General features: G+C 43.2%; 1 protein-coding gene and 1 long non-coding RNA gene across 3 annotated transcripts; one reads left to right on the top strand and one right to left on the bottom strand.

The window, feature by feature from the left end:
• The first annotated feature begins 5,500 nt into the window (after positions 1–5,500).
• C14H19orf12 (chromosome 14 C19orf12 homolog) lies at positions 5,501–46,926 on the top strand. Of its 2 annotated transcripts, none has more exons than XM_044987572.1 (3): positions 5,501–5,551; positions 42,473–42,649; positions 45,419–46,926. In XM_044987572.1, exons 1-3 carry the CDS (start codon positions 5,536–5,538, stop codon positions 45,682–45,684), a joined length of 459 nt encoding a protein of 152 aa, XP_044843507.1. In that variant the 5' UTR covers positions 5,501–5,535; the 3' UTR covers positions 45,685–46,926. The 2 variants fall into 2 exon arrangements, with proteins under 2 accessions (XP_044843507.1, XP_044843508.1); XM_044987573.1 differs by lacking the exon at positions 5,501–5,551 and adding an exon at positions 27,289–27,498.
• Positions 5,572–28,310, bottom strand: LOC123349463. Its single transcript, XR_006573554.1, has 3 exons — positions 28,267–28,310; positions 7,480–7,610; positions 5,572–6,096 (listed from the first exon to the last, which is right to left on the bottom strand). It is a non-coding gene; the product is annotated as an uncharacterized LOC123349463 (long non-coding RNA).
• Positions 46,927–60,948: the final 14,022 nt, after the last annotated feature.

Genomic DNA, 60,948 nt, shown 5'->3' with positions numbered 1-60,948 from the left:
GATATCCCTTAAGGGAGGATTTGCTAAAGGGAATATTCTATATCCTAGGAAAGAAGATAAGATAGAAGTTGATAACATACAGGTAGGAACTGAAGAGAAACAGTAAAACAAAAGAGAGTTCCATTCAATTATATCACATGAAGGCAGATAACTAAATATTGACAAATTTTGTAAGTGTTCATGTACAAATGCCAGAAGTCTAAATACTAAGATGGGTGAACTTGAGTTCCTGGTATTAAATGAGAATATTAATATAATAGGCATCACAGATCCTTGGCAGAACGATGATAATTAATGGGATATTGTAATATCAGGGACCCAAATATATAGGAATGATGGAGAAGATCAGGCTGTTGAGGGAATGGCACTGTATGTTAAAAAATCATTGAGTCAAATATAATAAACATCTTAATTGAATGAAACTGTATCATAGAATCTGTGTGGGTAGAAATTCCATGCCTGAATAATAAGAGTATAGCAGTCAGAATATACTGACCATCTGACCAGGATGATGACAGTGATTGTGAAATGCTCAGAGAGATTAGAGAGGCTACAAAAACAGAAAACCCAATAATAATGGTGAATTTCAATTATCCCCCCTATTGACTGGGTATATGTCACCTAAGGACAGGATGCAAAGATAAAATGTCTAAACACCATTAAAGACTACTTCTTGGAGCAGCTTGTCCTGGAACCCACAAGGGGAGAGACAATTCTTGATTTAGTCCTAAATGGAGCACAGGATCTGATCCAAGAGGTGAATATAGCTGTGTCACTAGATAATAGAAATCATAATGCAATTAAATTAACATCCCTGTAGGGGGGAAATACTGACTAAACCCACCACAGGAGCATATAACTTTAAAAAGGGGAAACACACAAAAACGAGGAAGTTAGTTAAACAGAAATTAAAAGGAACAGTCACAAGGGTGAAATGCCTGCAAGCTGAATGAAAAGTATTTAAAAACACCATAATAGAGGCACAAACTAAATGTATACCAAGTAAAAAAAAAAACAATAATAGGACCAAAAAATGCCACCATGGCTAAACAGAAGAGTAAAAGAAGTGGTTAGAGGCACAAAGGCAGGCTTGAAAAATTGGAAGTCAAATCCTACTGAGGAAAAGAGAAAGGAGCATAAACACTGGCAAGTCAAGTGTAAAAGTGTAATTTGGCAGGTCAAAAAAAGAATTTGAAGAGTAACTAGCAAAAGACACAAGCTAACAGCAATTTTTTCAAGTATATCAGAAGTGGGAAGCATGTCAAACAATCAGTGAGGCCACTGGATGATCAAGGTACTAAAGGAGCATGTAAGGAAGACAAGGCCATTTCAGAGAAACTAAATGAATTCTTAGGATGGGTCTTCACTGCAGAGGATGTGAGGGAGATTCCCACACCAGTGCTATTATTTTTAGGTACAGGGCAGAGCACCAAATATGATTAAGGGTATAGAACAGATTCCATACGAGGAGAGATTACGAAGATTGGGACTGTTCAGTTTAGAAAAGAGGCTACTATGGAGGGATATGCTAGAGGTCTATAAAATCATGAATTAATAGAGAACTATTGTTTACCCCTTCCCAACACAAGAAACAGGGGTCACTCAATAAAATTAATAGACAGTAAGTTTAAAATAAACACAAGTAAGTATTTCTTCACACAATGCACAGTCAACCTGTGGAACTCATTGCCAAAGGATGTTGTGAAGGCCAAAAGTATAACTGGGTTCAAAAAAGAATTAGATAAGTTCATGGAGGATAGGCCCATCAATGGCTATTAGCCAAAATGGTCAGAGACACAACACCATGCTCAAGGCGACCCTAAACCTCCAACTGCCAGAAGCTGGTACTGGATGACAGGGGCGGGATCACACGATAATTGTTCTGTTTTGTTCATTCCCTCTGAAGCATTTTACATTGGCCACTATCGAAAGCCAGGATACTGGGCTAGATGGACCATTGATCTGACTCAGTATGGCCTTTCTTATGTTCGTATGTATAAAATCCTTAAAAGACCTTTATTTCTGTATAGCTGAGAAAAGTGAAGGCAAGTTCACCCCATAAGACCAGTGATGAATTTGGCCCTTTGTCTTATTTAAAAAAATATATATATATTACTAAAGGAAGCACAGATTTCTGTTTGGGGGGGGGCTCCTTTGCCCTGAATTGGAATATCTTTCATAAACCCATATGAGTTCAAGCCAGAACTGAAAGTCATAGGAAGGAAAATAATTGTGAAACAACTTGAAGCCAAAGCGCGGATGTAAAATGTTTCCCCCTTGAGGGTCTAAGCGTTGGAAATGCTGAGCACCTCAACCCGCATTGAAATCTCTCAGGATCAGGCCATCAAGGACAAGTGGGGCCCTGTGTAGCATTTTCTTCCATGAAATTCTCACCTTTCCAGGTAAATACACAACTCCCATATTTGCTAGATTAGTGAGGAATCAGTACTTTATTCTGTCCTTGTGAGAGCCTTTTTTTTTTCACCTTCAAACATTTAACTTACTTGCAGGGTTGACAGAAAAGCAGTAGATTTTTTTCCCCAAATATCCATTTGCCTTGCCATTTATCTACTTTGATCTAAAATACAGAACCTGATCGATGCCCTAGGTAAATCAAATATTTTCTGTCTGCCAAAACAGTTTTGCAAATGCTTATTTCATGCCATTACCATTTTTCTGTTTCTTGCACTCAATCAAGAAGTATCACCCATTCATCCACTTTAAAAAAGTAATGCCTTTCCTTTGCATAGCTACACATACCCAGTGGAGATATGTATGCACAGTAAATCTATTCCTTTAAAAGGTTTTGCCTTAAGTACAGCCGTGACATAAATTGGTGTAGAGCAAATTTATTTATTTAATAGGTTGATTCTTTTAACTGCTCTGCTAACTGTTATACTTTCATTGTTTGATTTGGGTGGAGGGGAGGTTTCTATTAATAGATCTGATTTATTTATGCAGTAGATGTTTATGTAAAAAGGTCACACTCCGTGTAGGACTTGTGGAAATTGGTATGTGTGTGTCATTTATTCTCATTACACCTTTATTCTTAACTGGTGTTCAGGGGGTCTTCACCATATCTACACTAGATCCTTGAGAATTAAGTAGCTTAATAAATGTGATGAGCAAAACCTGAAGGGAATATGAGTGCAAAAGAGTGTGCGTTTGGACATACTTTACGGAAGGAAGACTAATGTAACCCATCCATAGTGTTAAAGGGATACAGGGAAAGAAATCAACAAAAATAAAGCGTAATAAGTGCCCTGCACAGTATTTTGGCAAAATGAATATACAAAGGAATCTGTTCATCTTCCTCATGTAAACTTGTTCATTTTTATAAATTGTGTCAAATCTAAAGCAGACGGGCCCAGCTGGTGGAAGCCTAGGAGTGAAATGCTGAATTTTTTAGCAGATCCAGGTTTATTTTTAGGCTTTATAGAATTATCTTTAGTTTCCCAGTAAGTGAGATTGAAAGGAAGCATCTTAAAAATTAAATTGTAAAATTAACAAAACTAGAGCAACAAGAATCAGCAAGACACCAGAGCCTCCCTGCAGCTTAACTCACAAACAAGCCCTTTCCCTAGTGTATATGCAGTTGTAACTATGACTCTGACCCTGCAAACACTTATACCATGTGAAAACTCCCATTGACTTCAGTGGAATGCCACACACATGTGTAAAGTACAAGGATTTGCAAGATCAAGGACTTAGATAGTGTTATTAGCAGTGTCATGTAGAACTGGACCAAATACTAGTGTAAATAAATTCTCTGTGGATAGAGCCTTATACTTTCCATTCTACCAGATGTAGAGGTGAAATTCCAGGTGCCTCTTTTTCTTGTTATGCAATGAAAAGATTATGCTGGAACATTGTTTTTTCACAGTGAAATGCAGGTTTTAAATCTAAAAGAAGGTAATTTCATGAAGATGATCAAAACAAACTACTCTGGAATTTTACATTGTCCATTTAAAAATGTTACCTTCTCCTACCAGCTTTAGTAGAACCACTGGTGCTGTCTTTCATGCAGTTAAAAAGGACATATTGTTTTATGATCCAAGGCAAACCTGAGAAAATGTCCTGGGCATGGGATGGGAAGATGTATATAATAATTAGAGATCTGGCAAGGGCTACATAGATCAGTGATAGAGAATATATCACATGCTTCACATCCCTTGTCCATTAAGGTCACTCTTTTCAGATTTCAGTTAAAGTGGATCTGATTTTTTGTTGTTGTTGTTGTCTTTTTCCAGTATAAGTAGATCCGAAGTTGCCAACTGTCCCTATTTGTTCCACCACTGACTAGCAGTAGTTGGCACCATATGGTTTAACAACAGCATAGGGGAAGAATAATTAATGCTTAGTGTGGAGAGCAGGGGGGAACATCCAGCTAAATCTTTAAGGGGCAGATCCTCAGGTGATGTAAAGAAGTGTAGCTGCATTGAAGTCAACAGAGCTATGCTAGTTTATGTCATCGGAGGATCTGTCCCGAATTCTTCTGTTTCAGCTGAATTCCAGCCGTTGCGTCACACACTTACACTGAACCGTCACAGCAAACATCATTGTTACAGTATGTGGGTGTGTATGTGAATGTCACCAGTCTAACCATTCCCACTAACCTGGGCAATGCACACTTCCAGGGAGAGCTGATTTTTTGACATGTGGGGTGAATCTAACACTCATGAGAGCGGTTGAATTGAGAGCCCTGGAGACTAAAGGCTCTTGGGGACAGAACCAGCTCAGAGAGTGACAGCATGAGCCTCCTCTCACGGCTCCACCAACATGTTTCAATTGTGATGCGGGGGGGGGGGGGCGCGGCACCTCAAAAGGGGAGAAACTACTTTAGATTCAGAGCATGTCCATGTTTGGCCCTCTCTGGAGATGACTTGCAGGATAGCTAATTAGGGAGATGGGGTTTGTGATGTGCACATTGGGGCAGGGACCATCTTTTTGCTCTGTGTTTGTACAGCACCTAGCACAGCAGGGAGCAGGTCCAGGACTGGGGCTTTAGGTGTCACAGTAATAGAAATAATAATCATGCACTGGGAAATGGACTGAGGCCACCAAACCCATTTCACATAGACCACTGCACCACCAGGCCATCAGACAGCAGTGCTCTTCCGGTGCTATCAGCATACTGTAGCCTGGATTTGAATTGGTATTGGAGGCCCCAGTTCAGCAAAGCACTTAAGCTCGTGCCTGTCTTTAAGGATGCGCTTAACTTTAAATCCAGCTACGTGCTTGAAGTTAAGCATATGCTTACGTACTGCTGAATCAAGGTGCAAGTGCTAGTGGGTTCCCCCTCCCGTTTCTGACCTTCAGCTATGTAGTCCCCCAGGATGGCCCTGATTCTACTCCCACTACAGTCATTAGGAGTTTTGCCATTGACGTCCATGGAAGTAAGAGCAGTTCTATTTTTCATATCTACTCATTAATGACATGTTATTTATCGTTACTATTTACAGCTTGAATGTGCAGCCCTGACTCATGAGCAAGCACTTACTCGGGTGAATAATCCCGTTTGATGCCAATCTCCATATGAGTGCACACCAAAGTAAGTTTTCTACAATAGGTCCCTTATTGGTTATGCTTCTTGTATATACATGTTCCATTCCAATCTTTCAGTCACTATTTAGATCTCTTCTTTTAGGTTTTATTGATTTGAAGGCATTTTAGATTGATTGATTATCTGTCTAGCTCTCACTAACTCTTTGTAGCCATGCACTATTGTATGTTTCTCCAAGCGTATGTAGCAAAAAGTTTTAAACTGTTAAACAAGTGTTATGATATTACCTCTCTCAAGTGCTTTAAATGTTGTTTTAAATGTGTATTTGGATCAGTGTGCATTGCTTTCATGTTTGGAATTAATTTAAAATATTTAGTATAGCAGATAGATTGCCTTGTTAACAAGTGCTTTACTGAAATTTCATGATCTATAGCACACCCTAGTGATATCTAGGAATCATGAAGTAGAGTAGACCCAATCATTTCAGCTTATTCAGTGGTGAAACAGAGCATACAGCCCCACTGAGGGACTTATGTCACTTAAAGGGATTCCTTCAGCTCTGACTTGGAAAAGACGTTTGAATTCTTTTGTTTCTAGGAAGACAAAAAAAAAAGATTAGATTTAGGAAAGTATTCGACTACAGTATATTCTTCTGTAAACAGAGCATCTGTTAAATGACTTCATCTCCTATTCTGAAAATCTAAAGTTTTGGGCATATTCTGATAACAGAGCACAGGGAAAAGCAGCAATAGCTGTGTGGAAAGAGGAAAATGATAATTTTTTAAGTCTCAGGACAGTGTACAGAGAGGAGCAGGATAAAATGAAATCATTATCAATATTTTGAAGAAGACCAATGGTTAAGATTCTGCATGGGGCAGAAACCAGAATGATTAATATATTTCTGTTGTCTTATAGAGCATTACAGCTAAAATATTCAAACTAAAATTAGGCAATGCAATACCTACTTTTGTACCTGAACAGGTAGTCTGGTTTTCAGAGGTCCTTTGGAATCTAAATATGGGTTTAAATAGCTAACTGATCCTGCAAAGGGATATGTATATGTTTAACTTTTAAGCAATATTGAACTCACTTTTGGCAGGATCAGAATAATTTGGTTTCTTTTTAATGGTGTAGATTTACTGCTTATGAAGAGTACTGAATTGTTATTGCTCAGCATTATTATCTAAGAAAGGCTATAAGGTGTGAAAGGACAGAAAGGAGGTAAGAGTGATGGGAACAGGGAGGGAAATAGACAGACAAGGCCTGTGAGATGATTTGAAACAAATTCATGGAGGGTTTTACATAAATGGGGAGCTGGTGGAGCTGTCTGAGGATGGAAGAGATGAGCTTGAGAAGGTCACAGAAGGAAGTTAAAATAGTCAAGATGAGAGAAGATGAAGAACCTTTCAGCAGAGGTGGATTTGAATCAGTAATAAACCTGGGCACTGAGCTATTTGCGCACATACATTAAGGAATGAGAGAAGGTTTAGGATCCAAAGATCACCTATTATTTATGGTTAGTGAAGGTGAGAATTCAAACATATACAGACGCCAATAAAGGGAGATTCCTGAAGGTAACTATAAAAGACATGTGTTGTCCCTTTTCCTACGGACTCAGGGAAGGAGGACTTGTAACAGCAGTTCAGACCCCGGTGCAGAGCTCCCAAAATTAAAGTCCCCAAACAAAGTCTCTGGGCTTATTCAGGCTAGACCCCTGAACCTGAGAGACTCCATTGTAACCTGCATGGCTTCTAATCCCTCTCTGTTCTTACCCAATTTCATGTTTAAATAGCCCAGGCCAAGCCCCAGAATGCAGAAGGGGGACCCTCTTGATTACACCTAGGCTGTCTTAGTTGTAGGCTCCAGCCTGTCCTTTAAAAGGGTAGTTCACTTCTTCACAGTAACATTGAATTAAAGTCACAGTGCACTTCCCTGCTCTAACAAAAACTGGCAAAATAGTAATTGTAGAGACTGACCCTGATCCGAGCCATTTGTGTCACTTCAGTGGTGCAAAGGGCCCAGAAAGCTGGTATAAATATTAGCTGTCTCAGCAGATCCCCTACGACATGGCCTTTTGCCCCCCAGTTCTGGTTCAGGGAGCATGCAGCTGGGGAAAGAAAGGGCACAGCCAAAATACACTGTACTCCAGCCAGCATCACTGTCCATGAGGCTGCTCTAATTTACGCAATGGTCCAACCAACACCAGATGCCTCCGGGATTGCAGGAGCACAAAGCAGAGCGTGGCTGGAATCAATGATCTGGTCCCATGTCTTTGTTATGCCCGCAGAAAGATATTAGCCTACTGTACAGCAGGGCTTATGGTGGATTTCTATCTCTCTATCTATGCCCCATACTCATCATGGTGTCTGTCATAATTTGGGGAGGGAGAAAACTTTACCTTCAAAAAAACCCTGCAGATGCCAGGTTATCTAAACAATAATGGAAATGAGCATTTTGTTTTATGTAAATAAAATAGAAAGTGAGCAACAATATATGTTCCTTATTTAAATGAAATGCAAATTATGTTGTGAAACGGGGGAAAACCAGCACAACTGAAAACAACACAATTGTTTCCAAGAGCGCTTCACATTTATTTCAAATCCACATACAATATTTCATTCATGCTTAATTATTTCCCCAATGCTAGTATAAGCATTACTAGTTCCCTTTGTCTTCCTGATTTTGCATGCAATGTGATTAGCAAAAATGCTTGTGCCCTACCAACTCCTGTACATATGGGGTTTAGCCTCATTGTTTAAGGGGTGGAGCAACAAGCGCTATAAACATTAGTGCTGCCAAATTTGTCACACGTGAGTCCTCCGAGGTGTACAAATAGCACTCATTTCATTTAAATCCTCTTCCATATTTTGCATTGCTACCATAACTGCAACCCTATTGTCTGGATGTATTATTTGAAGCAGCTTTTCTCCCATTGTTTGTGTACTGTAATCCTTTAGCTTTCTGTAGTCATCGTGAGAAGCTTACTTGAAAGAAATCACTTAGCTCTCACAGATCACTCTCTCCAAACCTGCTGGCAAAGGAACAGGCCATGACTAAAGCATGAGACCTATGATCTTTCTGAAGAAAATCTCTTCTGTAGAGTTTATAATTTGTTGCTTTCATGGGGCTCTATTCTCAGGGTTTGTGCTCAGCGTTATCTTTCCTCCCCTGTGGATTTTTCAACAAGGCATGATGGGAACGTTAGCTGGAAAAAAGAGAAGTAATGCTGGCTGTAGACATGTAGCCTAATGCACATTTTACACACAGATGAAATCCAGGCAAAGGGAGACATCTACTGTTTGACATAAATTAATAAACCTTGTTTATTCTAATCGCAGCAGAATCTCAGCCCTTTATCCTCCCATGGTGTAAAAACTGGCACATCAGGCTGTGAGTCTTTCAACAGGATTCGGAAAACTGAGTGCCTGTCTGCTCAGTGCAGACATAAAAACATCCCAAATAGCTTTTCAGAAGAGAAAGGACTGGCCCCAATTTGGCCAAAATTTCCTCTTTCCAATTTAAGATTGTCTGCTTGGATGATGCCCTCCAGCCCAGAGATAGCTGCATTTCATTGGTGACATGATGTCCTGTATGTGGATTGTTTGTATGTAAAATGCTTTGGGATCTTTTAAGTTAAAAGATTCTATATAAATGTAAGATTTTTGTATTTTATTTATTTAACTAATATGCTTCAGTTTTCCTCTAATTAGTTCCTAATTCCTATTTAGTATGTCCCCCAAACTGAGGCTCGTGGAGAGCCAGTGATCTATAAAGCACTTGTTAATAGTCTGTGGAGAGCTGGCTGGTCACGTGGTGTTGAATCTCTTTGTTTCCAGCTGTTAAATCACATTCCAAGATGGCTAAAAAGTACATAAGCAGCAAAGAGTCCTGTGGCACCTTATAGACTAACAGACGTATTGGAGCATGAGCTTTCGTGGGTGAATACCCACTTCGTTGGATGCATGTAGTGGAAATTTCCAGGAGCAGGTATATATATGCAAGCAAGAAGCAGGCTAGAGATAACGAGGTTTGTTCAATCAGGGAGGATGAGGCCCTGTTCTAGCAGTTGAGGTGTGAAAACCAAGGGAGGTTTTCTAGTTGGCTAGCCATTCACAGTCTTTGTTTAATCCTGAGCTGATGGTATCAAATTTGCAGATGAACTGGAGCTCAGCAGTTTCTCTTTGAAGTCTAGTCCTGAAGTTTTTTTGCTGCAGGATGGCTACCTTTAAATCTGCTATGGTGTGTCCAGGGAGATTGAAGTGTTCTCCTACAGGTTTTTGTATATTGCCATTCCTAATATCTGATTTGTGTCCATTTATCCTTTTCCATAGGGACAGTCCCTACGGACACTAATTAGATACACTCAACGTTGTAGTTATGTTCCTGAAAAATGCGACTTTAAGTGAAATGATGTTAAGCGAATCCAATTTCCCCATAAGAATTAATGTAAATAGGGGGATTAGGTTCCAGGGAAAAAATTTTTTTGCCAGAAAAAAGGCATTATATACATTTTAAACAAGCAATTTACTACAGGTACTGTACTATAGTTGGGAGGTGCCCCTGCCTTACCCTACACAGGCACAACCCACTGGCACTGGAGATGAGGCATGCTGAGTCCTTGCTCCTCCCCACTCCCTCCTGCCCCCAAAGTGCCATAAGTCAGCTGATTGCCGCAGGCAGGAGGCGGGGGAAGGTGCTGATCCGCGGGGTCTGCCAGCAGGTGGGAGGCGCTGTTGGGAGGGGGTGGAGGGAGGCTGCCAGCTGTGGAGAAAGCAGGCAGCCAAACAACGTAAGAGTGGAGCGTTGCACAACTTTAAATGAGCATGTTCCCTAATTGATCAGCAACGTAACAGCGAAACAACGTTAACCGGGACGACTTAAAGTGAGGAGTTACTGTATTTCTAGCAATAAATAAATAAATAAATATGTTTACTTGGAGCTAGGGTTGTATTGGGACAGATTTTCGTTACCAATCTGACTGAAGGCGTCAGTTGATCAGGCTGATGCCTCAGAATCTTTTCAGGGAGGAGATGACGAAGCACACCGAGGGTCTAAATTTTAAAGCTTTATTGATAAAATAAAATAACAGCAGAGAGTGCTGGGAACGCTCTCACGTCACTCAAGGGAAGAAAGAAAGCATTAATGCCCCAAGCCCTAACCCACTTTCATACTCACACATGCACGACCCAGACTGGCCAAGTCTGGGTGTAATGTCAGAAGAAAAGGGCGGGGGGCGGAAGGTGGACGGGAGTGCTGTCCTGGGCACAGGTCGTCCAAGGATCTGCTGTGCTCTCCAACTTGCTCTGGCTCTCAGGAGGGTTATAAATCCTGGGTTCCTTTGGGGATGTTTTTGTCCAGGGCCCTCTGTTCCTGGTGCTCTTTATACCAGTCCAAACAGGCTTTCTGTGGCCTCCCTGGTTTCCCAAAACATCCCAGCTCCGGAGACTTGTTTTCCCCTCTGTTGGCCTTTGCTGTTGCTGTTTCATTCGCTCTCACTGTTATCTCTGCATCTCTGTGTCTCATTCGCTCTCACTGTTCTTGCTGTTATCTCTGCAGCTTTGCTCAACTTAGTTCTTCTCTTCTCATGGCTGGTTGCGGGGGGGGTTGGACTTCCCCTCTTCTGTCTTGGAAGGGAGCAGCTGACATTGGGCTGGAGTTAGCTTCTCATCTTCAGACTGAGCTTGCCGGCTGCAGTGTTGAATTAACCCGTTCTCTGCTTTCTTCTTTCTCTCCTGCCCCCTCTGCCTCTCATACTCCTGCAAAGGAATCTTCCACTCTCCACTTACACACCTTTAACCCTCCCCAAAATGCTTTGTGATGCTTGCAACAGTGTTAGCAATATACAGTGCTGATCTACCTTCCCATGGGACTCCCTAAGGGGAGGAGGCCATTGGGTTGTGACAATATGTACCTATCACTGAAGAGGAAAAGCCTTCACAGAACATGTATTACTCAAAAACTACAAACACTAGAAAGTCTGGAAATTCAAAGTCAAGGACACACTTAAAAACCCCTTAAACACTGGAAATGTGTTGTTAAAGTAACCTCAAATATCTTAACTCTGCCCAGGTTGCACTAGACCAAGACATTCTGGTGAAGGAATGTTTGATAAGAACTTCAAGATGAAATCTTAAATCCACAGTATCTACTTTATTTGTAGTTTGTCCATAAGGTTGAACTCTGGTGTACACTTTTCTCAGGTATGTTCCGGAGAGGAGTGGGAGGCAGTGGATCTGGGAATAGTCTTTTTTCCTTACCTCTGAAAGATGTGGAGATATATGTAGTTATGCAAGTTTATTAATGATACTTTATTTAAAGTATCGGGGGGTAGCCGTGTTAGTCTGGATCTGTAAAAGCAGCAAAGAGTCCTGTGGCACCTTATAGACTAACAGACGTATTGGAGCATGAGCTTTCGTGGGTGAATACCCACATCGTCAGATGCATGTACATCTGACGAAGTGGGTATTCACCCACGAAAGCTCATGCTCCAATACGTCTGTTAGTCTATAAGGTGCCACAGGACTCTTTGCTGCTTTTACTCTATTTAAAGACAGCCAAAGGCACACTTTCGGCAATAGTGTGTACAAGTACCTGGGTACATGCTGCTTCTGCTGGTTCAGAATACTGGCTTCAACATTCGGGTTCACATAGCTTTTTTTGAGAGGGAAGCCCAGTACTCGTTCTGCACCGGTGACATGACTCAGCTATCATCTAGCAGAGCAAGTGCAGAACAGCATAAGTGAGTGATACTATAAAGAAGAATTTTAGAAAGTAGAATGGAGTTATCCGCTCTAGAATTTAGAATGTGAAAAAAGTTCCATGGAGTCTTCAATCACCAGAAATGGTCAGGATCATAGTTCTATCCCTGGTATTAAAATGGGGATTGATTCAATATTGACTGAGAGGTCAGAGTGCCAGCCTAAGGCAGTGAGTCACCAACACCATTTCTGTAAGAACCTGGGTCTTCCTAAGTAATTACCCTTCCAAATAATAATTAGGTCTGTCCCTGTTTAGCTTATGAGATCTGACAAGATCACAAATCTAAAACATCAGGATCAGGAAAACAAATTAAGGCTGCAATCCCACTAAAGGATCCACTTACATAGACTCTTAGACCCTTGTGGAGGCACACTAAAACCTATGAGTTCCATGCAGACCTGAGTGTCTGTACAGTGTATCCCTTTGTAGGATCTGGTCCTAAAGTTCCCTACTAATCTCACTGACTTTGGTAGCCTTAAACAGTAATCTTTGCATAGGGTTGCATTATTCTTCAACTATTTCTCCAGGACATTAGGCATAAACTTGCTTTTCCTTTACAGTGGACTTGCTTCTTTCTCGCTCTCTCGCTCTCTTTAAAACAAACTCTTTTTGCACTTAATGCAAAAGATAATTCCACTCCCCATTAAAATTTGAGTTGCTTTTATGTGTGTTGCATAGTGTTCCCTGGGTAGTGGTACTGTGTTGCTCAATATTATTCCAAAACTCTTGTATATATTTTTGGATCATCCTTCAAGATTCGGGTGACATAAAGCAATTTATAGTGCTTTGTGACCTTCTGCACCAGTTGTTCATCTTTTTGGCATTGAAACTGATTTTGCCCATCTCGGCATTCCATCACCTGAGTGTGAAGGAGATCAAGAGAGAACCTTTTATAGCATCAGCAGCAAAAGTGAGATGATTTAGCTCTCTCATACTGTTCTCCAAAATCACCCACCAAGCTGATGAGGCAAACCTCTTCTTTGCTTAATACCACAAAAGGTGCATAGAAAGCAAGGAAGGATTCACTTCATATGCAAAACCTACTGTATCATTTAGTTATGTTTAGTGAGAAAACCCAGTCTAATGCAGTGGTTCTCCACCTTTCCAGACTATTGAACCCCTTGTAGGAGTCTGAGTTGTCTTGCGTACCTCCAAGTTTTACCTCACTTAAAAACTACTGGCTTACAAAATCAGATATAAAAATACAAAATTGTCACAGCACACTTTTACTGAAAAATTGCTTACTTTCTCATTTTTACCATATAATTATAAAATAAATTAATTTGGAATATTAATAATAATTTCAAAATATTAACATTTCAGTTGCATAGAATATAGAGCAGTATAAACAAGTCATTGTATTACATTTTAGTTTGTACTGATTTAGCTAGTGCTTTTTATGTAGCCTATTGTAAAACTAGGCAAATATCTAGATGAGTTGATGTACCTTCTGGAAGATTTCTGTGTACCCCTGGTTGAGAACCACTGGTCTAATGAATATCTACCGCCAAATGAGAGGAAAAGAATGACTAATGATAGGGTAACTTGCAGTATATTATTTAGCCACTCAAAAGTGAGCATCAATGGGAGCTTCTAGAACTTCTGGAAATTCTGGCCACATGTGAGGATGCCTAGTATGGAATTAGGAACCTAACTATATCTCTGCGTTGTACAGAGTTCTAAACAAGGTGTAGCTCTTGGTAAACAAGGGAGACAAAGCTGGAATTGAAGCCATGTGGAAACTCAGTTGTAACTCTTTTCCATAATAAATGCCTTCTGTTTAAGAAGGACTATTATTCCGTATGTCATGACACTACTTTTCACTCACCTTTTCTTTCCTGGTGAGGCTTTCCCTGTATTGATGTTCCAGAGTACACTGTGCTTATGAAAATCCAGAGCCAAATTTCAGGAACTCTGCAATTTCAGAAATGTATTGTGTAACCCACATACCTCCTGGGTGTGGTGTTCTGTTCCATCTAGTGCAGTGTCTCCCAAACTTCTGAAAGCTCAGCCACTCTTCAGAGAATTTCAGCCAACTGCACCCCTGCAGTCCTGTTATGTGTGGTTAAAGACCTACTCCTCCTTAATAATACATCTGTCATGGCATCTCTGTCCTCCTGACTACTCCTCCATGCCTCCCACTCCCACACACATTTTGGGAAACACTGGCAAAGATCTTCATAATATGACACTTCTATCCTTTCTGACCTGCTTTTACAAGCAGTGAAATAGTTAACAATATTGACATTTAAAATATCACCATTAGCATCTGAGTTAGAGCCCGCTGAAATGATCAGGGAAGTTCACCTCTCAGAGCTATTGTTTCAGGCTTTCTGCAAATTCAGGTAGACATCTCTATGTCAGCTACACTCCTGGCAGCTTTTGAAGTGTTTTCTTTACAACCATGACAGCAAGAGATTTATTTTTTCTTTTTAAAAGAAAGCCTGAGACTATGGAGAATGATTGAAAGGTCTGCCCATGGCTAGTCCTTCACACATACCCAGGAAAACACTAGGGTAAGGGGAAATCTAGGGGAGAGCTTCTCCAGCCAGTGCTGCCCGTGCTCACAAAGCTCCCTCTTGGTCACATGATCCCCCTGGAAACACAACCATCCTAGGTGCCTGGTCTGAAAGGGCTGATCCCCAGTAGCGAGCAGGCTAGGAATCTCTGCTTGTTTCCTAGCCTGCACACTCTACTACAAGCAGGAGCAGGTTATTGGATCCTGACATTGTCACTGAGTAAAGGATAGGGACTCAGCGGTAGTGATATTTCTTTTCCATTATCCCCTGCAGAAGGGCAGAAATCCTTGACAATGGCAGTAGGCACCTCTTCCCCTTACGATATTTACATTAAGTATTGACAGCCAAAATATGTGGCAAACTCGACTTGGTTGCTAGTGCATGGTCCTGTCTCTTGATTGTTCTTTTCTTTTTGTTACATATTAAGCTGTAGAATTCCTAGGGACCCGGGCGGGAGAAGGGAAAGATACTACAAGTATGACTGGGGAAATAAATAATGTAATGCATTGACATTGGAAAAGGGAACAAAGGAAGACAATGCAGCAGGAACAGAAATGTAATACATTTGTAAGAGCCAGGAGCACTGCACTGAGCACTTTGAGATTATGGAAAGGTTTTATCTCACAATGGGGCTACCTTGAACTGCTGTTGTTAATGCCACTGAATTCCAAGGAAACAAATGTAAATTCCTGCTGCTTCTATGATATGTACTGAAGGCACCCAATTTATCTAGACATGCATTAGACAAACAAGACTAAACTTGGGTTTCAAGTTAAGCAATGAAAAAACAAGAAAAAAGATTGAAAAATGGGTTTTCCCTCATTTCCCCATAAGCAATATGATTACTCTTTGAAATTTCAGGACTGTTTGGAATAGTCGCGTAGTTCTCTAAATACACAGTGCTAAATTCAGTAGACCTTTGCAAGAGACTATAAAAGATCATGATTGAAGTCCACTATCAGCATACAGCAAATTGCATCATTACCTTGCTTCTCTAATTCTCTCTTACTTGTCCTTTGCTAGTAAGCCTTATGGGACAGTTTTTTAGAGGTGCCATTTCCTTTGCAATGTTCATTTGCATGCACAAACTGGGTTCTTGCATACTTGCCAACTTGCATGTGCAATTAACTGGTGTACAAATGCAAATGTTCCTTTGTTGCAAGGAAGATCCAGAGTTTTATGGGTATTTTGAGTGTGGGTACACTTCTGTAGGTGTCCCGAGGTGCTTTGTTTTGAATATGTGACAGTCTAAGTCCTTCCTTTGTACTTATTAAGATCAGAATGATTACATTATTTAACTGTGAACATGGATTTACAAGTTAAAGGTACTATTCTCCCCACTGTAACTCTATCAGTCAACTCACTTCTGTGATTCCTTAGATAGCTGATTAGATCAGGGCTCTTCCTGAAGGTGCATAGAAGGGGAACATTTGATATAATATTTTATACGCAAATTGGTGCCTGGCACCATACAAAACTGTAGGTGCCTGGCACATATAACCTCCTCTGTGAGTTTGAGGCCATAGAAACTTTTATCACACAGTGCATAAAGTTTTCCTGTGTGAACCTGATTTTACACTGACAAGGATTGTTATATTACTTCTTTAAAAACAAGGAAATTCCTCCACAAAAAACATTATCTGAAAATTGACATTTGCTGAAGTAATGAAAATGATATGGACATGTAATACTAACTACATACTTTAGGCAGTCCAGTATTTTTATACTTTGGACTACATGCAATATATTAGTGATGTCTGTGTCAAAAGAGTTCATACTAAGGTCAGAGCTAAGGTTATTAAATGTAACGCTGAAGGTGAATATTCACATCGATGCTGTGTCTGATTGTATACATTATAATGGCAACATGTTTGTAAATTAACTTAATTGGTACTGTAGCAAGGTGGTGTGGTCCTCCGCCACCCCAGAAAGGGACGAGCCCCTCCCAACACCAGAGTGGGCAGAGCCAGTGAGTCCTGAGCCCACCCCCGAAAAGTCCAGGCTCAGGACAGGAAGTATAAAAGCCTGACCCCAGAGCTCACTCGAGGAACAGCCGACGGAGAGGCCAGACACCTCTGGCCTAACTCCCAGTTGGGAGACCCCGACAACCTACGGCAGACCCAAGGACTGGCCTGACCTGCCAATGCCTAACACAAAGGAGCTGCCCAGCATGCCCCTTGCCAGTTACCCAGAGGACCCCATGGTGCTTGACTCCCCGGAGGACACCATCCAGACCCAGGTACCTCCAGAGAGGGAGGTAGGAAGTAGCCGACTCAAGTCTGGTTGCAGCACTGCCAAAGCCTATGTCAGTGTGTTGCGGCCAGGATCCCCACTGACTCAGCAGCGGGTCTTCTGCCACTGCTAGGGCCCCAGGCTGGGACGCAGTGGAGTGGGTGAGCCTGCATCCTGCCTCTGCCACCCAGCTTGTGGGTGGTAGTCTCCCCCTCTCCCAAGCCCCTCTGAGCCAAGAGCCTGAGCTTGTCGTTTACCTGCATTTGCTCAGCCCCTGCCTGAGGGCCTGAGCCACTGACTCTCTGCTGCCCGGGCCTGGGCCTGCTAATCATATAACTGTTTGCTTAGCTCCTGCCTGAGTCATTGACTCTCTGCTGGCCCGCCCTGACCCAGGGCCTAGGCCTGCTAAATACTGTTGCTCAGCTCCTGCCTGAGGACCTTAGCCCTTGACTCACTATTGCCTGCTGACCACGGGCTGGGCACAAATAACTATCTGTGTTTGCCTCTACTGCTGCCACAGCAAGAGACTCCCGCAGCCTGGCTAATTCCCCATCAACAACTGGACGGAAGTAGCGAGACGGTGTGGTTCCCCACCACCCCGGAGAGGGACGAGCCCTGGCCAAACCCCTCCACAGATACTTTACATATTAAACCTTTACAAAACCTTGCAAATGCTTAGATTTTCTTAAAACTATTGCTGTAGTTAAGTATTTTTATATATGTTACTTCAGCAAATATACCACTGAATTAGGCATTGGCAGGTCAGGCCAGTCCTTGGGTTTTTGTCTGAAATAGCTGCTACATACAATATTGTCCTTCCACTAATATTATACTTCCCAAAGGAAGCCTTCCCACTACACACTTTTGACCCACACTTCTGATAGATGTCAAGTTCACAAAATGCTCTCCAGAATAACCCAAAAGGAAACAACTTCAGATTATCCTTTCATTTGTTACAGATCATGTCACCTCCGGTTAGGAAGACAATATACTATACTTCCAAGAGCCAGAGACCAGAACAATGTGCCTTGAATTAACAGAGCAGACTGAACTCTGCCTCAGGTGTGGCACTAGTTATTGGTTAAAACCGGACCATGTGATTCTGAAGTATAGTTAGGCAAATCTATGTTTATTAAAGCACATAATTTGATAGAAACTACATAGAATTAAAATATTTGTCAGTTTGTTCAGTTTAAAAGCTTTCTTCCAAATGGCAATATAAAACAACATAACAGGGTTAGAAGGTGTTAATGTAGCCACTAGGTGGAGCCATCTGTGTAATAAAAGCAGTTTGAAAGGAAATCATAGTTTGTTTATTGTACTGGATACTTTTCTGTTTCAACAAGAACAACTCTGACTTTTGTGCTATATATTCCTCAATATCTAGCCAGCTTATTAAAAAAATTTAATGGGAATTTTTGACATGTAGTGTTAGAGTGAATAGGTTAGTACTGAAACTAGAATATTTCTAAAATGATAGTATCTTACCTATGTCATCCGGTGCAGTTTGCTATACACATACCGGGTGAAATCCTGGCTCCAGGGATGTCAATGGCAAAACACCCATTGACTACTTCAGTGTGGCCAAGGTTTCACCCATGGTGCATATATATTTACAGTAATATCATAGCCTAACTAGGATACATTCATCATTACTGAATATTTGTATCCTCGTTTTGCTGGTATTTTACCCTAGAAAAAATATAGCAAGTTAATGAAATCTCCAGTCACCTGCCCCTAATAAACTATGACTATTTGTCTTTTATTGGAGTTTTAAGTGAGCATTTAGCTTCCTTCCCCTGAATATTGCCAGACTCCAGTGCTCCAAACGCCCCCCCCCCCTTTTGCTTACAGTTGGAATTATTCACTTTTTAAACAATTTACATGACATTTTGTTTCTTTATTCTTTTTTGTTTTGTTTTATTACATTAAATGCCTTTTGCATCTAAGTCATAAAACCCAAGAGCACCAGTAGGCCTGTAACATTTTGAGATCTTACACTGGGAGGGTTATTTTATGTGATCATATAAAGCGTGGGAGGTTAAGAAGTCCCAAGTGTAACCACAGGGAGGGAAAGAAAGACACAGAGATGGGAAGCTTTATTTCTTATTGGTTTCCTCGTTCATTCCTCTCACCTCCCACAGAGGAGTCTAATGGGAGATGGTTTACTTTAGCATCAGAGAGATGGTATTATAATAAGGCTTCAGTGGCAAAGAAACAGAAACAATCAGTTAATAATCCATGCTTTGGAAACACAACCTAAGGGGTTTTTTGTTTGTTTGTTTTTTACAGTAGACAACTTTTTGTAGATTTTACTGTTGTTAAGAAACATTGTGATGTTTCTGAAGCCATATGTGACACAGCTGTCCAACATTCTTTTAGTTCATTGTTTGCTTGATTACATATGGTAATGTATCAGACTATCACGCCATATCACACCAAATGGATGACTGAAATAAACCAGGATGAAGGGAGGGTACAGGTACCCTTGGATGAGCCTGCTTGGTCTAGGGACACACATTGGTTGCATTTTTGTTTATTTGTCTGAGTTGCTCAGCTAAAATTTGGGGGAAAGAGAGGGTTAAGAAAAAAGCACATGAAAACCCTCTCAAGTCATTCTTTTTTAAATTTCTTCAGTAAATAACACTAAGGATCTTTAAAAGCAGCAAAGAGTCCTGTGGCACGTGTTAGTCTGGATCTGTAAAAGCAGCAAACACAGCTACCCCTCTGATACTTGACACTAAGGGTACGTCTTCACGACCCGCCGGATTGGCGGGTAGCAATCGATTTCTCGGAGTTAGATATATTGCGTCTCATCTAGACACGATATATCGAACCCCGAACGCGCTCCCATCGACTCCAGAACTCCACCGGAGCGAGTGGCGGTAGCGGAGTCGACGGGGGAGCCGCGGACGTCGATTCCGCGCCGTGAGGACGGGTAAGTAATTCGAGTTAAGGTACTTCGACTTCAGCTACGCTATTCACGTAGCTGAAGTTGCGTACCTTAGATCGATCCCCCCCGCCCCCCAGTGTAGACCAGGCCTTAGGATCTTGTGTGTGACTAGAAGTAGCAGATGCTTCCCTGGATGCTTGGTACAGCTTCCCAAACAAGGGCCAAGATCCAACAGAATGCTCAAACTCAGGATGACCTCCTCAGGCAGGCAGGACGTGAGATAAACGCTCCTGGACTACACAATGAGACTACTCAGTCCAGCTCCTCGTAGTATGAGCAGCTCCTGTGAGCATTACCACAGGTCTCTCTTGTCCCTGGTTTTCTTGTGTAGGCTTTTGAGTTCTTTGCTCTTGTTGCAGCATTGAAAAGGGTTGCTGCTGGAACCCTTCTCTGCCATCTTTCTAGAGATGTCCATACATACTGCTTTATTCTCGTGATTTTTTGTAAGGGCTTTCTGCACCCTTGCTTCTCCCGAGATGGTGGGAAACTCAATGATTTCTGCACTAGCTCTATGAAGGTGCACGTGTCATTGTATGGTAGTACAGGTTGTACAGTAGTAGTAATACCCGGCTCAAATGCTGAGGTATGCGAATCTAGGAGCAAATGGACCAGTCCTGGCTTCTGGCCAGCATTTGAACAGGGAAGGTGACATCTGGGTAACATGACCTCAGAAGAGTGGAGAGTACACAGGTAAACAGGCTGATCCTTATGACATGCAAAGCAGTGTGGGATAGCAGTTGGCGAACTGCCATCTAGTGTGAATGAGCAGTATGGGCACATGAACATTAGTCCACACTAACTCATCCACAATTAACTTAATCCGCTTTCAAACTGGATTATGGAATACATATTACTTGGTCAATTAGAGTGCTTTGAGAGAGTGTGGCATATATATGAAGGTCATTTGAGTATGCACTGGTTAAAGTTAGTGCAATTTAAACCTCCCATGTAGACAAGCCCCAAGTGTTTGCAGAATCAAGACCTTTAAAATACCAGAGAGATTACATTTGATTAGGCTAGTCACCTTTTCTTTGCATAGGAGTGTAAACAGTGTATGTTACTTCTGGCTTTGAATATCTTGTTTTATAGAAAAATATTGCTATATTCAGCCGTAAAGAATTCAGATCAGTATTGCTCACATTTATTGTTATTACACTGTTTGGGCCATTATAGCCTAGACCATCTAAAGATTAACAAGTCTACTACAGCCTTAGCTAAGAGCCAGCTAGCTTTTAGCTCATGCAGTAGAGGCTCATGTACAAAGCTTCAGAGGTCCCAGGTTCAATCCCAGTGTTACATGTGCACATGGTCAGCAAAGCAGGTTTATTTGGAACAGGGTGGATTTGATTTAAATCATGATTTAAATCACTAGTCAGGAAGACTTGATTTAATCATGGATTTCTACATAAAAGTGCATTCTTGGTTGTTATAACCTTAGTATATATTCTTCACAACTCAGAGATAGATGTAGGTTTCATTTTTAGAAGGTACACACTATACATTTTTAAGTGATTTATGTTGAAAACTTTTCAGATATAGTTTTACAGCTATATCAGAAAATGAATGATTGGTTATTTCATTTACCAAAGGTAAGTGAAGCAGATATTTATGAAGTCATTGGGAGGTAAACTATCTCCAATTCAACAGGTTAATCATTAATATTTGGAGGATTTTCTTGCTATGCTGTATTACAGTGGTTCCCAACCTTTTTCGTCTGGCGGGTGCCAGACGACAAGCCACGGAGGACTGTGGCGGCGGACAAACATCCACCGAAATGCCGCTGACAAGCGGCATCATCCAGACGCGTTGCTGCCGAAATGCCGCCGAATTTCAGAGGCATTTTGGTGGATGCTTGTCCACCTGCCAGTACGCGGGCGCACTTAGATACCCTGGCAGTTGCCATCAGGGCCAGCTCCAGACCCCAGCGCGCTAAGCGCATGCTTGGGGCAGCATGCCGCGGGGGGCACTCTGCCTGTTGCCAGGAGGGCGGCAGGCGGCTCCGGTGGACCTCCCGCAGGCGTGCCTGCGGAGGGTCTGCTGGTCCCGCAGCTCCAGTGGACCTCCCGCAGACGTGCCTGCGGAGGGTCTGCTGGTCCCGCGGCTCCAGTGGACCTCACGCAGGCATGCCTGCGAAGGGTCCGCTGGTCCCGCGGCTTCGGTGGAGCATCCGCAGGCATGCCTGTGGGAGGTCCACCGGAGCCGCGGGACCAGCAGACCCTCCGCAGGCACGTCTGTAGGAGGTCCACCGGAGCCGCGGGACCGGCGACCGCCAGAGTGCCCCCCGCGGCGTGCCGCCGTGCTTGGGGCGGTGAAATTCCTAGAGCCCCTCTGGGTGCCATGGTGCCCTTCAGCACCGCGTTGGGGACCCCTGCTGTATTAGGAGGAGAACATCACCAGACAGACATTTAAATTGTTTTATTTAACTAAAATAACGTTATGTATTCTGGATTATTTTCTTCAACAGCAAACATATAATATTTTAACAAAACAAACATGAATTTTTGAAGTTAGTTAAACATTCAAGTTTTTTGAAATCAGGTTTGTTTTTGTTAAAATTGTTTTTAACTAAAATAGTTAAATGAAATATTTAAAAAAAAAAAAAAAAACATTAAGTTGACTTTGTCAGCCAGGTCAACATGATAAACCTAAAATATTGGCTCCTGCAGCTAACTCAGTCATCTTCCCCTTCATTTTCCTGTTTGTTCATAATCTGGAAAAGAAAAACAAGCTTTCCTGCTTTTTCAGGTCCCAAACGATTTCTCAATTTGGACTGAATTAGTCCAAAGGAAGAAAATATTCTTTCTACACCAGCAGAAGAAGCTACTGCTGTTAAAAGTGAGATTATCACTTCAACAGTCTCTGAATCCAAGTGCTAAAGTGACTTCCACCAGTTCACTGGTGTGACTTCCTTTAAAACACCATCAGCAAACATATCTCTTGAATGGTTCTTATTCCCAAACTGGGTCTCTTTTATGGCCATAATGAAGGTTTTCCCTTCTAGTGAGAGAATGGTACAGTAGATCTCAAATCAATAAAGGCTACATTCAGAAAGACCTCAAGATTTCTGGAATATGCTGCTCAAACAGTTTCACTTTTGTTTCTGCTGCCTGTTCCTCCCTTCTCACATTTACCTCCAGACTTCTTCTCCTTGTCCAGATCTATTCCGTCCCCAACAATCGTCTATTCGTTGAACTTTTTGAAACTTTGCACTTTTAGAGAGAGGTAAGGGATTGATTCTGTGTACACAAATTTGCAGAGGGACAATAGGGTTGAGGTCTATTATTTCTCACCTCTCTATATTTATTTAAAAACATTTTTGCTATTAACAAGCATGTTATCTCTGGAGACACAAATCCACAGTTTGAGAACTGCAAAACTAAGCATCTCTAATGGTATCTTCTAGACTGAGCACTGAGTCCCATTGGATAGATAGAAAGATTAACCTAAATAATCTATACAGAAGCCCCTGGAACCTCATAAGATTGGGTCTCTAATCCATGGATTAGAGACTATTGGAACTCATTTACAAAACATTTCTTAAACATTACATGAACGTATTGTCTCACACTATAGAATAAATATTTATAATCCTTATTCCATGATCAGATATCTTTGAGCTATAATGTATCTTAATTAAAACTATATTTAAATTTAAAAATCTGATTAAAAAAATCATTGATTTTTATCCACCCTGATTTGCAATATTAGAAAAGATAGGATGCCCACCAACCCTGTTAAGTCTTAAACATTCATTCCACAACAACATGAGAGCAGCTGTCCAGTTTGATAGGTCCATTTTGGACAGCTTTGAGATGAAAAGCAGAGTGAAACAAGGATGTGTTCTTGCCCCTACACTCTTTGGAATCTTCTTCTCGGTACTCTGGAACTGTGCATTTAAGGAGATGAAAGATGGAGTGTATCTCCACACAAGATCAGATCAGAAACTCTTCAAACTGTTGTGACTCAAGTCAAAGACCAAAGTCAAAAAGTCACTAATCAGGGAACTTCTATTCACTGATGCTGCTACCCTCATAGCCCATGATGAAGATCTACTACAAGAACTCATGGACGGACTGCCTTTCAACTGCTTGTCAGGCATTTGCACTCACCATCAACATCAAGAAAACGGTTCTATTAGGACAGGGGGTTCCACAAGATCCTTCAGTAACCCTAAATGCAAACCAGCTAGAAGTAGTCCAAAAGTTCACATATTTATGTTCTACAGTGACCACCAACCTCTCACTGGATGGAGAACTAAATGTTCGCATTGGAAAGGCTGCCACCACCACCTTTAGCAGACTAACTAAAAGAGCATGGAACAATTCAAAGCTGACCATCAAGACCAAAATGCTAGTTCACCAAGCTTGCATCCTCAGCACTCTAATGTATGGCGGGGAAACATGGACAACTTATGCTCATCAGGAGAAAAGGTTAAACAGCTTCCCCCTACGTTGTTTATGCCGTATACTCAACACCAAATGGCAAGATAAGTCACCAATGCAGAGGTTCTTCAAAGGGCAAATTTACCAACCATGACAGCCCTGCTAAAGCAAAGACAAATGCGCTGGCTGGGCCATCTGAGTAGGTTAGAAGACAGATGCATACCTAAGGACGTGCTATACGGGGAGCTATCAGAGGGAATAAGAACAACAGGCTATCCCAAGCTTCACTATAAAGATACATGCAAGTGAGATATGAAGGAATTTGGTATTGATCCTGACCAATGGGAAATCTTGGCAAGTGATCATAACAAGTGGCGCCATCAGGGTATCAAAGCGACAAAGAGTCCTGTGGCACCTTATAGACTAACAGAAGTATTGGAGCTTAAGCTTTCGTGGGTGTATACCCACTTCGTCAGACGCATCAAAGTCCATGACAGGAGCTGGTTCCTACAGCTTGAAGAGAAAAGATCCCGTAGGAAGCAAGCAACTCCCAACTAAGATATATACCAGGGGTCGGCAACCTATGGCACGCGTGCCAAAGACAGCACGCGAGCCAATTTTTAATGGCACGCTGGAGCCTGTTCGGACTCCAGCATGCCATTAGAAATCCTGCCCAGCCTCGCCCGCTCTCCACTGCCCTCTGCGCCCCCCGTGGGAGCAGGGAGCAGAAGCATAGCTGTGCGCACGGGGTGGGCAAATGGCCCCACTCCCCCGGCATGGCAAGCTGCGGGGTCCGCGCTCCGGGGCCGGAGCCCCGGCCGAGCACAGCAAACTGCCGGCCCCTCCCCTGGAGCCCTGCTGCTGCGTGCAGCGCTCTGGGGGGTCGGGGCTGCGCGCTCCCACGGGGCAGCATTTGGCTCTGCGGGGAGGCAGACACGCTCCCTGCTCAACTGGAGCTCTGCCACCGCCGCGCGCAGCGCTCTGAGGGCTGGGGCTGTGCTCTCCGGCGGGGCGGCGTGTCTGGCTCTGCGTGGAGCCTCAAGGTAAAGGGCCCAGGGCTGGGGGGGGGGGTTGGATAAGGGGTGGGGGCAGTCAGGGGACAGGGAGCAGGGTGGGTTGGATGGGGAGGTGGGGTCCCAGGGGGGGTTGGGGTGGGGGTCTCTGGAGGGGGCAGTCAGGGAGCAGGGGGGGTTGGATGAGGCATGGGAGTCCTGCGGTTTGTGAGGGGGCAGGAGGTGGATAGGGGGCAGGGCAGTCAGGGGACTGGGAGCAAGGAGGGTCCTGGGGGGGCAGTTAGGGTGGGGGGTCTCTGGAGGGGGTGGTCAGGGGACAAGGAGCTGGGGGGGGGATTGTATGAGTTGGGAGTTCTGGTGGTCCTGTCATGAGGCAGGAGTGTGGAGAGGGGTTAGCACAGGCAGGGATTCGGGGGGGTTGGATGGGTTGGGAGTTCTGGGGGTCCTGTCAGGGGTGGGGAGTGGTTGGATAGGCATGGGAGTCCCGGGGGTCTGGCTGGGGACTGGGGTGTGGATAAGGGTCGGGGCAGTCAGGGGACAGGTAGGGGGTAGGGTCCAGTCTGGGGACAAGGAACAGGGAGGCTTAGATAGGAGGTGGGGTCCTGGGGGGCAGTTGGGGGCAGGGGTCCCAGGACGGGGTAGTCAGGGGACAAGGAACAGCGGGGTTGGAAGTTCTTAGGGGGGCAGTCACCCAGCCCTCTCCCCTGAGCCCTGACCCCCACACATACACCACGCCCTCTGCCCTGAGCCCTGCACACCCCTCAGGCCCCTGCCCTGAGCCCTGTACCTCCCTCATACACACCCAGCCCTCTGCTTGACTCCTTCATTCTCCCCCCCCACCCCTAGCCCTGACACCGGCACCCCCACCCATACCCAGGCCCCACCTCTGCCCTGACACCTACACCCCCCCACATACCCAGCCTCCAGCCCTCTGCCCCCAGCCTTCTGGGTCCCGGCCCCGCACAGCCTGCTGCTGGTCTTGGGTTCTGGCTGACGGACTCTTGCCAGCCGGGATCCCGGCCACAGGCCTCGCTCAGCCCGCTGCCAGCCTAGGTGAACAGAGCCCCAGACCAGCAGTGAGCTGAGCGGGCCGGCAGCGTAAGATCAACATTTTTATTTCATTTTAAATGAAGCTTCTTAAACATTTTGAAAACCTTGTTTATTTTACAATACAACACTAGTTTAGTTATATAATGTATAGACATAGAGAGAGACCTTCTAAAAAACATTAAAATGTATTACCGGCACCCGAAACCATAAATTAGAGTGAATAAAGGAAGACTCGGCACACCGCTTCTGAAAGGTTGCCGACCCCTGATATATACATTTGCAATAGTTGCCAAAGATCCTGCCAATCTCGTCTTGGCCTATTCAGTCACATGAGACATTGCAAACCATCTACACATAGGCTGCAATTCCCATGTCTAGATCCGTAGATGAGAGGATGCCAACAACGTGCACTATAGCAAACACAGTTTGCAGTAAAGTGACTCAGACAGGTTGAACTAAATATTTGCCAGTATCTGCGGGGCTGCGGCTGGAGTGCTTCCCCCAGGGGTGATTTAGCCTCTGCAGGCTGGGCAGACAACAACCCGGGGTTTGCTCCCGGGGGCTGGGGCGGGGGCCTGGCTGAACCCAAGCTTTGCAACCCCGCATTCCCTGGGGGAGCTGGGGCAAGACACACAGTCGTGCTCAAGGGGACAGCCTGAGGGGCCTGCCGCAGGGGGCTCTGTGCCTGGACCCAGGGGGCACAGAGCCATTGAACCAAACCGTTAAACCCTTTGTATCACGGAAACGACTTCAAGCCAGGCGGTGCGGTAGCGCCCCTAGTTCCAGCGTCTGGGGGGCTTGGGGCGAGCAGAGGGCACCCGCGGCGGAACTACTTCCCGAGCCCCTTTGAGGGCAGGAGGGGCCGGCTTCTCCCGCCCGCCCGCGCGGCCTGTGTAGCAAACCAAGGCGCTCGGGCGGGGACGAGACACAACCTATCAACGCCCACGTGTTTCCCCTCGGCCCCCGCGCCGGCCGGCTCCTAGTGGCGGCGCCGCTCGCACGGGGCCGTTCCCGCAAAAGTGAAACCTCCGGGGCCCTTCCGCGTCCTGGCCCGCCGCCCTCCAGCCTCGCGACTCTGCGCACCAAGGTAGCAGCCCGAGCTGCGGCAAGGGGAGCCCAGGGCCGCGGAGCTGCCGGCGGGGGGGACAGAAAGAGCCCGGGCTGCTGCGGGGGGTACAGAGACATCATGGGGCTCCTGGGGGGGCGGGCGGGCGCAGAGAGAGCCCGGGGCTCTGGGGGGGGGGCGCAGAGAGAGCCCGGGGTTCGGGGGGGGGGGTAGAGCGGAGGGTACGAGGCTGCTGGGAGGGGCGCAGAGAGAGCCCGGGGCTGCTGCGAGGGAGGAGGGGTGGTAGGGGGCTGCTAGGGGGTTCAGGGCGGGGGGTACAGAGAAAGCCAGGGGCTGCTGGGAGGGGCAGGGCGGGGTTAGGAGGGTGCAGGGGGGGCGCAGAGAGAGCCCGTGGCTCTTGGGGTGGGGGGGCGGGGCGGGGGCAAACGAGAAAGAAGCGCCCTGCGCGGGGAGCCGCGGTTTGCGCGTGTCTGCGGGCGGCCCGGGTGCGGGGGGGGGGTGCGGAAGCCCCCAGCTGACATGCAGCTGAGCGCAGCGAGCCTCCCTCCCTCCAGCTCCGTGGCCCCAGAGCCCTGCTCGGCTTCGCTGGGGCCTGCCGCAGCCTCCGCCGCCCCCTTGCGCGCACACCAGGGTGTAAACTGCTGGCACCGCTGGCCAGATGTGTGGGCGCCACCGCCCTAGGGAGCGCCTGGCACGGGGGCCACAGTCCTTGGGGAAACCCCTGAGTCCAAGAACCAGCCCTGCCGGATCGGCTTGAGCAGCCTCTAGGGCCCTGCGCTTCCCCGTTACCTTTCGGCTGGTGTAGCACGGGGTGTGTCTGGCCTCAATCACAGCTCCAGAGGCTTGGGGATGGGGAGTTTGTTTTTCGTTTCACGTGATGAGGGAGTTTCCCTGCTAGACGTTCCCAAGGGCTGGAAAAAGTGGAGCTGTAATGTTTGTTTTGGGAAAATGTCCTTCTCAAATAGATAAACCAAAACCTAACTTTTTGTAGGTGTAGTTATTTGAAATAAGATTAATTATTAACATTTTGTCAGGCCCCAAGAAAGTATTAAAGATTGCATTCCAAATACTCTTAAAACCTTAGACTGAATATTAAAGAAAACTTATTTGATGTATAATGAACAGCCAAGGAACACAAAACTACGCTCAAGAGTGTTGCTTGCTGGGTCCTTAGAGATGTTTTCCTTTGCCATTTCACCCACAAGGTTTGTAAACTGACAGCCATCATTTTTGGCTGGTCATAGATTGCAAGTTGTTATAAATTTGTAGCATCCAGAAGACACAAGATGTATTCCCTGACCCCAGATAGCTTAGAGTCAGAATTTTAGGCACAACAGGAGAAGGGAACATGTGGATACGGAGAATGAGATTTACATTATGATCACATGGTTTCTCATAGTTTATGCATGTGCAAGATATTATTCACCTCAGAAGAAGTGAGGGATGGACTGGACAAAAGGTAGCATCCCTATCTTGCAGATGATGAAACTGGGGCACAAATAAGTGATGTAACTTTACCAAAGTGTCACAGCTCACCAGTGGTAGAATTTGGAATAGAACCATGTGTTTTGGCTTTGAAGCTGCAGCTCTAACTACTAGAAAGCACTCCCACTGGACTACATGGGCCAGTGGTCTGGCTGGTATAGTGGGGAGGTGAGGATGCAGGACTTAATGGATGTTAATCTGATGTGTTGTAGCAAGGAGAGTCTTGCCAATTCTCTAGAACAGGTGAGCTTTTTTGGTGTGGTGGGTTTTTTTTTCCTTTTGGTTTTTAGGCAGTCTCCTGCCTGCTATAATTTTTCTTTGCCCCTCCAAGTGGTTTCAGTTGTTTTTAGTTGTCTCTGCTGGTTTTCCATTGACTGTTTTGGAATGTGGCAAGGGGAGGCATTGGAACCTTTCGTTACATCACTGGTTGATTAGGGAAGGATGACAGCTCTCTCTTGCCTGAATGAGTCAGCCAGATACCGGTGACTAATTTTGGGCTTTAATGTGGCTTGTGTGGTCTCGGTGCAGCGCTGCTCGTTGAGGTGTTTAAAAAAACCCACCTCAACGAGCAGCGTAGTTCCCAGCACTGGGGAACTGTTTACACTTGTGCTTTACAGTGCTGAAACTTGCTGCGCTCAGGGGGGTGTTTTTTTCACACGCCTGAGTGAGGAAGTTGCAACGCTGTAAATTGCCAGTGTAGACAAGCCCTTTTACTCCAAGACCATAAAGCATACTTTCAGAATAAATACATTATACTTGAAATGTTACCTGTACATACATCTTGCAATGATTCTGAATCTTGATGAATATCTACAAGCTGTCTGTAGGTATTTTACATGTTACTCTTCATGGATAAATATCCTGTGTGATATGTTTGATGCAATGAGTGTGTGGTCTGAGGTGAGCGTTATTTGCAAAAGACGGGACTCTTTGCCACGTGGTTTCTAGGTTACAGTAAATGATTTAGGAATTTTAGGCGCACAAGTCCCACTCAAGACAGCAGAATGTACCTGTGGGCCTTCCTCTAGAGAGGAAGATCCTCCTTTTGTAGATAGATATGTTTTTACTCTTTGATTCTTTTATTGGCAGCTTCTGCTACAGCAGTTTGTGGACTTCTGCCCCCAGATAACCATGGAGGTTATGTGGACTTCTGAGTCACTGTGTCTAACAGTCTAGTCTCTGGGATCATATGGTGATTGTGTAACAACCAGGCCAATCATCTGCTCAGAGTTAGTAGGGGAGATGTCTCAAAAGCTTCTGTAATAACAGCTATTTTATGGATAGATTATGAAATTAAAATATCTATGTAATTGGAAATGCATAAAAGGGATATATAGAAATTAGAGCTGATCTAATGGGGAGGGCTGTTGAGTTCCCCTGGCTGCCTTTAGTTTTTATTCTTTACTTCAATCAGGATACAATTTGAAGATCACCATAGGTGCTTATAGGGTATATGCTTTCTACTAGATATTGACGTGACAGGAATCTGCCAGCAATTGTCCAGAGAGTCTCGGTCCAACTTTTACTGTCCCTTTACAGCAGTGGACTCCAACCTTTTTACGCCCAAGATCACTTTTTAAATCTAAGGGCAACCCAGGATCTACTCTGCTCCTTCCGAAAAGCCCTGCCCCGCTCACTCACTGTTACCGGGCTGGGGCAGGGGCCAGGTGGTGGGGGTGCGGGCTCTGGGCTGGGGCCGAAGGGTTTGCAGTGTGGGAGGGGGCTCTGGGCTGCGCCTGGGGCAGGGTGTTGGGGTGCAAGAGAGGGTATGGGGTACTGGCTCTTGGAGGGGGATCAGGGCTGGGACTTGGGGTTCAGGGTGCAGAAGGAGGTATGGGGAGCTGGCTTTGGGAAGGGGTTGGGGCCTGGCCTTCCGCTGGGCAGCACCTACCTCTGGCGGCTCCCAGTCAGCGGTGGGCGCAGCGAGACTCAGGCAGGCTCCCTGCCTACCCCCGCCCCACACCGTTCCCAGAAGGGGCCAGTGTGCCTCTGGATGGGGGGAGGACATGGCTCCGCGAGCTGCCCCTCTCTGCAAGCACCACCCCCGCAGCTCTCCCGGCCAATGGGAGCTGTGGAGGCGGTGCTTACAGGCAGGAGCAGCGTGCGGAGGGAAACCCCTGCCCTGGGAGCAGCATGAGGCTGGGGGTAGACAGAGAGTCTGCTTTAGTGGCAGCCACACTTTGCTGCTGGAGATCGCGATCGACTGGGAGATCCTCTAGGATTGACCAGTCAATTGTGATCGACTGGTTGGTGACCACTGCCTTACAGTCACACGAGTAGAGGTGGCTGCTAATTGAGCAGAGGAATCTATTGGTTTATTGTATACAAATACTTGATTTGAAGACTGTCATGGATTTGGATTTGGAGTTGGCTGCGATAACCTATGGATGCTGTATGCTCTATAGGTTTTTTTGAAGTATTGTAAAGCTATTTTCTGAATTCATAGGGTATGTTAATTCAGAATGGGATTTTAACGAATGCACCATGGCAAGGGGGAGTGTGGATCCAGATAGCTAGCTATCCACCTACCAACACTCAGAGAGTTGGCTCAGCCCCTGGATGTACTTGTCATGAGTTTGGCAAGTGAGGAGGCCCAAGCTGGGCACCTGGAGAACAGTGGCTTTCGCTTGTTGTACAAAGGATACTCCCTGAAGTAGGGGGAGGAGGAGCGCAGGGAGGGGGAGGGGAGGGACACTCAGAATATCAGGGTTGGAAGGGACCTCAGGAGGTCATCTAGTCCAACCTCCTGCTAACAGCAGGACCAATCTCCAGACAGATTTTTGCCCCAGATCCCTAAATGCCCCACTCAAGGATTGAACTCTCAACCCTGGCTTTAGCAGGCCAATCCTCAAACCAACATGTTTTTCAGGGGACTGAGATGGTGTTGGGCAGAAGGAAAGAGCTAAGATGAAGAGAAACTAACGTTGACCCCAGGAACCTTCTGGGGTTCCATACGCTTATGTTGATTTCAATGGGCATTAAGCAGGTTAGGTGCCTAGGCACTTTTTGAAAATGCAACTAGGTGCCTCTTTATATCTTTAAGCAACTAAATCTCTTTTGAAATCTGGCTCTTGTTGACCAGAAACAATCTGTCAGTTCACTAAGATAATGCTTCCCTTGTTTTAAAAGTCAGCTAGCTGTAAATTCAAAATATACATTGATAAATCTACTCTTTTTTTTCCCTTATGTATCCAGCACCTTGAAGGTAATTTTACTTAGCTAATAGCAGTAATTTTAAAATGCTGGGTTTGAACATCTTTAATTGAGTTCCAGTTTCCTTCAAATGCAGCTTGACATGAATCCCAAATAAAAAATGATCTAGTAAATAAAAAATGAGTGATTTCACCAACTTCTAACATAATGGAATGTCAAAATGAAGGATCTGAATAAATGTATGTTAAGTTATATAATTACTTAAATGTATAAATAGTGTATCCTGATTACCAAAAGGAAGTACCAAATTTATTGTGACAATGGTATTTGTTTGCAAATCAACATGTTTTAATGGTTAACAATGAATGAGAATTAACCTCTCTTTAGGAAAATAACTAGAGTACACATGCAACACAAGATTAAAATTACTTATGTAAATCAGGGTTTCCTGTTTGTTGATTTAAATCATGATTAAAATCAGTAGTTTAAATCACGTTGATTTAAAGCAATCCAGCCTGCTGCAGACATGCTGTTTGCAGAACTGTTAATATTTTAACTGGATGTCTTTTCTCGACTATTTTAAAAACAATGTTTGAATTACAATGCAGGAACTGATTAGCTGTTACTTACCAATTTTCAAAAGTGGATAATGTAAGCAGTTCTGTGAATCTTGTTCCTGAATCACTCCACACGTGCTCACCGACCAGGGACAGTGAGTCACAGATGCGCTGATCTAGCATAGTACTGATGAGGTGGCAGAGTTAGTTTCAGTTTACTAGAATTCACATCTAACTTGGCAGGACAGGTGAGCCTGGGAAGGGAACTGGTGTGTGGAATAGGGAAGGCTTGTGACTCTCAATATGCCACATATGCAATCAAACCCCACTGTGGATATCTTCACATATGACATTTTTATAATTGGTACCTTCCTATTTCCATTCAGGTGTCCATAGTAATAAAGAATATTGCCAGAAGAGAAGTAATAGGGGCAGAATTATTGAAATGTGTCTTCACATGAATAACTTTGTCTATTGAAATACACTAAATTTCACACGTAAAGGTTTTTGGATGAGATAACCAGTTGAGGTGATTGTCTTAGCCATTCTAGGTGCAGACTTTTCAGAACTTCCAGGATCTCTCAGTGCATTTTTATAATAAAGTACCGTATGATTAGGGTACCTATATTATGGAAGAATTATCTGGCAGTCCTACCTGCCTCTTTCAGGGCATCATTATGCCTGTGTAATGGAAATATTTGAATTGGGCATTTTGTTGTAGAAGTGGCTTAAAACCTCTTGGTGAGTAATGTTGTGTAATTTAACAACCGGATTTTGAGGCTTCATTAGAGTTTAATATTCAGGACCACACATTTGGTGTTTAACAAAAAAGCATATTTGATTTTTTTTTTTTTTAAGGCATAACTTCATTTGCGTGTGAGCTGTCTGTCTTGGCTTTAATGAGTGTGCTTTTGGTGCATTATCTAACCTTTTTGAATTATTGTTAGTTTTAAAAGTAGAACTTAAATGAGATCAACAGCTGTGGCTCTGGTTATTATGCCTGTAATTGTCCATTGCTCTTCATTCCCAGAGATTACTCTTAAGGCAACTGTCATGTATTTCATGACCCAGATTTTACATAAATTTAAAGCTCAACATACACCTCCCAGGCTATTGGATTTTTATTTTTATTTATTTATTTATTTTATTGAGGAAGGGTGTGTGGGGAGGTTAAAATCAAATTCTCTAGCTTGGAGTAATTTAGAATTCTTCCTATTGTGTGTGTCACATACACAAAGCTGCAGATTTGCTCTGGCTACACTCTTATAATTTGTCTACTGATGTAGCTGACTGAGATCTACAACACAGTAGTATTTTCTTAACATTAAGTGAAATTACAGAAAATTTTTAAAGGAGAAGAAACTGAAAAATAGCACTTAAAAAAAGCAATTACTTCTTGGAGGGTCAAGCAGGGAGCCCATTTAGTCTTTGCGTTCTGTGATGTTTTGTATCATGTCTGTCTGCTGGGCACCAGAATGAAGCCACCAACTCACTTCACATTGGCCATTGAAACACCATTAGATAGTGGTATTTCTGGTCATTATTGCCCTGATTTCCTTTAACTTGGTAGCTTATCCAGTTTGAGAAACCTGAGACATCCAGTTTATATATGTGCTCATGTACTGCTGAAGTAGAAGGACTAAACCAGGGATTGGCAATCTTTGGCACATGGCCTCCCATGATAAGCCCCCTGGCGGGCCGGGCCGGGCCGGTTTGTTTACCTGCCACATCCGCAGGTTCGGCCAATGGCAGCTCCCACTGGCCGTGGCTCGCCGTTCCAGGCCAATGGGGGCTGTGTGTATATGTAATATATTAGTGCATATGTTTTAATAGGTCCATCCACAGTTCTGGCATTTCTGAGTCTTAACCAAATAAATCCTGAACTTCCACTGATTTGCGAATAAGGTAGATGGTCTAGTCTACTCATAAACTAATCTGCTAAATTGTTTGACCGAGCAGAGATAAGTGCTTTTCCAAAGTACCTTTAAGGATTTCCTTGGGGCCACTAATGCTTAAAAGTAGCACAAGCTTTAGTACTTTGATGAATTGGGACCATTGTGCTGAGCACCTTGCTCAGTCAAGCCCCAAAAGAGAGAAAACAAGTATTAAAATCCGTTATAATCACAGTCTTACTGTGGAGGGAGTAAAGAGCTCCCATGTTTCACTGTGAAAAAGAATGTGTAGATTTGCTTGAATTCCATATTTCTTTTCTGCTTCAGACCTTGAGATCTGACCTCTGTTGTCACTATGCTAATGCTAATATTTTTTACTCAGTCTTTATTATAGCTGTGCCTGATAGACTTCAAATATGGCAGTACAGTCAGCGTTTTCATTATTGTAGTACAATTTTTCTGGTTCTGAGAGATCAGTCTTTCTCTGAACCCTTTATCTCCTCTTTGCTTGGACCCGAGTGTTAGAGCTTCTCTTTCCTTCTATCAGTGAAACCTTAGAACTGTGTGCCATCATCTTTACTGCTTGAGATGTGATACCATTGTGAGATAACGTTGCTTTTAGTGTTTACTTGCCTGTGTGGTCTAAAGGATGTCACAGTTCACTTTCTGTGGTAGCTAACCTTTAAAAATTGCAGTGCTGACCTAGCACAGTTCTTATTTCAATGTATTTAGTTTAAGGAACAGTTTAAGAAAGTCAGCCTGTTGACTGACAGAAGACAGACACCTATATTAGTCATATTCTTAGGTGAACTACTATCTGACTTAAGTAGCTGGCATGTATTATTGGGTCAGTTGCAGGGGTGAGGAGGTGGTCAGGTCTTATATTTCTAATTTGGTTAGTCAGTTCTGTGTATTACCCTGGAGAGACAGTTAAATTTCCAAAGACAAATTTCTCAAATTGTGCTTGAAACGTATGCTGGGAATGCCTGCTTGGCAATACGCTACTTTTTAAAACTTTGGTGTTCTCTTGGGAACCACTGGAGCCTTCTTCCACCGTTAATATTTCCTGGAATAAGAAGACATGGTAACAATGAACTCCAAGACAATATTGCTAAACTAGGGCCTGATTTATCTATTTAGATACTTGCATGACCTCTATCACCATGGTCTTAGAGTGCCTAACACATAATTAAAAACAGAAATAACAATAATGCTCTCCTTTTTTCCCCCTTCATAAACTGGAGGAGAAATAGCTTGATTAATTTATAGTTTTTCTTTGCTTGCTTACGTGACTTGGTTGTGGGCCTGTGAGAACAAATTGTTGAGGGAATGCTAATTTGAAGAAGTTAGTTTTGCATTTGGCTGCAAAAGTGGGGAGGCTTGTGGTCATTCTGATCTTTTGTGTGAGTGATCTCCATAGCTCAGATCCAGCTCCTGGAAAAGTTCTCTCCCTCGCTAACAAGCTTCCCCACTTGGTCAACAGTTTAATTGTTCAACTGAATGTTTCTTGTTGAGACACCAAGATGATAGTGGGATAGGTGTTTCTCAGCTAGGTACATGTGACATACCCAGGGTACCATCTGGACTGTTGAACAGCTGGGTCCTCCTCTATTCTCCAACCTTGGGTGTCTTTTACGCTGCTTTGCTGTGAGAACCACTACTCCTGGTCTGCCCACACACAGCCTCCATGCAGATTACTTCCAGCTATGCTTAGGGCCCTACCAAATTCACAGCCATGAAAAATGTGTTGCAGACTGTGAAATCTGGTCTCCTTCCATGAAATCTGGTCTTTTGAGTGCCTTTACCCTATACTATAGACTTCACGGGGGGAGGCCAGTGTTTCTCAAATTCAGGTCCTAGCCCAAAAGGGAGTTGCAGGGAGGTCACAAGGTTATTTTAGGGAGGTCGTGGTATTGCCAGCCTTACTTCGGTGCTGCCTTCAGAGCTCGGCAGCCAGAGAGTAGCGGCTGTTGGCCAGGCACCTAGCTCTGAAGCCAACACCCCGCCAGTAGCAGTGCAGAAGCGTGGCAGTACCATACCATGCCCCCTTTCTGCGCTGCTGTCTTCCGAGCTGGGCGGCCAGACAGTGGCCAGACAGTGCTGGCTAAGGGCCCAGCTCTGCAGGCAGCAGTGCAGAAGTAAGAAGGGTGGCAATACCATACCATGCCATCCTTACTTCTACGCTGCTGCTGGTGGTGGCTCTGCCTTCAAAGCTGGGTCCTGGCCAGCAGCCGCTGCTCTCCAGCTGGTTAGCTCTGAAGGCAGCACTGCTGCCAGAAGTAAGGGTAGCAGTACCACAACCCCCCTTACAATAACCTTGCAAACCCCCCCCCCCCATTCCTTTTTGGATCAGGACCCCTACAATTACATCACTGTGAAATTTCAGATTTAAATAGCTGAAATCATGAAATTTATTATTTTTAAAATCTTTTATGACCATGAAATTGACCAAAATGGACTGTGAATTTGGTAGGGCTCTAGTTATGCTGTATTAGTGCTTTAGCCAGCCACTCTTGAATTACACTACAGAGTAACACCAGCAAATTCCCAGGCCCATTCCCTCAGAAATGTGTGTCTTGTACTGTCCGGCCCTCTCCTGGGCTACACAAGCTCATGTGAAGTCCATCATTTTATTAATAGAAAATGATGTGCACAAATCCTGTCCCCCCAATTGAAGTTTCCCAAACACTTCAATCCAAGCACACTGGTTTAGATACAACAATAAAACAAATTTATTAACTACAGAAAGATTGCAAGTGACTATAAGTAATGAAGAACAAAAGTCATAATTAGGTACAAGTAAATAAAAGGTAAAATGGAACTAATACCTAACTTAAGTGAATGTAAAGCACCACAGTCTTAGTGCCTGAGCTCCTTTCAGTCAGGATCTCTATCCCCAGTCCAAAGCTATTTTCTGTGTTCTTCAGGTGTTATCGATGTTGAGTAGAGGTGAAGGGAGAGATCATTTGGGGTATCTGTTCTCCATTTTTTAAATTTTTTTTCCTTGTGGATCATCTCCAGCTGGGGTTCGGGAGACAAAGAGTCTGTGGGGATGGGAACCTCCATCAGTTTCTTTGCCAAGATGTAAATTTCTCTCTCACCCTTTCTCCTGCCAAAGAATGGCCATTTAATCAGGTGGTGGTCTATTTGATTTCATTGACACCTGGCTGAGGAACTGGTTTGTGGCTGCTCTTAATAATATCCAGGGATCCTAGTTTTCCAAGATTAAAAAAACCCAAAATACGCCAATTTAAAAAAATGGTTTTTCCTTGATTAAAATGAAATGCTGAACTCTCTAGTCTCTCCCTCTAGATAGATAATCAGTTGAACACAATGCTTTATTCATATATGGTAGATCCCCATTTATCCAGCTTGCCATATTAACTGAACCACCGGCTGACAGTGGCTGGGGTTCAGGCTATCAGCCCTGGGTGGCTGGGGCTCTGGCTGTTAGCTCTGCTGCCCATGGCTGGCCACCTGAGGTGCACTCACCCCCCCCCATCTTAAAATAAGGGATAGAAAACTCTTTGCCAGTTCTCCTGATTATCCAAATTATCCGATCTGGCCCTGATCACAATTAGATTGGATAAATGGAGTTCCACTGTAAATTTAAAGCTCTTTCAAAAATCAACCAGAAGAGTGGGAGGTTGCATGCATTGAATAAATGACACTTGTACTTTCAATAAAATTTAGTTAATAGTTAATGAATGGTTTTTATTTTTTCACAAAATAGAAATTTTGTGTCTGCGTGTTTGTTTGTTTTTTTGTGGCAAATGGATTTCTAGGATTCCTGGTAATATCATACAGTAGAATCTTATAACTTTACATAGAGTTTTGCTACACACATTTTACCAGGACAATAATAATCAGCAAATTGTGAGTTTTCACATGATACCTCACAAGGTGTACTTTGTATAGAATTTATCATAGCCTTGAAAAAGGAATGAACACAGGGGTTCAGACTATCATAATATGGCCACGCAGGACGGAATCCTTGAGGAGGCCAAAAGGATGCCCAAAATGCACATCTGGGGCTGTGTGCTGTTTGAATTGGACATAAAGGAGATTTAGAGAGCTATTCGTCATCTCATCAGCATTGCAATAGCTTCCTATCAAGGGGTCTTGTGGGATACCTCAGGGTGAGGGGTTTGGAGTTGGAGGAACAGGTGTCCTCCATGAATCTCTGGATTTGGCCTAAGGGGAAGGCCATTTCAGAGCATTTCCATTCACTCCTGAGGCTCGTTGGGAGTTTGACAGGGCTATTTGATGACTGATAGTACCAGATGCTGCAGAGAGGTCAGCAAGATGTATATACATGTGCTTCTGTGCTCTCCTCCTGCCCATCAACAAGAGAAGTTGGCAGTAGTTGAGGGTGCTCAGTATCAGTCCAGACTGTATCCCTAATTCTCAGGCCTTCATTCAGGGTGAAATTTGATTACCTTGAATTCAGCAATGAACTTTCACAAGATGAAACCTGGTAATTCATATTATTCACCCTTCCAGCCAGGGTGGATTTGATTTAAATCAAATTGATTTAAATCACTAGTCAGGAAGACACGATTTAACACGGATTTCTACATAAAAGTGCATTCTTGTTGGTTGTTATAACCTTAATATGTATTATTCACAACTCAGAGATAGATGTAGGTTTCAGTTTTAGAAGGTACACACTATACATTTTTAAGTGATTTATGTTGAAAACTTTTCAGATATAGTTTTACAGCTATATCAGAAAATGAATGATTGTTTGGTTATTTCATTTACCAAAGGTAAGTGAAGCAGATATTTATGAAGTCATTGGGAGGTAAACTATCTCCAATTCAACAGGTTAATCATTAATATTTGGAGGATTTTCTTGTTCTGCTGTATTAGGAGGAGAATATCACCAGACAGACATTTACATTTGTTTTATTTAACTAAAACAACAATGTTGTATATTCTGGATTTTTTTCTTCAACAGCAAACATATAATATTTTAACAAAACAAACATATATGAATTTTTGAAGTTAGTTAAACATTCAAGTTTTTTAAAATCAGGTTTGTTTTTGTTAAAATTGACTTTGTCAGCCAGGTCAACATGATAAACTTAAAATATTGGCTTCTGGAGGTAACTCAGACGTCTTCACCTTCATTTTCCTGTTTGTTCATAATCTGGAAAAGAAAAACCAGCTTTCCTGCTTTTTCAGGTCCCAAACGATTTCTCAATTTGGACTGAATTAGTCCAAAGGAAGAAAATATTCTTTCTACACCAGCAGAAGAAGCTACTGCTGTTAAAAGTGAGATTATCACTTCAACAGTCTCTGAATCCAAGTGCTAAAGTGACTTTCATCCCTTCACTGGTGTGACTTTCTTTAAAACACCATCAGCAAATATACCTCTTGAATGGTTCTTATTCCCAAACTGGGTCTCTTTTATGGCCTGCTGCCATTGTAGGTTTTCCCTTCTAGTGAGAGAATGGTACGGTAGATCTCAAATCAATAAAGGCTACATTCAGAAAGACCTCAAGATTTCTGGAATATGCTGCTCAAACAGTTTCACTTTTGTTTCTACTGCCTGTCCCTCCCTTCTCACATTTATCTCCAGACTTCTTCTCCTTGTCCAGATCTATTCCGCCCCCAACAATCGTCTACTCGTTGAACTTTTTGAAACTTTGCACTTTTAGAGAGAGGTAAGGGATTGATTCTGTGTACACAAATTTGCAGAGGGACAATAGGTTTGAGGTCTATTATATTTCACCTCTCTATATTTATTTAAAAACATTTTTGCTGTTAACAAGCATGTTATCTCTAGAGACACAAATCCACAGTTTGAGAACTGCAAAACTTAAGCATCTCTGATGGTATCTTCTAGACCAGTGTTTTCCAAACTTGGGATGCCGCTTGTGTAGGGAAAGCCCCTGGTGGGCCGGGCCGGTTTGTTTACCTACCCCGTCCACAGGTCCGGCCGGTCGCGGCTCCCACTGGTCGCAGTGCACTGCTTCAGGCCAATGGGCGCTGCTGGAAGCAGCGCTGGCCAAGGAACCTACTGGCTGCCGCTTCCAGCAGCTCTCATTGCCCTAGAGTGGCGAACTGCGGTCAGTGGGAGCTGCGATCGGCTGGACCTGCGGATGGGGCAGGTAAACAGCCCGGCCCGCCAGGGGCTTTCCCTACACAAGCAACGTCCCAAGTTTGGGAAACACTGTTCTAGATTGAGCACTGAGTCCCATTGGGTAGATAGAAAGATCAACCTCAGTAATCTACACAGAAGCCCCAGGAACCCTATAAGATTGGGCACCTAATCCATGAACTGTTGGAACTCCTTTACAAAACTTTTCTTAAACATTACATGAACGTATTGTCTCACACTATAGAATAAATATTTATAATCCTTATTCCATGATCAGATATCTTTGAGCTATAATGTATCTTAATTAAAACTATCTTTAGATCAGTTTTTGTTATAAAAATGCTTCTTGAGGAAAAAACCTATTTTTTTTTTAAATCATTGATTTTTATCCACCCTACTGCCAGCTGTTGCTCCTCATCTAGAAACTATTTTTACTGTTTATCACTGCACCAGGATGAAAAGTTCAGTCTTCAGTCTACTTCTCTATGCAACAGTCTCATTGAGGAGACAATCAAGAATAGATGTAGATGTAGGAGCAGTGTGTGTCAGTACAGTGCATCTGAGCAATATACACAATACAGTAGTGCATGGAAACATCTTTATTATTTAGACACAGACAAAGAACACAGGGTCAGAGAAACAGTGATATTTAAAAATATACATTAAACAATTTTCCCTGCCTTATACATACCCACTAGCATCTTGTAGCAAACAGGAGATTTTATATTTGCCTAAAATTGCATGAAGTGTTGCTGGTGGCTCAGCGGCTTCCTCCCAAAACTTACAAATGTTAATTATAATGCACCCTGAGCCCTACATCTGCCCTTGGCCCTCACCCATGTTGAGGCACATGCTCCAACCCATGTCATTTCTGTACCTTCCTGGCCTGATATTAATTTCTGCCTCATATCTCACCTACTCCCTAAGCCCCTGTCAGTTCCACATCACCCACCCCCCACAGCTACCTCTTTCACCACAGGCATCCTGCTGCAGCTCTGGGGGCTCCTTTCCACACACACCCTCACTCATGGCCTGGATGAGGCAGCTCAGTGAATCAACACCGAGGTTGTAAGATGATTTGAGGCAGTGACTGTTGGGTATTTTTTGTTCTGTTTTTACGGCACCTAGCTCAATAAGGTCAAATCCCCTGACTGGGGCTCTTGTGTACTAGCACAATATGAACAGTTGTTATTGCCCTTTTAAGTGTTACAGAAAAGGATCGAATTCTTCTTTAGGAAATGGCTTTCAAATTTAAAGTTAAGGTGAAAAAAAATCTCACTTCTCTCTGACACTCTTTACTTGCACTTCTTCATCTAAGGGCCTGCCTGTACAAGAACGTAAGGAATTGACTTGTTAAATGTATATTACATACACACAACCCTTCATTGAAAAATATGCTATTAGTGTTGCGAAGTTAGAAAATGCCAGAATTAAGGATGCCTGTAAATTATAATCTGCTAATCATATCTTGATGTAAGACTGAGTCATTGCCTGTTTCTTTTTTAATATGTAGCTGTTCGCAACACTGAATGGACATGACAGTTGTTCAAAGCTAAAGACAACACTGTACAAATAGGCAGAACGTTTAAAAATGTTTCATTGCTGTGATTGTGACCAGATTAAAAAACCTGCACAAAACCAAATACATTTGGAAGTATGCAACACCTGTCACCTACTTTCCTGTTTCATTTGCTTCAGTGGCTACTTGGAAAACTTTTGGTCTCTGCTTTCTTTTGGATGAAGAAATGTTATTCCAAGAACTGATCCTTTTTTATAAACTTGTCCTTAAAATTTCTTTTCAGGGCCCCAACTAGCCAAGATGCCGATCGACGTTAATGATGTGATACACCTATTGTGCTGTATCTCTGAGGAGAGGAAGATGAAGGCTGCTGTCAAGCATTCTGGACAAGGAGCGCTAGTAGCGGGTGCAACAGCATTTCTCGGGGGCTTAATGGGGGGTCCACCTGGAATAGCTATAGGTAAATACTCTACCATATAAGGAAAGATGGTTTGACTCATAATAAGATGAGCTGTTGAACTAAGGAATTAAAGAATTGATGCGAGATGTGGTTTAAATAGAACGTAAAGCAGGTTTTCATAATACTTTCTGACAGTGAAAAGATACTCTGAGCCAAGTGCTTCGGCTTAAATTCCTGGCTGATATGGAGCCCCCTGAAGGAACTATTGTTAGATCATTTCTTACAGACCTTTGGTAGATAGAGGAAAAGATGGGTTGGAAGCTCCCAATTTTACCCCTTAAGGAAATTTATTTCATTTGGGTATAAAGTGAGGGGGAGGAAATCTTCCCAGACTATATCAAGGGAAGTGAGGATCCTTCCTTAATAAAAATATCCTTCTGACAGCAAGATTTATTTATTTAAAACTTTGTAGTGTGCTTGTTGTCAGATTGGATGTATTTAGTTTTTTCGGAGTACCATGTTCCCTGTCAATTATCGTTTCTTTGTATAACAAAAATGATATTAAAGCCCTGAGCTTAATAGCAATGAGAGATACAGAAGAGAAAATTCCAGATATCTCCTTTATTAATAACCTTTTGTGGCGTTAAAGCTAGATTACAACTGATGTCACTTGTGCCCTATTCCTTCAAACACTTGAGCCACGCATGTAAGTTTACTCACATGAGCAGTCCCATACACCTCAATGGGAATACTTGCATGAGTAAAGTTGTACATCTGCTCGTGTGTTTGAATAATTGGGGCCCGAGTGACTTCATTCATAAACTAGCTTTAATGCCACAAACGGGCATTGTAGAAATACAAAATAAACATGTAACAGCACAGCCGGAAATACAAAGAGAAACTGTAAAGCTACCAGCATTACAAACACGCATCTTAATTAATTAGCAGAAAAAGTCTTTTAACAAAGATGCTACTAAGTTTTCTAGTAAGAAATAGGTAAAACCAAATGGTTGTAAGAAATTTATAATACCCAGACCAGTAGGAGGTACTAAGACGAATGTAGCTGTCCATATAGTTAAATAACTGGAATTATAGAAATCATCAAATGAAACCAACCTGTTAAAGCCACAAATAAAATAAAAAGGGACAGCTACCTTAAAACTAAAAGGTGCATTGTCCTATGTACCCCAGTTTAAGTGACTGTCTTCCTGCCATTGCTGCTAGGGACAGTGCAACAAGTGCATTGTTTGGAAGGGAGACTGAGTGCTTGTGTGTGTCCCTGTCTGTATACCACTGTAACTGAGTCGGAGGACTCTGATTTTATCTAGATTCTTACACTGTAGAGTAAGTGACTTGTGACTGAACTAACGCTTGTCCTGAACATTCTGAAGTGTTAGCTTGGTTATGGAGGCACTTTTAATTAAGTTTTAGCAGGGATATGCACTAACTGTGGTGTAGCTGGGTCCTTGGCTGTGTTACTCTTTTACTGTAAACTGAATAGGAGGGTTCTCATTATCCCTGGCTTTGAGGAAGTCATGTGATGAGTTCCCCTGCTGTATCTGCCCCCTGAGAAATGTGCAGTTTATCTTGCTTTCCAGTGCCTAGCTCAGTTGCTTGGATCCCTTTGAGGGGAGTGGATTGGTGAATGTTAACTGAAGAAAACCAAATGATTGTGTAAGAAACCTTCCAGTCTAAGAGCCACATCTGATTTTTTACATGTGGTGCTCCCTAAATCAGGTATTGATGTTCTCATAAAGGTTTGATGCAGATGAATGCAGCCATTATAGGCTTTCAAGCACTTCGCTAGCATCAGCGGAAGAGTTGCAAGCTCAGTAAACTTTGCAAATTAAAAAATGTTTGTCGTGTGAAATGCGTATATAAACGATGTTCTAGGCGCAGTCCCTGAGTGTGAGGGTTCTGGAAGCTAGCTTTCAAACCTGAGGCAGCTAAGCTAACCAGGACACTCCTGGTGGCGGTGTAAATTATTCAAGACTTTACATTTGTTGTTTTATGTTAGAGAATTACTTTACAGCTTGGGATTGATTCTCTTTTGAAAGGGAGCACCCATTATATAACTTACAATTGAAACTTCCCCCTGGGGTAGGCACAGTGACCACCTTGACAGCCACATAGGATCCCCCACCCCCCAGTATGGGATGAGATGGATCAGCTCTGTACAAAAGATAAGAGCATATTTTGGAATCCAGGATACTGCCTGACCAGTGAGAAAGTGCTGATTCAGTAATCAATAGGGTGACTGTCTCTAAATCAGTACTCCCCAAACTGCTGGGTTTATTTCCTGTTTGGCATCATATAAGCATCAGCCATGCAGGGACTTTACGAAGGAACAAGAGTAATAAGCCCTATTTAACAGAGGCAGAAAACATGTACTGTGCTGTGGATTTGAAATGAGAGAGAGACGTAAATTAATTTTAGCCACCAACGTATGATTTGTCTCATGGTTTCCTTGGGCAGAGGGCATTATTTTAAAAAATCTGTGCTATCCAGAATCTGTGATCTTCTGTCTCTCCTGAAGAGACCAGTCAGTGCCATAAAGGATGATTTGTTTTTCATTGATTTAGGGCTTTAAGTTATTGGTTATTACTGATTGTTTTTGTGATGGGAGCTGAAAGAGTTTCCATGACTTTAACTAGTTTTATATATAACCATTAAAGTAAATGTGCCTTGGCCTCCCAACTCTCTTCATTGACTTCTGATAGACAGCAGCACCAGTGTTGTTGTTTGAAGCCTGGTTATTGTTGGGTAGGATTTGAAATTTAATAATAAAAAAGTGGAGACTGACTAATTACATCTTCATTGATTTTCTAGGGGGTGCAGTTGGTGGTTTATTTGGTGCTTGGATGTCTGCTGGACAGTTTAAGCCAATCCCTCAGATTATACTGGAATTGCCTCCTGCGGAGCAACAGAAGCTTTATGATGATGCCTTTGCTATTATCAGGAACTTAGACTGGACGGATGCTGCGCAGTTGACTGCACTTGTAATGGGAAATGCCGCCCTCCAACAGAAGTTGGCAGCAGTGTTAATAAATTATCTTTCACATGAGCTAAGAGCAGAAATACGGTACGGAGAGTAAACCTTTTCCGAGTGCGTTGTGTGTTCACTTTACAATGAAGGGAATTTTATTTTGACAACTGTGATCTTTTATTTAACATAACAATTACTAGTCAGTGCAGCTAATTATAAAGTTCAGTAAATGCAGTAGGCAGATATAAATATTATTTTGGTTTTTGTGAATCTAGAATTATATTACTGTATTATCTTAAACTGACTTGCTGTGCAATTTAAGCTACTGTGTATTGAAAACTGAAATCAAGATCATAAAGCATTAAAGGAGCGATGTTTCTCACACCAACTATCACTGGGGAAAATTTTCAGAGTCACTGTAGTGACTTAGGCTCCTAGGTTCCACTTTTAAGAGTGACTTAAGCTTCAAAGTCACGTAGGCACTCTTGAAAATTTTACCCACTGTCTACTCATGTACTGTAAAGGTTGCAAGAATGAAGGGGCTTCTGCTGAGAAGTTAAATATCTTCTCAAACTTTTCTTCGTTCCCTGCTACAACTTTATGCTAATTATTGAGTCTTTTATTCACATACAAGTCTGACTAATGCCTACCTGAACCTTATTGCAACAGATGGACAAAATGTGCACAGCTAGGTTGCTCCTGCTATCGTAGTATGGAAACGCTAGACCTAGAAGGCTGCTAAAATGGTGTTGGCTGGCATCTCCCATCCAGTCACAGAATTGGGGTGGTCATCTCAGCATTGGCTTGTAGAAGAAAAATGCTTTGCTCTGACTTTGCTCTGACTGAAGTTTGTTGAATCTGAACTGCAGGTGTTAATTATCATTTCTTTAAAGTGTTTTCAATTTTTTAATTATCTTTAAAGCCAGAGCGAACCTTTTTCTGTGCTGCAGTAGTGCAGTATATGTATGTCTTGTGATAGAAAAGAATGTACCCCCGTACCCTGGTGGAGTATCATGTTTTTATGTGTTTTGCTTTAAAACTAATCAAGTACATCAAAACTGTGAACTGAAATAGGAGCAAATATGAGGCACATTGTTTTATTATGTCAAACTATCTATTGAATAATGATTTGGGATGGTTTCCTACACATGTTGAAGCTGCAGACTCTAGATGGAATTATGCTTATTATCTTCTGATTTTCCACTATTTATATTGAATCATTGTAAGACAAGCTCGCATGTACAAAGGTGCCTTCTTTTATATGTAAAAAATACAAGAAATGAAATTGTTTTTATATTATATTCTTTTCCTAGTAGCAAAATCAAAATAAAGACTTTTTTCTTTGTCAGGCTTCTAAAATTTGGAATCTGGCTGGGGAAAGGTGTTTTTTATTGACAATTTACCAAATGTGTTGGGTTTCGCTAATTTACTTTGTACACATGTAGCATGCTCTGAGTAAGCCTGTATTGATCTTCCCCTGCAGAGTTCATGGGCTAGGTTGAGTGTCACTGTCTTTAGTACTGTAGTTCTTTCCATTGTATTGGAAAGCAGAACAGAAGTGGATTATAACTGGACCAGTCTGAGTGCGTAAGAATACCAAAGCAGGAGAGTACAGTTTAATTTGCAGAGTACTTGTAATACAACAGTTGGCTTCGTCAAAGATTTTTCGGATCAATGTAATCTCACATGTTTTCATACAATCTGGTATCTGGTTTAGAAATATCACTGTGCACAAATTTGTGCAAGCTGTAGAAAGCTGTAAATTGAAGTAGTTGCCTTCATAGCCACAACACTTAAAATGAGACATTGCCAAAGAGGGATAGCAGATGACAATGATTGGCTAGTTCATGAGACACAAAGCCTTTCACATCAGGATCATCAATTTAAATCCAGCCAAGATCAGGAGTAACTTGAGGTTAATTTGACATCTAATTGTAAAGTGGTCCATGTAAAATGAGATGCTGGCTTCAGTTCTTTTGTTCTAACAAAAATGGCTATGGCTTCAACGTGCTTTACATTTTACACATGGGGAAACTACGGAATGGGTGGAGTGACTTGTTGAAGGTCACCCAACAGATCAGTGGCAGAACCCAGGTCCCCTGAGTCCCAATCCAGCACCCTATTCACTAGGCCCCACTGCCTCCTGTAGGCAGGTGTCCTCATGATGACTCTGATTCAGGACAACACTTAAATCATATTAACTTCAGTTGACTGTTGTCGGGAATCAGAACCTGTTACAAGCATCCTTGCTGGCATTTGGAAAAGGTCAGTCTGTAGACTGGTCTACCCACAGTTTCCTCGTTTTCCCCCATAGACTTGAGGCGTACTGCTGGGGCAGAGTGTGACTGATCTTTATTGGATTACGCTGGGCTCCCGGGCTGTCGATTTGCATCTCACAAATTGAAGTTTCCTAAGCACATCACTTAGTTTTATTCTGCATTTCAATAATCTCGACCTGTTCTCCGTCTCTCTCTGCTCCCAACGCAGTGACAATAGGCTGCTCTAAGAGAGGCTCTGTTGTGATGTCAGAATGTCCAGATGACTGAGTGATCCCGGTGGCTGAACACACCAGGGTGTTGCTTATAACTTAATCACAATAACACACTGGGTTGCAGTGAACATAGATGAGTCGTCTTTAGGTAAGCAGATGACCAAAATTGAAACTTCTTGCAGTGCCAGAAGGAAGTGAGCTGAATTCTCTTCTTTCTCAGCATCATTGTCTAGTTTGAAGCACTGATGCAAATAAACTCCTGAAGGCAATGGGACTGCACGGGTGCCACTGTGCCAAAAACCTAATTTGGCGTTCAGAGCATATTATTGCTTTTAATAGTGCACAAGAAGCAAAGCATGCAGCTCCAATCTCTGCCCAACCTGAGTTTCTGCGGTTGGCAGTGAGAAAAATACCTTTCTACTTGTAAATTGAGAACACTTGATATGGAGAATGGAGCCTTCAATGCCATTTTTAGAGAGTCCCTCTTCAAAGTAGCCACACTTAAATGTTTGTCCCAATCCATGTTAGCAGAACTTCGCTGAACGTTGCCAGAAGATCCAGTTTCATCCCTTAGCCCTCCAGCTTACAATCCTGCAGCTTGGAGCTTGCAACTATATTTATTTGGTTGGGTTCAGAACTCCTCCACAAACTTGATCATCTGGAGCAAAAGGGCAGTTGTAAGCTAATTTATTAACATCCATCTGTTGCTGTTCTTTGGCACAGAGATGCCTGTCCACCACAGCATCCCTTGTAGGAATTGTAAGCAGTCATGGGCAGGAGATAGCAACTTCTAAAATCCATTCCAGCTGCATAATGTCTCGGCTGAGTGTAAGAGACAGTCGTCACCTAGGAAACAAGGTAAAGCAGTGCCAGCAGTTTCAGGAAGCAGCTGAAGAAGAGTCACTATGGGGAGATGGGCATATTTATATAAAGAAACCATCTGGTCCAATGCTGGATATTAACCTGGTTTGTTGTAGATGTGACAGAATAAAGCTAGATTTTTCACAGGCAGATGGTGTATTTTTAGCTAAAATTATCCTTTTTTCCTCCTATTTTTTTAAGCTGTCTGGCTTTAAAGTGGAAAGCAAACATGATGGAAAATTGTAGCAAAGGGAGGAAAGATCTTGCTTTTTAAAAGGTTGAATTCCAGTGCAGATTAGTAATTGAGATACGCCATCTAGTGGGGGGGAAATTGAAGCTTTTCTTAAATCCATGTCTATTGTTATATGACACAGCAATCTCTGAGCTTTCTAATTCCTGCCTTCAGGAAACTGCAGTAATCTTATTTTGTTGCTTTTAATTCATAAAACTCTTTACAAGGCTACAAATATTAGCCTACCAATGACTTGCATTGACTTATGTCTGTGATAAAATTGGTTATTGGTGGTTAAGAACATAAGAACGGCCATACTGGGTCAGACCAATGGTCAATCCAGCCCAGTAACCTGTCTCCGACCGTGGCCAGTGCCAGGTGCTTCAGAGGGAATGAACAGAACAGGGAATCATCAAGTGATCCATCCCCTGTCGCCCATTCCCAGCTTCTGGCACTCAGAAGCTAGGGACACTTAGAGCATTGTGTTGCATCCCTACCCATCTTGGCTATTAAGAAATGTAGATGCCATCTGTAGAGATTGGTGAGTGTGTGTGGTTTTAGTTGCGCAGGAAGTCAGTTTTACCATTATAATGACTAATAAACCCAACTGGACTTAGCATACTTGCTAAGTAACAGCCAGCTAAATAACTGGACAGATCTAAGCTGCTGCCAATTTACAAAGAATCATCGATCATAAGTAGGTTTGGCAGAACTGGGTTTTATTTTTTTATAACTTTTGACAGATATCAGTTTTATTTTTAACACTTATTTTTGTCAATTTAAACTTTTCATAGTTGTGCAAAATTATAGATTTTGAGCACTTTTGCTGTTTTTTATCAATTAAAATGTTCAGTTACCAGAAATTGGGAGCTGTGTGACAATAATTTTTCTGACAGTAGACGTTGAGATTCAGAAACCATTAAAGCATAACTTATCAGCATCATATGTCAAAATACTCAAAGTAAACATCCTTAAATCAAACTCTTAAGCTTTCAAGTAGCATTTTTCTTACTTTGCCTATCTGTAAATTTTGATGATCATCAAAGGAAATATTTTTTCCATTTGGTTTGCGTGTGTATGGTGAAATTGATGTTTACCGAGAAAATTCAAATCCTTCCAAGCCTAATCATCATTGAAGCTAGAAAGTCACTAAAAGATAATTGTTCAGTCTTTGGTTTTGCCTATGTGTATTCAATTTTCATTAGTTTTAGTGAGTTCTAATGAACTAATTAGTTCATTAGTTTTAGTGAGCCTAAGGTGTAAGTAGAGTTAACTTACTATTACTTTACAAGTTTAAAGATTGGGTTACTGACTGACTATGGTTATACTAGTCGTGTACGACAGCTTTCCATCAGCGTAGGTCAGATCTTCGCAACCGGTGTTTTTATGCTAAGACCTAATCCTTGACAGACTCCCTCCCCTCTGAGGTAACAACGGTTAATGGCTGTGGGTTTCAAAGTAACATACAAAAAATCAGGCTCTGACAAAGCTGGAGGTATACGCAAACCCTTTAAAACCACAGCCCTGGTGCATTGCTGGATCCATCCCTGACAGCAACATGGCAGAAAGCTGGGGGGGAGAGCAATGCTTCCATCTATTGAATGCCTCTTTCCTTCCCCTCCCTCTGCGAAGGCTTCGGGAGCAGTGGTGTTGTATAGGCCCTAACCAGCCCTGCTTTCTGAACAGTGGGTGCATGAGAACTTTCCCAAAATAATTTCTAGAGCAGATGTTAGAAAAATATCCAATCTTCATTTAAAAATCATCAGTGACCCATGGTAAATTGTTCCAATGGTTTTACTCTCGCGGTTAAAGAATTTACACCTTATTTTCAGTCTGAATTTGTCTAGCTTCAACTTCTAGCCACTGGTTCTTGTTATACCTTTCTCTGCCCGACTGAAGAACCAATTATTAAATGTGTTCCCCATGTAGGTACTTACAGACTGGAACCAAGTCACCCCTTAACCTTCTCGTTGTTAAGCTGCATTTATCATCTCCAGATGTTGCACACGTAGGAATTTTTGCTACCACAGTGGGGCGCTGTCCTCCTGTGCTGTTGCTCTAGCTAGTGTAGTGACTGCATGATGAGACATAATGGCAGTCTTTCCTAGAAGTTATGGCTAGCTCATTTTTGCCCCCATACAGCTTGTATTGCCAAGTCCTTCCCTGTTTGAACAGCTGAGCAGTTTGGAGGAATCTTTTGTAATTGTTTTGGGGTAAAGTTTTGAAGGCAGCTAACTGATCTGTTGTAGCAATACTTTGCTGTGTGACCTTGAATGAGTGATTTAAATTCCTCCTTCCATTGCCTTATTTGTAAAATGGGGATGATAACACTGACCTGCTTCGCAGAGGGTTGTGACTGTGATGTTGTGAAGGCCAAAAGTATGGATTCAAAAAAGAATGAGATAAGTTCACGGAAGAAAGGTCCATCAATGGCTATTAGCCACAGTGGTCAGGGACACAACCCCATGCTCTGGGTATCCCTAAACTTCCAACTGCAAAAATATGGGACTGGGTGACACGGGATGGATCCTTGTTCTGTTCATTCCATCTGAAGACAGGATACTGAGCTAAATGGACAACTGATCTGACCCAATATGGTCTTCTGATGTTCTTATTGTTAATCAGTAATTGCTGGCTAGAGAGTGCCAGGAGGTCCGGGTTTAGAAGGAATTACTGAAGGGCACAGTGTTATCACTTTACTATTAATATTAGATTATGTCCCAGAATTTTTTTTTAAATGATTCCACTGATACAATCTGTGATTATTAGCACTCTGATTGCCTTGCCCTTTAGGAGACTGGCGAATCCTTAGAGGATCTGATTTTCAGTGGGGTCTTCTCCTGGTGCAAACGTGTGCACACTTTGGTGCACTAACACGCTGGGCAGTTGCTCACCTTTCATAGCTTCTCGTAGGAAAGAACACTCCCATGGCGAAGGACTCTGGAAAAACTGGGCCAGCTCCTCTCTTGGCAGAAGGACACAGTGTAGTGCAAGCAGTGCCAAGCTATTAACCCCACTCTCAGCTGACACTTACTTGGCAGATGACGCAGTGACTGGATGAATGTTTGTTTTAAACACATGCATGCTCTTGAGGCTGGTTCACGTGGGCTTTGTCTGCACTAGAAAAATTAGTATCCCTGTTCTAGCAATTGCCATCAGTGCTGCAAGGGCACGAGTGCCGTGTTTCTCAAAGGCAGCCACAACAGCCTCCAAAGCATGGGTGGAGATTGGAGGAGAGGCATGGGGAGGCATTTCATCTCCCTCCCTGTATATCAATTGTATATGTTGATAGTGGGGAGCAGTTTAAAGGTTCGTCCACCCCCCCACCACCACCCCCGTCTACCCTCCTGGAAAGCAGTAGCCCCTCCCTGCAGTGCCCAGCTGTTGCTCCTGAATTGCTGTTACCAAGGGACGTGAGAGGCGCCACCTTGGTGTTTGCACTGGTGCTGCCAGCAGGGAGTGACGCCCTGCACCGTGCAGCCTCCTTGGGGGCTCCAGACAGCACCGCTGGAGACGCTTGGGGCCGCTGTGCACGGCACCGGAAGTGGCTCATCAGTGGAGGTGGCTGTGGCGTTAGATCACTTGGGTGCGCCCCTGGGCAGCTCCCCTGCTCCCGCCCAGCTGGGGCAATGGGAACCTGGGACTCTGCCGGCAGCCAGTGAGTTCCCGACCCACCTTCCCCGGGGCAGGCTCTCGCTGAAGGGCCAAGGGAGGTGGGGACAGAGATGGATTGGCCCTTGGACATGTCTATTTATTCGTTATTTCCTAAAGTTAATTAGGTATTTTAGGAGCAGCCCCACGAGCAAGAGTTGGTGGCCACACTCTGAGACCACCAAATATTTTGTTATGAGAACCCCTGCACTAGCGGTAGCAATGGTGTAAGCACTAGTATAGACAGAGCTGGGGGCAGGGGATCATACCACTGTGTCGTCATTGCTTTGAATAGGTTGGCCTGACAGAGCGGCAGTAACCCCTGAGCTCTGTCTACACTAACAGCTTAGCACCAGTGCAGCTGTCCCATTGCTGGCTGTTGCTGTAATAATGATGCTGTTTTTTCTACCGTAGATGCACTCCTGCTGGTAGCACTAGCGGGCTGGGGAGACTGACACTGCTTTATGATAAAGGAGAATGTAGATTTGGGGTATAGCTCAAGTCTAATTTAACAGTAGACTTTCAGCTTGATAGGGATGGGTTTTTTTTAAGCTAATGTATTTGCATTGCAGTGAACTAAAGCTATTAGCCTTTAATTAGAACAGGAGGTTTCTTCTTTACCTTTCTAGAGATCACAGAAATCCAATGCATTTCTCAAGCTGTGAGCCAGAAATCAAACATTCATCACATAATTGCAGTAACTATGTGCTAATACTTCCCATTAAATATGATTTATGAATTCTACAAGCGCATAATAGGAAAATATATAAATTCCATTCCAAAGTTTGCAAAAATTCCCACATTCCAGTTTGATTTGATGGCTCAGATGTCACCAGAACCATGCTGCTCTATGTGAAGAGTTTATACAAAGGTTAAAAAAAAAGTCTCAAAATTTGGTGAAAACATATTTACGCTGTATCTGAACTTCTCTGCCTGTGTGATTATTAATGAACAGTGTGGTTTCCATTTCAACAGGGATCTCTCTCTTCACGTTTTGGGCCTCATCAAAGGAGACAGCATTGCCTAGTGAATAAGGCACAGGTATTGGACTTGAGATGTGGGTTCAATTCTTGCCTCTGTTGATCGTTTGCTGAGTAACTGAGAGCAAGTCACATCCCTTCTTTGTGTACTGTGCTTTAGTTTCTCCATCTGTGAAATGGGGATTATGCACCTGACTTCCTTTGTAAGGCACTTTAAGATCTGCTATGTAAGAACTTGTTCTTATTATTTTGCTATTTGCTTCCCTACAGTTCAACAATCAAGATGTCAAGACATGGAAGAATATATAAACGTTAGCATAGGTTCATACTAGTAAGAGGGGTAAAAAACGTGTAGACCATAAGTCCAGCTACTTGTGAAGGCTGGTTATTGTTTCCTGAGAGACTACATCCAATTTTAAATGGATATTTCACTTCATCTAAGCCAGTATGGACCCCTCTATACTTAGGCCTCAAGGAATGTATATAGTGGAATTTGAACATTTTTAGGTCCTTTCAGTTAACCTTTTTTTCTCCACAGTCCGTGCAAGAGGTAAAAGAGTGGAACCATTATCTTCAGTTAATGTGGTTCTTCTGAATACGTGTATGTCAGATACTCCCCTGCTGTATAGTTTGATGACAGCATAACATGACCTGCTATTATATGAAATGATGAGAGTGAATAATCATTGTAATTTTGGCTCAAAACTGATCTAATAAAACTGTCCTTAAGGGATTTATATTTTTATCTCTGCTGTAGTATATTTCACACAGAAGTTCCATGTCTTGAAAAAAGTTATGGCAAATTAATCATGCAAATTGGGCCGAGTCAACCCGATGAACACTTCCAGGTTTAAAGAACAAGGATACTGGAGGTGACCTTTGCTGCAGCTGGCCAATAAGGGCACCTAGCTCACAACCCTGATACTGCTTCCCTCAGATGTCAACATTTTTTAAGAGCTGAAGTCCTGCCAGTCTTGCGCTATGGAGCTCGCAGAGGAGTGTGGATTCTATCTAAAGGATATTGTCGGAAAAGCAGCACTGTAGGTAATTTTCCCTTACATTTCTTTGTATGTTCAACTCAGTTTTCATTTTCACCCAGCTGAAAATGCCAAAGGCCAATGTATATTTACATATTATTACCCTCAATCCAGCTCGCAACTTTTATTTGATCCTCCTGCATGGATAGGGCAGCCCATAGCTCCTACCCCCAGGCACAACTTTCAACTCATGTCCACCATTGTTCTAGCCAGCTCCTCCCTTCATCTAAACATTCGACCCTAAGGCCAAAATTTCAGAGGCTCTCCCAAACGTCCTTCCTCACCGTTACAGCTCTCTGTCCTTCAGCCCCATATAATCTAGTCCTCCAAGGTATAAAAAGACACAACCGTGCTCTTCCTAGCATGAATGAGACTTGCTAGACTGGCTTAAGAGAATCCAGCGATTTCTTACATGCACTCAGGACCAGTTCAGGCTGGCAAACTGCCATGAATCACCTTTCCAAAGTCCTCTCCAGTTCCCACTCCAATCTTGTCTGTTATTTAAACATTGTGTTCAGCAGGGGCCTGATTCTCTGTAGCCCTGCAACCTTGTGTAGTCACGTCAGTGCAAAATGGGTATAAAATGCTTCCCATCTGTTCTGGTAATATTGTACACCCTCTTTGCACTGGTGTCAATGACTGCTCAATGAGCAGGGTAGTGGAGGATTGGACCCTTCAGTGACCGGTTTTGGCTGGGTCCTGCTGGTAGTCCCGTAAAAGGAGTTTGCTTTCTTGTTCTCTAGCTTGAGGCCATTCAGTCTGGGAAGCTTGTGCTATACCTGTGGTGACCATCCTTCCATTGCATAGCAACTCTTTGTGGTGCTGCTGACCCTAATCCCGGTTCAGGCCTTTCATGTCCACAGCCCAGGCCCTGTGGAACGTGCATGTTGCCAATGGCTGTGGCACATCCCCCTGAAGTAAGGGGTGAAGATTAGACTTTTTGTTCTAATCCTACTAGTAGATAGTAACCAGGATAATGGGTACTTTTGTACTGCTTTCCATCTTTAAAGTGCTGTACTGATACTAGCTAATTAATCCTCAGAGCAGCCCTGTGAGGAAGGCAAGTATGTGTTTCTATTATGCATACTTTTAGCTTTGTTTTGGAAATAAAATCAGACTGGGCCTTTACATAGAAATAAGGGAATGAATTTAACCCATCACGGGCTGCCTATGTTCATCATATCAGGGCAACTGCCACAGTTTTTTTGATTAGTTTTGGCATGTCTTTATAAACCTCAGGTATTTATGTGAAACGGCACAGAGTAAATCTAGCATTCCTAGTGTCTTCCAGGTTTTTATAACAGCCCAGCTTCTGTGTGCATATTCCTTTCCTCCCACTCTCATCCTAACAATTACATAGCACCATTTACCAGGCTCAGATCTAATGCAGCTATGGCTCAAGGCATCCAACTAGGGTATCAGTGGAGCGGGTTGAACCAGTGACCTTTGGAGCTAAAACTATGAAGCTCTAGTGCCTGAGCTGAACAATCTCTGGGATCCAGAGTTCAAACACTATAGCAGACTCATAAACCTCTGTACATGTAAACTGACACTTTAGGGAGGTCTGTGAACACTTTGTTTTGACTTCAAACCTTTTCATGAGACTCCATTCTCCACAATCTTTCCTTCCTCTTCTGGTCAGACTGGCAGGCATGTCATAGACACATACTAATATACATGCCACTTCTGTGGTGTTAATATTCCAGCACACACGCTACTGTATGTAAAATGTGACACACCCTGTCCAAAACAATCAAGCTACAAGGACATTGCAACACATTTGATGTTATAGGAAATGTCTTTCCTGTAAGAGAGGAAAACCCACCCATTGCTTTTGTGCCTGCTCTTCCTCCCTGAAAGTTTCCCATTGTACAAGCTTGTAATTAAACAAATGATAGTGAAGTCAATTTTTCCTATGTCAGTCACCTGAGACCTCTTATATAATGTCCTCCTGCTGGATCTCAGAGTCAGCCTACAAATAAGAATTATATTCAACACCTTTGTTTTGTTTTAAATAGAGAAGTCCTTTACCCGGATGTTTCCATGCCATCTGAATGCAAACAGTCGTGTAGTTCAAGACTACAAAGCTCATATGACTGTCTCAAGGCCAGATACAATGAACATGACATTGAGAGGCCATCATTGTATTACTCTTTGCTTATACGAGTCCAAGGAGAGATTTATCTTGAAGTGAGATGCTCCCTGGGTCATGTGATCATTGATATGTTCTTTGTATTTTCTCTGAGTAAATCAGCATCTTTAAATCTTTTCACAATGTATGAGAGCTAACTACTGATAGCTACAATGCCCCAAATATCTGCTTTTACCAAACTATGCTCTTGCTACCTCTCCATGAATGGACAGTGCTAGTGAACCCTCTGATCACACACATGTTTACAAGGCAAGGTTCATTCAGTTTTAAGGTAGATGTGTTCTGCCATTCACATGGTACTTTAGGAAATCATGAATATTCCACACTCCAGCACACATGGAAAGAGTTGTGGATGCCCAGCTCCAGGAAAATACAGCCTTTAAAAACTAGAGGCAGAGAGATTTGGGGTGGTAGTGGGGGAGAAAGGGAAAGTTCAAATATTGCAGGAGGGAGAAACAGCCTGACAAGACTATAGTTAAAGTTTCCAGATGAGACTATTGATTTTAGGTCCTGATTTTAGGCTCCCAATTTGAGAAACCTTAAATGGGCTTGATTTTTAGAAGGTGTTAAGCTGTCTGAAAATCAACCCCTCGAATGTGTCTGGAGATGGACACCTAAAATCATGAATCACCTTTGAAAATCCTGGCCTCCTATTTAAGTCCTAGAATGTAATATAGAACCCAGCAATGGATCTGGGAAGGAAGCTCTTCTGTGTTTATCACTCAAGTTTTATAAAATATAAAATTCCTGGGGCATCATGGTATGTTTCTTTAAGACTTTGACCTGAAGCAAGAATAGCCATTTTGCCTGAAGACATAACAGATGTGATGACGCCTGTTTTATCCTGTTACAGGGAGGTAAGGACCAGGATGCGACAGCAATGAGACCCAGTATGCTAGACCATGCAATAGACGGTAGTAGATTTTAAGCAGGGATAGGCCATTTTCTATTTCCTCATTAGCAATACCCTCATGACAGAAAAACCGAAGCCCTCTGCTCTCTCAAGCAGCAATACTAAGCGTTTCTGCTGGGTTTTTCACTTTGACACGTTGTGCCATGATGGAATAAAAATCAGTGTAAACCAAAGCTATGATGTTGCTCCACGTGGAACGGCTTTTTTAACAGCTGTTACTACAGTTTTATATGAACATCGGTGACATCACAGATTACACTTCAAATAGTATATGAGTGGGCAGGGCAGCTATAGTGAGGCACCACCCTTGATAAATACTTACACTTTTTGCACCCAGATTGTAATGCCTCATAGAGGGCCCCGGGCCTGCATCCTGCAATCTGACCTATACCGGTGGACTCCTGGTCTTGTGCGAAGTCTTGGTGACGGTGCATCTCTGTAGCTCCATTGCAAAGCCAGTGTTGTGGCTGCACGATTGCTCCGAGCCTTACTACCACCAGCAAAGTAGCACTGTGGGAATTTACTCCAGAAAAGGGCCTTCTGCAGCCAAGGCCACACAGGATAAAGGCTTCCTTTGCGGCCTACCTGCCACGGGAGATGTTCTACTTCAGTCCATTGTTTTGAACTGGCTATGAACTTCCTTGTCATTGGAGTGAAGTGTGGCCTTAGAGACTGTTTGTTTGGGCTATCTGGAATTTGCTGCAGAATGACTGAGTATTCAGAATGGGCGTGTCTAGGGTATTTATTGTTCCAGTAGGATCCTGGGCCTGCCAGCCTGCATCTACAGCAGAAAACCATCACTTCCACTGGCACTGCGGCAGCCAAGTCAATGCAAGCTACACCAGCATGCTGCTTCTGCCCACAGCACTCACTGCGTAAGTTTCCAGGCTTGTGGATGGTTGCCCCAGTCTCCCAATGCCTGGTACAGCTCTCTGGAGCAGTATTTAATGCCCGTGGTATATTGTGTATGTTGCACATTTTTATTTTGATTTGTCTGGACGCATCACATAATACTGCACAATGAAGGAGGGCTTTGCACTTAAAAATATTATAGTGGCCAATTACCAGCTGCTCCTTGAGCTGCTGCCAGACTGACGTGCACCAGGGGACACAGGCGCTGACATGAGCCCCACCACCTTAGTGTGTTGGTGCTCAAGGAGTTAAGGAGCTTGATTTCATTACTTCTGTCCATTTATTTATGTGGCAAGCTGTGAACAGAACCCAGATCTAACACCCAATCTAACGCTTTAACCACAAGACCAAAGAATCTTCAGCTGCTAATGGAAGATACATAGGCGCATTTGTTTTACCTGTAACTCTTCTGATAACAGGGATGTGAGTAGTTCTTTCTTGTTAGGCTGTCAGGAAGATACAAGGCCTGCCCACCCCTGAGCTAACATTTTCCTTTTTCAAAGCCTGTTTGTGTAAGTGGTCACACCAAAACATTTTGAAATTGTTTTTCAGGGTAAAAATATAAAAGCAAAATGTGGTGTGATGAAATAACTATAATAACAGGAGTTAAAATATATTTAGTTTGGAGAAGAAAAAGGATTTGGCTGCCTTGGAGGATGTGCGCTTTTGAGCGTCCCTGCAGTGAGTTACAAAGTGAGCTTTAGCAGTGGGATGAAAGCCAAGTGTTGAATAATTACTATAATGCAGAGGATGCAGCTTATTCATGAGTCCAAGAGAAGGCACCAAATTGTAATAGTCTTTGAAAGAACAAAACTCTGATGTTTGGTCCTGTTTTGCCCTCCCCTAGAAATTAGTATTGGATGGAAAATCTTAGTCCTCTTGAGAAAGAGGCACATAATTCATTCTGACTAGAAGTTGCAAAGTAAAGACCAGTTCCGTGAACTAGTGGCAGTAGTGCACAAGCTGCGGCTTTGGCAGCCTGGCTGGGACAACCTGCTCACAAGGGTTAACTATTTCCACATCGCAAGAGCAGCTGAACGCTCACAATTACTGCTGGGTTTTAATGGGAGTTGCAGCTGCTCACTGTCATTCAAGCTCTGGGACTGTTTGCATCAGTAGTTCTACTGGAGATCTTATTTTCAGAGCCCTGTGACATTCTTTTTATTTTTTTATAATTCATTTTACTTTATGGGAATGTGTTGTTTTGTTTCAGCCTGCCCCTGCGGGGTGGAAGCCCTTGGGTGTGGGGGTTGCAGACAGGGCTTAATTTGTAATGAAAGGGGGGCTGGGGCTCAGGCAATGATTTACTTTTATAACGGCTATGAATGGCCAAGCCTACAAGTGCCAGGGCTCAATCCTGGCCCAAATGAAGCACTGGTTGCTGAGCAAGCCTGTCCTGCACTCACCCCACAGCTGCAGCTTTTGTCCTGTGGAGCTTGGCTGCCAGCTTTGGGCACTGTGACCTGGTGCATAGGGTGCAGTGCTGGCTCAGCTTTGGCCCAGCCACCCCTCCATCATGCTGGGAGCAGGACCTGGCTGTGGCATACGTTTTTTGTTGTTTTGCATTAGCAAAAAACACAGAGCACTATTTATGGCCCCTCACTTCCTGTCCTAAGCTGTTGCATGCTCTTGATTCCCTCTGAAAGAAGTGGCAGCTTCGGGGAGGGGGACACCCAGCATACAAACTAGAGCCTTTTCATGCACTTCTACTTGCAGTGTGTTCTCAGCTATATCACCAAACTGTGCACACAAGAGCATATTTAACCATGCTTCTTGTACTCAAAGTGGTTCAGGTGGCAGCGTGAAGGTAGGAGCTCTTGGGAGGTCTCTAGGTAACTCAGTTCCTAGCGGTTTGTTATGATGTGGCCTGATGCAGCCTTGCTTAACTCCATCCACACCCATCCTAACACCTGAAAAATGCAGCCTTGAGATTGGGCTTAAGTGCACACTCTTCTTGCCACTGCTGAACCAGCTGTGGTTGGCTTGGGCCAGGTGCTGCAGAATTAATAGTAGGTAAGGGTCAGCGCATCAGCTGCTAAAGGAGGGACTCTTGCTTTTGGACAAAATATTCCCCCGTGCTAATAAGCCCTTCTGAAGACTGCTCTAGCTTGCACCAGCTGCCAGTGGGAGCCAGGGTTTGCTGG

The sequence above is a fragment of the Mauremys mutica genome, chromosome 14, assembly GCF_020497125.1.
Source record: "Mauremys mutica isolate MM-2020 ecotype Southern chromosome 14, ASM2049712v1, whole genome shotgun sequence".
Classification (NCBI taxonomy): Eukaryota; Metazoa; Chordata; order Testudines; family Geoemydidae; genus Mauremys; species Mauremys mutica.
This window is presented reverse-complemented; position numbering and strand designations above follow the sequence as displayed.

Excerpts from the sequence above, each read along its gene's own strand:
- C14H19orf12 (XM_044987572.1), top strand. Across the intron at positions 42,650-45,418 it reads TCCACCTGGAATAGCTATAG|GGGGTGCAGTTGGTGGTTTA; the intron begins GTAAATACTCTA and ends TTGATTTTCTAG.